This window comes from Plecotus auritus, assembly GCF_963455305.1.
Source record: "Plecotus auritus genome assembly, chromosome: 7".
Taxonomy (NCBI): domain Eukaryota; kingdom Metazoa; phylum Chordata; class Mammalia; order Chiroptera; family Vespertilionidae; genus Plecotus; species Plecotus auritus.
The window spans coordinates 19,530,531-19,591,459 of NC_137774.1; the positions used below are offsets into that span (position 1 = coordinate 19,530,531).

The 60,929-nt window shown below is 41.1% G+C and overlaps 3 protein-coding genes across 10 annotated transcripts; 2 read left to right on the forward strand and 1 right to left on the reverse strand.

Annotated features, from left to right (window-relative positions):
- Positions 1-314: 314 nt before the first annotated feature.
- On the reverse strand, positions 315-37,354 carry CEP95 (centrosomal protein 95). 4 transcript variants are annotated; one of them, XM_080681354.1, is made up of 20 exons: positions 37,130-37,354; positions 35,588-35,716; positions 33,404-33,511; positions 27,178-27,288; positions 25,305-25,410; positions 23,966-24,081; positions 16,932-17,063; positions 14,659-14,852; positions 13,282-13,394; positions 12,969-13,098; positions 11,931-12,081; positions 8,994-9,133; positions 7,251-7,337; positions 6,369-6,498; positions 5,370-5,539; positions 5,187-5,261; positions 3,949-4,101; positions 1,877-2,023; positions 1,519-1,590; positions 315-1,229 (listed from the first exon to the last, which is right to left on the reverse strand). In XM_080681354.1, the coding sequence occupies exons 1-20, from the start codon at positions 37,146-37,148 to the stop codon at positions 1,053-1,055; spliced, it is 2,460 nt and encodes an 819-aa protein (XP_080537480.1). In that variant the 5' UTR covers positions 37,149-37,354; the 3' UTR covers positions 315-1,052. The 4 variants fall into 4 exon arrangements, with proteins under 4 accessions (XP_080537480.1, XP_080537477.1, XP_080537478.1 ...); XM_080681351.1 differs by having other exon boundaries at positions 14,659-14,849; positions 37,130-37,348; XM_080681352.1 differs by having other exon boundaries at positions 16,956-17,063; positions 37,130-37,238.
- Positions 37,332-45,927, forward strand: DDX5 (DEAD-box helicase 5). 4 transcript variants are annotated; one of them, XM_080681357.1, is made up of 14 exons: positions 37,332-37,495; positions 38,039-38,225; positions 39,454-39,619; positions 39,974-40,070; positions 40,157-40,290; positions 40,398-40,463; positions 40,679-40,820; positions 40,896-41,056; positions 41,169-41,341; positions 41,699-41,809; positions 42,041-42,102; positions 42,191-42,250; positions 43,500-43,724; positions 43,922-45,927. In XM_080681357.1, exons 2-14 carry the CDS (start codon positions 38,182-38,184, stop codon positions 44,323-44,325), a joined length of 1,845 nt encoding a protein of 614 aa, XP_080537483.1. In that variant the 5' UTR covers positions 37,332-37,495; positions 38,039-38,181; the 3' UTR covers positions 44,326-45,927. The 4 variants fall into 4 exon arrangements, 3 of the variants coding, with proteins under 3 accessions (XP_080537483.1, XP_080537482.1, XP_080537481.1); XM_080681356.1 differs by lacking the exon at positions 37,332-37,495 and adding an exon at positions 37,597-37,757; XR_013961256.1 differs by lacking the exon at positions 37,332-37,495 and having other exon boundaries at positions 38,018-38,225; positions 43,922-45,480; positions 45,726-45,927.
- A 1,095-nt stretch (positions 45,928-47,022) lies between these two features.
- On the forward strand, positions 47,023-60,166 carry POLG2 (DNA polymerase gamma 2, accessory subunit). 2 transcript variants are annotated; one of them, XM_080677182.1, is made up of 8 exons: positions 47,028-47,673; positions 52,943-53,069; positions 53,180-53,285; positions 54,067-54,240; positions 55,357-55,497; positions 57,009-57,089; positions 58,285-58,385; positions 59,963-60,166. In XM_080677182.1, exons 1-8 carry the CDS (start codon positions 47,112-47,114, stop codon positions 60,126-60,128), a joined length of 1,458 nt encoding a protein of 485 aa, XP_080533308.1. In that variant the 5' UTR covers positions 47,028-47,111; the 3' UTR covers positions 60,129-60,166. The 2 variants fall into 2 exon arrangements, with proteins under 2 accessions (XP_080533309.1, XP_080533308.1); XM_080677183.1 differs by lacking the exon at positions 57,009-57,089 and having other exon boundaries at positions 47,023-47,673.
- The last annotated feature ends 763 nt before the right edge of the window (positions 60,167-60,929 follow it).

The window sequence follows — 60,929 nt, forward strand, 5'->3', positions numbered from 1 at the left end:
ATTGTTCATAAGCTCATCACCATGCTACTTTCCTTTTTTTAAAAAAATATTTTTTTTATTGATTTCAAAGGGGAAGAGATAGAAACATCAATGATAAGAGAGAATCAGTGATCAGCTGCCTCCTGCATGCCTCCTACTGGGGATCGAGCCCGAAACCCCAGCATGTGCCTTTGAGAGGAATCAAACCCAGGCCCCTATAGTCCGCAGGCCAAGACTCTATCCACTGAGCCAAACCAGCTAGGGCGCCATGCTCCTTTCTACACGCCCTAATGGGAATCTCTCTTCTCCCTTCCAACCATCCTTTCCTTGTGTCCTCTGCCATTCTGTGGCTTTGATCAGCAAAACTCCCCATATCCTCAACTGCTCTGAAGCCTTCCTCTAGTTGTTGGCTTCATTGAAGCCCTCTTCTCCATGGAAGACACCACACCAAGTGGTTTTTCTTTTTTCTCATGTTCCCCCACTAGGGTTTGGTGTACTCTTTCTTGCTTCAAGTCCATTATGCCTCTTTCCCACCTGCCATCACTAATTTGCTTTTGAGACATACACCATTTGGCCTTCCACCTTGGCCTCTCCTCACGCTGTCCTCTACCGACCCCAGGAAGCCATATGCATAAATTCTCTTCTAGCCACCAGGTGAAAAAGCTACACACAATTGAACCTGTCTTCAAGGGTTACTCCTCTGTCCCATCTCTGATGACAAGCTCACTTCTCTTTTTGGAATTAGAGAGTTTGGTCCTCAGGCACTTTTTTTTTTTTCCTTTCAATTTTTGTTGACCCACAATAGGCTTCAGGAGCTGGCTGCTCAATCAAGGCTTGTTGACTGCTTTAGTACACATGACTAATGAAGAATGTGTGCCTTTAAGGTTTTAGTTCATAAATTCAAGAGCAATGTATTTTAAAAAAACAATTTTTATTACGTTATTTCATTAAAAGTATTGGAATGAATATGTAGACAAGACATTTAGAAATGATTCTTTTGATTTAGTTTACTTACTCAATTCTAAGTCTGCCCTGGTCAAGTCTTCCAGACTTGACCATTTATGGAAGTAGCCTCAGGGGAAGGGACTTTTACTGTACTGAAAGGAAGCCAGGTGAAGCCGAGATTTGAAGCGCTCAGCTTCTAATTCCCGGAAGAAAGCATCTTCGTCGTTCTGCGTGATCATGTACTGCAGTTGTTGAATTTCCTTCTCCATCTTAGATCTCAGCTCCCTCTTCACCTTATATAATGTCTAAAAGAGAATTCATGTCATCCTGCTATTCAGAACACACAGCCAGGCCACCCTCATCTATCTATTTTTATTCCTTCTCCAACTTCCAGCTGATCAAGCTCCTGCAATAATTTTAATAATTTAATATACAGAGGCCTTAGTAGGTAAAGTTGAAATCACAGGATAAATGTTTTGGACCACAGATGAACCTTCTTACTAGTATTCTCTCCGTTCCCCTTGAGGGGTAATATAATTGTATTTTTACTTCTTAAAAATGTAAATAAATGATTTCTATCCTGTTAATCATTACCTGGGCCTGGGATTTTTCTCTGGCTTTGAGTTCTTGATGTTCCTGTGATATGGCTTCTGCCAGCAATGAAAACTGTTTACAGGGAAGAAAAAAAAAATCAAATACTTTATTTGTAGTCTAAATATAACAGTTCTATATTTTTATTTTAATAGAAATAGGGCAATATAGAACCTGTACTTTAGGTAAGCCCTAACTTATTTAATCTTAAATTTCAATCTTGAAAATGGGTTAGTCTAACCTGTATAGTCACAAGTTCTGAATTAATATGTAGAGCTACTGTTCAGCAGACTAAGCTGACTTTTGACAGGGTGGTCAGTACTAAGCACATGAGAATGTAAGCAGGCAGCAGTAAGCCCACCTGGTCTTTATAGTAGTTCTCCATCGAGTACAGTTCATTCTGGTGTTGTCTCTTTTGTTCATCTCGCTTTTCTTTGGCATAGTTTCTTAGGTCTCGTAATCTTTGCTTTTGAATTTGTAAGCCTTCTTCAAATAGTTTCTTAAATATCTGTCAGTTATTTAATCAGAAAAATTAAGTTATGCTGAACTTTTCATGGAGGAATATAATCATTTTACCCACATGGAGGTATATACTCATTATATTTCACAAAGATTTTTTAAAAAATATTTTTTTTTATTTTTTGTTTTTTTTAAAAATATTTTTATTGATTTCAGAGAGGAAGGGAGAGGGAGAGATAGAAACGTCAATGACAAGAGAGAATCACTGATTGACTGCCTCTTGCACACCTCCCACTGGGGATAAAGCCCGCAACCCAGGCATATGCCCCCGACTGGAATCAAACCTGGGACCCTTCAGTCCACAGGCTGATGCTCTATCCACTGAGCCAAACCAGCTAGGGCACAAAGATTTTTTTTTAAGTAACAGATTTATTTAGACAATTCACATACCATAAAGTTCACCTTCTGAAGGTGTATAATTCAGTAGGTTTTATTATATTCAGAGTTGTGCAACCATTAATTTCAGAATATTTTCATCACTACAAAAACCCTACTTCCCATTCTGCCCTCCCCAGGCAACCACTAATCTACTTTCTATGTCTATAGATTTGCCTATTTTGGGCATTTCATATAAATGGAATAATATACTATGTGACCTTTTGTATCTGGCTTCTTTCACTTAGCATGTCTTCAAGATTCATCTATATCGTAGCATGTATCAATGTGTCATTCCTTTTTATTGCCAAAGTTTATTATACTGTATGAATATCATTTTCTTTTACCCACTCATCAGCTGATAGCATTTGGGTTATTTCCCCTTTTTGGCTACTATAAATAGTGCTTCTGCAAACACTTGTGTGTAAGTTATCTGTGTTGATAGATACCTAGGAGTGAAATTGCTGAGTGATATGGTAGGTCTATGTTAACCTTTTGAGGAACCCCCAGACTGTTCCAAAGTCATTGTACCATTTTATAGCCCCACCAGCACTGCATGAGGGTTCCATGTTCACATCCTTGCCAACACTTGTCTTTTTTATTTCAGCCATTTTAGTGGGTGTGCTGGTATCTCACTGTGGTTTTAATTTATATTTCCGTTATGACTAATGATGTTTCAGCATCTTTTCCTGAAGCCCAAAATTCTTTATTGCTTTCAAAAAAGATAACTAAAGCAGCCATGTATATAGGGCAAGAACCCCAAAGCAGAAACAAATGTTGCATCTGCTCTTGTGAATAACTGAGGGTGATGTTGATTAGCACATAACAGGCCACAGGAAAGCAAACTGTTCAATGGATTTGAATATGCCCACTTGTCCTCCATTGATTAATAAGAATTCTTGATCAAGAACTGGTTCTTAGAGCCATGTATGCACTAGCCAGCCATATTACCTTACTCAAGTCACTTAACCTCTCAAAGCCGTAGTAGTATCTTCTAGAAATGAGGATAATATATGTATGATCCACTTCAGAGTATTCAGCCCAGTTAACTATAATTACCTTAAAGTTTTACTTTAGGGATGAAATTTATTGCCAGTTTAGAATCTCAAATATTAAGCATTTCAGCCTGATTTGGATGAGACAGCAAATACTTTGTGGAAACATCTCAAAGCATATCTGCCCTATGTCTTTTCCTGATTCTATGTGGAAACCTAGGTTATCTAATCACATCTTAAGTTCCTGTCTTTGATAATATGCCCCCAAATCCCTAAAGCCATTTTATGGGAGAAGTACCTGTGTGCAGTAGGTCAGAGGGAATTCGGATGAGGGCAGTGGAGACTGAGAAGAGACTGGGATATATACTGGGGTAATAATATGAGGTATGGTCAAGTCTGAACTCTTCACAGCCAGCATTTTAGGACTTGTATTTGAATTTTGGATTCAAACTGGGACAAGAGTTACAAACAAAGAAGGTGGTCTTGAAAGGTAACAGACAAAATTCACCTTCTTAACAGGGTTAGCTAGAAAAGCCATACTTACCATTTCTTCTCGTGTCCTCATTCTCATCATTTTTGCACGCAACTGAACTCGATAATCATCATAATATTTTCGGGCTCGAACAATCTGCTGTCGACTTTCTTTTATTTTTGATTGGGTCAACTTCTGCCTATGAATGCGGTCCTTGAAGTCTTGCTGGGAAAGGGGAAGAGAAACAGAAGGATAACAGGAATACAGACTCTAGCATTCTCATCTGTCCCACTCCCCACCAGTGTCTTCCAGCAGTCAGCCGGGTATGGAGGACCAGTGGCCTACTGCCTGGGCACAGAGTGTGAAAGACTCAGCCCCCAGACATACTCTAGCCTTTGGTGGTTCATCGCCTCAGTCCTAAGAGCTGCCCCAATGAGCCCTCTCTGCTGCAGAGAGCAGCAGAGACCTGGTGGACCTGAGATCTCATCTCCCCATTCCACACCCACATGCCAGCTTAGGAGTAGAAAAATGGCTCTCTTTCAAGCAAAATTTGAGTTACTAAGAGTATTTACATCAATACTAAGGAAATTAAGCAATATCTTCTTACAAAGTAGTGAGGATGAAATGAGGTCATGTACATAAACCCTCTAACTAGGTGTTCAGATATCTGTTTCCTTTCCCTCATATCAAAGTACCACATGCAGTTCCTCAGATGGCTTCCCCTTTGGAAATGTTTGGGATTATGGTTCTCATTGCTTATCTCTACATTCAGCCAATCGTTTTTAAATCTTTCTCTAGCATATTGTCTCTGATCTGTCCTTTCCCTTCATTATTCTCAACAGAGGATAATGTGCTGTGTATGATTCTCTATCCAAATTATAATGGAGGCTGGTAAACTACCTCATCTCTACCTGGGACCTGGGAAGATGGGAGAGGACTAAAGCACTAGTTACAACCACGTGGTACCTCAAAGGGACCATGAAGGTAGAAACAGACCTGGATTAAAAATCTCAACCTTGCTCCTTACTGATTGATTATGGTGGGATCCAGGGCAAGTTAACATCTCAAAGCCTTGGGTTTTTCATTTCATAGAAAATGTGTCCATCTTGTTACAATAAAGACTAAATGAAACTGTGTGCTAGAAAGGATCTAGCAACTTCCCCCTCATCAGTTTTGGTTTAAGCCCCAGATGCTTCCACAGGCAAGTGTTCAAGGTAACAATCTGTGGGGCTACTGCCCAGCTGGTACAAATAAAAGTAATTAATACAAGTTATAAATTCAAAGTTATACCCAACTTTCTCTTGACATACCAATCTCTTGTTATGTTCATATTCTTTCTTGACAAGTGCAGTAAGCAGGTCATGCCTTCTTAAGGCTTCTTCTATCTTTAAGTGGGACAACAGGGAAGGAGGTTAATAATTCTGTTCATTAAATTTTCAGGGATAAGTTCTTTCCCTTTTTGATTATTCCTATGCTTAAAATTGACAGCTTACTTCATCCTGGAGTTTCTTTTTTGATCGATCTTCTCTATATGCATCTTTTTTGAGCTGTTCAACCTGTGCAATTTGCTGTTTCCACATTTTGCTTAGTGTTTGGCCAGAAACATAGAGAAATGGAAACTGCTCAAGCATCAGGGGCAGGAGACTGTGTTCATTTACTTTCACTGCAAGGTTAAAAAAAAAAAAAAAAGCTCTTAATCTGAGAGACTTGCTGACAGCTTTTAATAACTCTCATCCCACCTTCCTGATAGTTCAAAGCTTACCTAAGTGATGTGGTTCTGATCCTGAAAAGAACAATTCTGAAAGTATGTTATTACTTTTGCATCCCTTCTCAGAGTGAGCCAACTACTAGTACAAATGAAAATAAGCTCAACAGTTCTGATTGATGACAAGCTGGTCTTGTGAAGTCCATCCTAGCTGCTCAGCTGACTCGGTTGCCTTGGGTGGATGTTGTGTGTGTGGTCACACAGACTTCTCAGCCCTACTGGTAGGCAAAGTGTGTGTCTGATGGGATGTAGTTAGAAGGCTAGCCGTCTTTGAAACCGCACCTTGGCATGTCATATGACCTCATTTTCCTTGTAACAGGACTCTAGTACTCACTGGCACCAACTGTCAATATAACAGGAGCTGGACAGGCCATCTGCTTGCTTTGGCGCATCCCTCTGATTCTACCAACTTCCCAGAAACAAAGAAAAGGCAGCCAGCATAAATGAGAGAGTAAAAGCAAAAGCCGGAGCAGCAGGTAGTGAGTGGCCCTAGCATTCCTTTGGTGCCAAGAGATAAGCCTCCCTAAGATATTATTGATGAGTTTTAAATAAATGCCTTATTGAGGAGTTTTATCTTTTTACAGAAATCTAGTGCATGGCAGTGATAAAAGAGGTAACTTTTTCCAACTAACTTGTGGATGTCAGTTTTCAGTGCATGTCCTTGGGATGTAGGACACATTTTTAAAGGATGCCAGTTTTGCACAAAGTACAATTTTGTGGTTCTTACTTGGAACTACTTTATTTGCTTTTGGCAAGCCACCTCTTGGACTTGGAGTTATGGTGTTTCTAGAGTAAATCTTCCAGGGTTGACTACGTTTTGGAGTTCTTTTATAACCAGCTTCTCTGTATATTTTTTCCTTTAAAGCAGATATAAAACAGAATAGAAGTAAGACAGAAGTCTAATAACTTAATACATCACCTTAAATATTACATATTGACAAAAATAGCTAACTAATCCCGAGCCAAACCATCTTACTTTAGATTTCTAAAATCTGGTTTTTATCTACTCTAAGTAAAAAGAATCTTTCACTTTTGGCATCCTCTGGAATTTGAAAAGGACAATTTTTTTTTTAAAATTTCATAGTCGCCATATTCCTACACCCTAAATACAACTAATAATGTTTTGGTGTGCTTGTTTCTTTTTAAATCTACATGGAAAAAGTTGTCAAAGCTCCCAATGTTTAGTTGTATCCTGTTTTATTTATGAACACTTTAGCATAAGCATTTTTTCCCATGCTTTCAGTTTCTGTAACCATCCTTTTGAAAGGCAATGAAAACTGATGCTTTGGGTTTCTTCCCACCAGGTATGTAACAACTGAGATTTCCTGTCTTCTCTTACGTCCCTTTAACTTGTTAGCCCTAGACTATCTATTAAACCTTTGGGCAGGAAGGAAAAATGCTCGTGTTCTTTGGTATAATGTCTTGCTACATTCAGCAACTTGGATACCCTATAAATAAGAGAAAAATCCCACATCATGAAATGAAATCCTGCCTTTTTCTAAGGAGCTAATGCCCTGCTGATTCTTTTTTCATATTAAAAAGTTCATCTCTCTGTACTTTCCACTGATCTGATCAAATGGCATTTATTACAGTAGAGACTTTTACCCACTGTTTCCTCCTCATTTGTTTCTGGAGGTCCAATATTCTCTTGAACTTTATTTCTTCTTAGTTCCCTTTCAAATGCCTCAGTTAGTGCCTACACAGGAAAAGGCCATATGACATTTAGTTATAAAAAACATACAAATGAAAATGAAGGAAGAAAATTCATCTAAGATCCTGCCAATGTATTCACTTTTTTAAAAAGTACCTTTCAGGCTCTATATCACAAATATACATTATTTAATAGACATGTACTTGAGACATAAAATGAAATTCTACATAATGTATTTTTTTGTTCTCATAGTTCTTGAAATTATTTTGATATTCCCTTGAGTGGAATTTACAAATTGAATTGAAGTTACATGCTATTGTAACACATCTATATATATAAAAGCCTAAGCCAGCAGTCGCCAACCGGTGGTCCGCGGACCACTCACTGGTGGTCCGTGAGGTCCAAAAGGTTGGCGACTGCTGGCCTAAGCAACTGTTATGACTGGACGGTAGCTATGATGTGCACTGACTACCAGGGGGCAGATACTCAATGCTGGAGCTGCCCCCTGGTGGTCAGTGCACTCCCACGGCCAACCTCCCACGGTCGGCCACCTCCCATGATCCCTCCCTCGGCCGGCCCCCGATCGTTGGCCAGGCTGAGGGACCCCACTGTGCATAAATTCGTGCATCGGTGCAGTCCCTAGGCCTGGCCGGCGATCAATGCGCGAATGTCTGGCGTGGAAGGGCAGGTCCCAGCTAATCTCTGGGCCCTGAGCAGCACCTGGGCCTCTGGGCCCCCGTACACCCTTCTCCGCCTGAGTCACAGTGCCCAAGTCCCCATGGGGCAGGCAGCACACTCTCTCCCAGTCGGCCTCGCAGACTGGCTCCTGCATGAAACCACAGGGAGCCCAACGGGTCCCTGCGGTCCTGGCGGCTGCAGCCCAGCTCACCCGAAAGAGGCTGCATGGGTGGGGAGGGGCTCCTCGCAGGCGCCCGGCACCTGAGCACGGGGGGCTTCCACAGCGCGCGAGCCCTGGCGTCCTGGGGGAGGTTAGCAGGGGGAGTGAGAGTGAGCTCGGTGGACACCCCACATTCTCACTGCACCTCTATCCTCGTCACCTACGCCCCCAGGTAGCCGGCAAGAGGTCGCAGTGCGTCACCAACTCCCGCCATTTTCCACGCTGTCCCCTGGTGGTCAGCACATGTCATAGCGAGCAGTTGAACAACGGCCCAAGGGGACAATTTGCATATCAGGTTTTCATTATATAGGATACTATAGAAAACAACTTAAGTGTATTAAATTTATATTACATTTCAAAATCCCTATTCCATAGCAGAAAGTCTTCCTTAGTAATCATACATTCTCCTTGTTGAATCCTAACCACCTCCTCTCATTCCTGTCTTGGTTACTTTCATCCTATCTGTACTGCAAATGGCCTGTCACATTTAATCTACCTCAAATTCTGTTCATCTCTAAAGCTCTTTCTGAAACTATCAACCCTTACTGACCTACTCTTTCTTAATTTCCTTCAGTACTAGTCTATATCTGACAAGGTTAGTCTTCTTAAAATTTTGTGAGTACAAGTTTTATGCTCCCTAATGGGGGACATAAAAGCCATGTCACATAATTTCCTATCATCTACTTAGCTCAACAATATTAAATGCATTTTAGCCTTTAATCAACAGCATGTTCATTATAGCATTTGGCTGAGGGTAAATGATACTGCCTGCTGTCGAATGGTAGTCAAGAGATGGAATGTACCTTAGCTTGGAATCGGCGGGTATCTGTTTCTTTTGGCTTTCTCTGCTTTTTTCTTTCCATATGAAACTGTTTGTTTTTGTTAACTGGAGATGGAGAGAGCGAATGAGATCTGTAGGGTGGCTTTCTAGGCATGGCAAGTCCTATAACACAGAAGAGACATATAAACACAGGGTTAAAAGGGTTCCTGTTCAAGATGGCAGTATAGGAGTGATGTCAGCATCATTGTGGAGTGGGAAGACCCCTATGTATCTACCCTTAAATTTACAACTAATCAGATATCTATAACCCAACAAAGATTCCTCCGTTCAACACGACCACACCTGAGAGATCCATACATTGGTATATCTAAAGGTGGGTATATTAGATAGAATGTACTAGTATAGGGGAGGGAAAGTGGGGGTAAGGACAAGGATGATGCCTGCAGATGCAGTTCCCCTGCTGCTGTGGCTAGACCCATGGCTCCAGCTAACACAACAGTGGTGGCAGTGGTGTAGTAGGGGTGCAGCCCACACATTACAGCCTGGCAGAGGGTAAGAGGGGCAGAAGCAGTGTCTGCACCTGAGAATCTGCTCCCTCCCCCGACTGCAGTGGGCTGTGCAGCAGCAGTGGAGACATGTCTACAGCCTCTTGGCTTCAGCACAGTGGCACCAGCAGCCACAGGGAACCAGGTAGCAGTGTAGCAGGCTTGAAAACCCAGCCTATCCCCACATGTCACATCTCCCCACCATGATGGTGATGTCTGGAGATCCAGGTGACTAAGACACAGCAGGGACACACACCCAGTCACCCAGGTGGAGACTCCTACAACCACACCCCCCCCACCAACCACAATCCCAGAGGTGCAAAGTAGCGCAGGTAAGAGAATACAAAAACTTGTGCTATAGCACCACCTACTGGGGGAAAAAAGAAAGACCTAGTTATCAACCTGCTGGATTGTTAAAATCAAGACTATCCTATCTAATAAAGAGGGAATATGCTAATTAACCATCACTCCGTCACAAAGATGGCTGCACCCACAGCTGAGGCCAAGTTCCCATAAGGAGCCTTAACAAGCAATCAGCAGGGACCTGAGGCTACACCCTCCCCTGCCCCTGTGGGGCTTGACAGGGGACCTCAGGCCGCCTTCCACACCCGGCAGGGCTTGACAGGGGACCTCAAGGTGCGCTTCCCGTCCTGGTGCTGGGCTAGGGGACCTCAGGCTGCTCCCCCTGCCCCAGCGCCAGGCCGGGAGACCTCAAGCCATGCCCCCCACCAGGTGGGGCTTGACAGGGGACTTCAGGCCGCACCCCCCGCCCAGGGGGGACCTGAGGCTGCACCTCCCTGCAGATGGGGCTTGACAGGGGATCTCAGGCCATGAGCCACACCTGGTGGGGCTTGATGGGGGACCTCAGGCCACACCCCCTGTCCTGGCGCCAGGCCAGGGGACCTGAAGCTACATTCCCTGCCCAGAGGGGCTTTGACAAGGGTGGGACTAGCCAGGTCTGGATCTATCCCAATGAGGGGGGGAGGCGGCCGGGTCTGGGTCTCACACGATTTTGAGGCGCATGTGGGTGGGCGGGGACTTGACTTTGGGTCCCATGGTGTACCCCAGACTCTGACAGGAGGAAGGTTTTCATATACATTTTACTAATTTTCTTTCATCTCTGACACTTCTATTATAGAGAAAGGGCAAATAGCAATATTAAATTATTTCCTCTAATTAATCCCCTTTTAGTATGCACGAATTTCGTGCACCGGGCCACTAGTACCTAAATAAAAGTGTTCACTACTTCAGATATGCCAACAGAGGAATAACCCATCAAGTACCATGAATAACCAAGGTCACAGGTAACAGAAAGAAAATGGCAATTCTCCAGAAACCACAAAGTGATGAAACATTGTCATATAAATGATAAGAGAATTCAAGGCAATGTGGGTGCTGAGGACTTAGAGCCACAGTGCTGGAGGCTGGTTTGTTTGCTACTTTTAAACATGTAGTAATGTAAAAGATACCTATACCCCCACGTGAAAAGTAGTAGTATTACAACAGTCAAGACATGGAAACAACCTAAGTGTCCACTAACAGATAAATGAATAAAGAATGCATATAAATGCAATGCAATATTATTCAACCATAAAAAAAGAAGGAAATCCTGCCATTGTGGCAACATAGATGGGCATTGAGGGTATTATGCTGAATGAATTATGTCAGACAAAAAAAGATAAATGCTGTATTTTCTCACTCATATGTAGAACCTAAAAAAAACCCCACTCAGATACAGAGAACAGATTTGTGGGTGACAAAGGTGGGGGTTAGGAGTGGGCAAAATGTGTGGAGGTGGACAAGAGGTACAAACTTCCTGTTATAAGTTCTGGGGATGTAATGTTCTTCATGGAGACTTTAGTTAAAAATACAGTATTGCATATTTGAAAGTTGCTAAGAGATTAGATCTTAAAGGTTATATGTTAACTAAAGTTGTGGAATCATTTTGCAGTAGATACATATATCAAATCATCATGATGTACACCTTAAATTAATACAATGATATATGTCAATTATATCTCAATAAAACTGCAAAGAAAAAATAAAAACAGGAATAAGAAAAAAAATGCTAATTTTGAGAGGGGTTTCTTTGAGGGAAGGAAAAAGAATGGACTGTGGGAAGGACAGATATTTCAACTCTTCAACACAAAGGTGTAAAGTAAATATAACTATTAACACCTGCTACTTCTAGATGGTGAAGATACAGGTATTTCATATTATTTTTTATCCTTTTTATATTTATGAACTATTTAAAATGAGAAAGACAGTCATTATAAACACATAGAAGTGCCTATGTGGTTCCCTAGCCCAGTGGTCAGCAAACTGCGGCTCGCGCGGTTTGCCACTCTATTGACTAATGAGTTTGCCGACCACTGCCCTAGCCTGTCCTCATCCTGCCCCTCTGGGATAGGTACCTGGCTTTCGCTTCTTCGGCCCACACTCCATGATGCCGTCACTGTGCTGTGACAGTATCTCATCATTTCCACTCTTCACCTCTTCATTTCCAGTGTCTTCTTTGTGGTGAGTCTTTTCTTTAATTCGATCACCCAGGGCACTTTTTAACATCTACCAATGAAATTCAACATCTTTTCATTGATTTTAGCAGAAAGCAAGTTGGAAGGACAGGAGAGACGTAACCTTTAGAAAGCTTCCCCTGATAATTAGGTACTAATAACAAGGTTTCAGATGTTTATGCATGTTTAATTTCTAAAGAGTGTACACCAGTGCTATGGACTATTCAGTTTCAATAAATTAGAGTAATTCAATAAGGATTTAATACATTTATTCAGTGATAACCCCAAACTATTATACTGTATTTTGTGAGAATCAGAGATCCATATAATTTTAGTGACAAAAGGAAACTATATTATAGATGTATCAAAAGATAAATGATTTAGCTCAGCTAGTGTGGCTCAGTGGTTGAGTGTGGAGCTATGAACCAGGTCATGCACAGTTCAATTCCTGGTCAGGGCACATGCCCAGGTTGTGGGCTTGATCCCCATTGGGGGTGTGTGCAGGAGACAGCCAATCAATGGTTCTCTCTCATCACTGATGTTTCTATCTCTTTTTCCCTCTCCCTTTCTCTCTGACATCAATACAAATATATTTTATAAGTACCGCGCTAACCGATCGCGCTACTGGAGCTCCTACAAATATATTTTAACACAAACAAAAAAAATAAATGATTTCATGTAATCACTTATGTTAAGTGATTTGTTTTCATCAGAATTCAATAAAAATTGGGGTAAATCTGTACCAAATTTGGTTATATCATGAAAGGCTATATTGTTTTTCACCTTATGTTCTATCTGTCTTATTTAAGGAACATTTTCACAGCAACTAAAACACAAGTAGCTTTCTGGTTTTTTAGCTTAGCTTTCACTTTCAATTATAAAATGACTTAAATGATCACCAACTATGGCAATATCAATATAGATAAAAACAAGACTTGCCCAATCTAGTTCAGAGAGCCGTTGAGAGAGTTTCTCTGATACTGCATGTAATTCTTGTCCTGTTAACCTATCTTCTGGCTTCTGGGAGAAAGGTGAATCCCAGGATGAGACTGCAGCTCTGTTTTCATATCTGTAATAAAAATGACCATGTGATATTTAGGTAGCCAAGTGTACATTACTTAGTTTAAAATAATTGTAATATGTGCTTTAACAAGTATTTCGTACTGGTCTTCACAGCTAAATTTGGAGAGTATACCCCTAACTTCAAATCCCTTTACCAGACTGTAAACAATGAAGCCTGCAGTAATGTTACCTTTTTCCTTTAGGAAGCTTCCTTGTCCTAGGGCTTTGGACTTGAGTTGGACATGTTTCCTGTTTGCTATCTTCAGGCAACTTGGAAGTTAAGAAAACTCTATTATCTGGTTCCTTTAAAAACAAAAGAGTTGATTTGAAAAACTATAAAGAAGACACATAAAAATAACATTTTGAGTGTGGGGGAGGGGGAGGATCTGTTGCACAAAGCTAGGTCCCTTTATTCTCCATGTTTTCCTTTTTTTAAAAAAAATAGAGAATTTGTCAAAATACTCTATGGATCCTTAATACTAAAAGAATGGAGCAATGTCTGTAAACTTGTACTCAGAGAAAAAGTGTGGCTCAGGATGCCGTTCAACTATAAAGGCAGGTGAGGTATTCGCAAATATGAAAATTCAGGGATTATGGGTAAACCTGAATATTAAAAATGATCAAATCACAAGTGGAAAGTATTAAAGTCATTATCTTTCATATCAAGCAGTCAATATAAATTGTCCAAAATTGAAACAGTTGAAGACAAAACCTCCTAAAATATGAATATAAATTCGTAACATTTTAACAATTTATTTCTTAACCTCAGAGGGAATCTTATGGAAAATATTTCTTGCGGTAAAGGACTATTTGATATTTAACAATGTCTTTAGTTTCACTTCAGTATCTTTTTCTTCTATTGAAGTTAAATTTAGTATTTTTTAGTAAATAACTATAATATTTTTTAAAACTTTAAAAATACTTTTAAAAACTTTTTAATTGAAGTTTAAGTGTCCTGCTCAACAATTATTTCAAAATGAATATTCTCACCTGCCACTCAGGTCAAGAGTATTTACCAGCAACTCATAAGTCCTTTCACCACCGCACCCCCCAAGCCTCTTCCAAATGCAATCATTGTCCTATGATTCCTTTTCTCTCTCTTTTCTTTCATCCACCATCCTATCTGAATACATAGAATGTTTAAAATGATGGTCACCTAATGCTAATGATGCTCATTTTTTCTCTGTACTTTTTCTGCATTGTTTGACTTTTTCAAAATGAGAATATATCATTATTTATAAATTTACTCTTTGCATATACCTGCCTGTTCTTATTTCTAGGAAGATAAAGGACAGGTTAACTCTATAAAGAATTTTTTTCTTTTAAAGAATAAGAGTGGAAGCAAATAGGCCAAGATATTAATAGTAGTTCATGCTGAATAAAGGGTTGTTTTTCACATGTTTTATACTTTTAAACATTTTAATTTATTTAATCAGGGACATACAATGTGGGTTTTGAAGCCACAATACCTGAGTTCAAATCCTGGCTCTACAATTGCTATGTGACCTGGGACAAGATACTAAATCTATAGACATCTAACCAACTGAAAGCAAGCTTTTTTACTTACCACAGAAAATTCTGTGCCCTCTCCAGTAGAATTCATGGCAGGGGAGCAGTGACTTGAATGCAAGTATTCTTTTCCTATGGGGTAGGGTGCTCGAGGCTCTGAAGGCTGATAAGGTGGATGTAAAGGAATAGCTGATCGGATAGGCTCTCCTAGCTTCCTAGCACTTGGAGTCATATCCACAGAAGTAATTTCTGCTAGTTGGATGAATTTAAGTGGACATTAAAATGAAATTCTAAAAAATAAATCATCTTATATATACATATACCTATATAAACATGTTCATTATACTACTTAGAAATATATTTTAACTTGATTTTTTAAAAAAAGCACACAAAAAAACAAATCAGGGACTCATTCTCAGTAAGCAAGTAGGGATCTAATTAAATTAGGAAGAATGTAATTTTAATTAGCATAAAAGTTTCCTGAAAAGTTATTTAAAAGCAATGAAAAACCTACTAAAAACCCTAAATGGCTTGAAGAATAATTATATAATTATGGTTGTCCACAGATTATAAAGGCAGTCATTAACAATGGTTTTATGTAATACTAACCACATGAAAATCCCAGATATAACAATAAGAAACAGTATTTTTCAAGTTACTACATTTTGTCATTCACAAATAATTTGAAGACTACCACCTGATAAAATACAGTGGTCGGGAAACTCATTAGTCAACAGAGCCAAATATCAACAGTACAACAATTGAAATGTCTTTTGAGAGCCAAATTTTTTAAATTTAAACTATATAGGTAGGTACATATGTGGTATTTTGTGGAAGAGCCACACTCAAGGGGCCAAAGAGCCACATGTGGCTCGCGAGCCGCGGTTTGCCGACCACTGAACTAATATATCAGGGACTCTTATTGTCTTAAAGTCTTTGAGAAGAGAGGACTTAGGTGATAAAATAGGGGATGTAAAATGTATGCCCAAAGACCATCTTTTTTTTTTTTTTTTTTTTTTTTTTTATATTTTATTGGTTTTTAGCAGAGAGGAAGGGAGAGGGATAGAGAGTTAGAAACATCGATGAGAGAGAAACATTGATCAGCTGCCTCCTGCACACCCCCCACTGGGGATGTGCCCGCAACCAAGGTACATGCCCTTGACCGGAATCGAACCTGGAACCTTTCAGTCCGCAGGCCGACGCTCTATCCACTGAGCCAAACCGGTTAGGGCACCAAAGACCATCTTAAAAAGAAATCAGAACTCATACTTAATAGCAAACATCCTCCTATATAATAAGAGGCTAATATGCAAATAGACCGAACGGCAAAACAACAGAACAACCAGTCACTATGACGTGTGATGACCACCAGGGGGCATGTGTGGAAGATGGCGGGCATCAGCCGCAGAGGGATGGTGGAGCAGATGAGCAGGAGCACCAGATCAAGGTGGGGCACCGGTCGCTGTCATTGGAGCGAACCTCTGGTGGTTACTGAAAATTCTTTGCTTCCGCAAGCTGCGGTCCTGCCTGGTGCTTGTACCTGCTGCTGGCGCCCCGTGCCGGTCCCGATAGCTTGGTGCCAGCGGGTGTGAGAGGTGGCTGGCGGCCCTGATTGCTCTGTGCCGTCAGTGGGTACGAGTGGGGCTGGCAGCGTCAGCACATGGGAGTGGCAGCAGTGGGACCGGGGCTGCCAGTAGAGAGGGGACTGGAGTCCACAGCAGGAGGGGCCGGGCAGCAGTGTGGAGGATGGGATGAGACCCACCCCTGTGCTCACTGCAGCCTCACAGCCCACAGTTCCTTTCAAGGTGCACAAATTCGTGCACTGGGCCCCTAGTCCTATATAATAAAAGGCTAATATGCAAATCGACCAAACGGCAGAATGACTGGTTGCTATGAGGCACACTGACCACCAAGGGGCTGACGCTCAATGCAGGAGCTGCCCCCTGGTGGTCAGTGTCCTCCCACGGGGGAATGGCCACTCAACCAGAGGCTGGGCTCATGGCTGGCGAGCGCAGGGGCAGTGGTGGGAGCCTCTCCCTCCTCCGCAGCAGTGCTAAGGACGTCCAACTGCCAAGCGGGCCTAAGCCGTCAGTTGGACATCCCCCGAGGGCTCTTGGACTGCAAGAGGGCGCAGGCCGGGCTGAGGCACCCCCCGAGCGCACGATTTTTGTGCACTGGGCCTCTAGTTTACAAATAAGATCATGTAAAACTCAAAAAAACTACGTAAAGTGTAGAGCAACAAAAGGAAAAGGGCTAACAGCAACAGCACTGTCCCAGGAACTAATTATTATCTCCAACTCATAGAAATTGTCCAATAACATTACTACTCACTGTCTTTAAGAAAAGATGTCTTACTCTTGGACAAAAAACTGGGTGAGAGAGGGTTCAACACTTCTTCACGTGACTTAGAACATGGTACAGTTGAGGATTGTTCAGAATGCATTTTGTTAGGATCTTGGGTACCTAGAAAATATTAAAGGTAAATTTTTTAAATTGTGAATGGCATACTGAAACAAAAATTTTGTACCCAGAAGATAAAAATCTCAGGAATGACATAGTAATAGAACTATGTTGGTGTGATTTTTCAAATTAACTATTATTTTTAATGACTATCAGATAGCAAGATGTAGTTCTGTAGCCCAGAATCATGCATACAACTTGAAAGATAAGTTTTACAAAATGTTTCATTAGTTTGCTTTAGAAAAATAGATGCCAGAGTTGTAGAAATGCTGACTGTTGTGTAGGTATAGGTCTGAGCTAGGAGTCTTGGATGATACCATAATGAAAGATTTATAGATCAAACAAATTATATTAAAATATTATTGCAATTGAGGGAATATCCACTTTGCTCCTTTATAAATCTACCACACACAAATTTTGTATAAATGAAATGGATTCATAACCTCTCCTCTCCTGACTTTTTAATCCCTTTTTCAATTTTTATTTTTAAAATTATTTAAATTTTTAATGTTGTTACTATTGTAGTTATCTCCTTTTCCCCCTTATTTGTTCCACTTATTTATGCATTCATTGGCTAATTCCTGTATGTGCCCTGACTGGGATTGAAGGCAAAACCTTGGTTCCAAGTTACTGAGCTACCTGGCCAGGGTTTCTGTGCATTTACAGGAGGGTGAGGGCATGAGTGGAGGGGTGGGGGGTGGGGGGATAAGGATACATATGTAATACCTTAATCAATAAAGAAATTAAAAAAAAAGTAAAGTTAAAAATATATATATTCATTGATTTCAGAGGGAGAGAGACAGAAACATCAATGATGAGGATTAATCATTGATTGACTGCCTCCTGCATGCCCCTCATTGGGGATCAAGCCTGCCACCTGGGCATGTGCCCTTGACCAGAAATGAACCCTGGATACTTCAGTCTGCAGGCTGACGCTCTACCCACTGAGCCAAACCGGCTAGGGCTGTGCATTTTTAATATATATATATATTTATTTATTGATTTCAGAGAGAAAGGGGAGGGAGATAGAAACACCAATGATGAGAGAATCATTGATCGGCTGCCTCCTGCATGCTCCACACTTGGGATCGAGCCCGCACCTGGGCATGTGCCCTTGACCAGAATCAAACCTGGGACCCTTCAGTTCACAGGCTGATGTTCTATCCATTGGGCCAAACCAACTAGGGCAGCTGTGCATTTTTTTTATTGGAATATTTTGTTGTTAAGTTGTAGGCGTTCTTCCTATATTTTGAATTTTTTTTGTTAATCCTCACCCGAGGATATTTTTCTATTGATTTTTAGGGAGAGTAGAAGAGAGAGGGAAAGACAGAGAAACATCGATGTGAGAGACACACATCGTTTGTTGCCTTCTGCACGAGCCCCGATCAGGGTCCGGGCCAGGGAGGAGCCTGCAACCAAGGTACATGCCCTTGACTGGAATCGAACGCGGACCCTTCGGTCGGCAACCCGACACTCTGTCCACTGAGTCAAACTGGTAGGGCTGTATATTTTGAATATTAAATCTTATTGGATCTGCCATTGGTGAATATATTCTCATATTCAGTAGGTTATCTTTTCGTTTTGTAGGTGGTTAGTTTCCCTTACTGTGCAAAAATTTTTTAGTTTGAGGTAGTCTCAATTTTTTTTTTGTTTCCCTTGTTTAAGATGTATACAAAAAATATTAAGAGCAGTATCAGAGTTACTGCTCGTTTTCTTCTAGGAGTTTTAGTTTCAGGTCTTATATTTAAGTCTTTAATTCATTTTGAGTTTATTCTGGTATATGGTGTAAGAAAGTGGTCTAGTTTCAGTTTTTGCATGTATTTGTCCAGTTTTCCCAATGCCATTCATTCAAGACACTGTCATTATATATTCTTGCCTCCTTTTTCACAGATTAATTGATGATATAGGTATGGGTTTCTTTCTGGGCTCTTTATTATTCCATTGATCTATGTGTTTTTATGCGAGTACTATGTTGTTTTGATTATTATGGCCTCCATAGCATAGTTTGTTATTAGGTAGCATGATATGATACCTCCAACTTTTCTTTTTCAAGATTGCTGTGGTTATTCGGGGTCTTTAGTGGTTCCTTACAAATTTTAGGATTATTTGTTCTAGTTCTGTGAAAAATGCCACTGGTATTATGATAGAGATTGCAGTGAATCTATAGATTGCTTTGGGTAGTGTAGACATTTAAACCATTGTAATTCTTCCTACCCATGAGCATAGTATATCCTTCATTTATTTGTATCTCCTTCAACAGATAGCAAGCAAAATCTTGTCATTTTCTAAGTACAGGTCTTTTACCTTCTTGATTGAATTTATTCCTAGGGTTTTCATTTTGTTTGTTTTATGCAATTATAAATGGGATTGTTTTCTCTCTCTGGTAGTTCGTTATTAGTATATAAAAATGCAACTAATGCCCTGGCTGGGTGGCTCAGTTTGTTGGGGCATCCTCCCATACACCAAAAGGTTGTGGGTTCGATCCCCAGTTTGGGTGTGTATAGGAGGCAACTCACCCATGTTTCTCTTTCACATTAATGTTTCTCTTTCTCTCGCCCTTCTTCTCTCTCCAAAAAAAATCAATAAATATATCCTTGGGCAAGGATTTAAAAAAAAATGCAACTGATTTCTGATTATTAATTTTGTAACATGCTACTTTATTGAATTCATTTACCAATTCTAATAGGTTTTTTGTTGAAATACTTAGGGTTCTCTAGATATAGTATCCTATCATCTACAAATAATGACAGTTTTACTTCTCCTGTCCTTTTTGGATGCCTTTTATTTCTTTTTCTTGTCTGACTGCTGTGGCTAGGGCTTCCAATACAATGTTCCTGATTGTAAGGAAAATACTGTTAGCTTTTCACCATTGAGTATGATGTTAGCTCTGAGTTTGTCATACATGGCCCTTATAATGTTGAGGTATGTTCCCTCTATCCTCACTTTGCTGAGTTTTTAACACAAATGCTTTATGTTGTTAAATGCTTAATCTGCATCTATTGATTTGATCATGATTTTTATCCTTTGTTTACATGGCATATCACTTTAATAGATTTATGGTATCACAGGAAAAAATCCCATTTGATCATGGTGTATCTTATTAACATATTGAATTCAGTTTGCTGATATTTTGTTAGGGATTTTTGCATCTATATTCACAGTGATACTGTGATATATATACATACATATTTTATAATGTCTTTATCTGGTTTTGGAATCAGAGTAATAGTGGCCTTGTAAAATGAGCTTGAGAGCCTTCACTCATTTTCAATTTTTTGGAATAGTTTGAGAAGGATAATGGTTAATAGTTTGAATGTTTGGTAAATTCACCTGTGAAACCATCTGGTTCAGAACTTTTGTTTGTTGGGAGTTTTTGATTACTGATTTGATTTTATTAGTAATCAGTCTGTTCAGATTTTGTTTCTTCTTGTTTTAGTCTTAAAAAATGGAATGTTGCCCTAACCAGTTTGGCTCAGTGGATAGAGCTTCGGCCTGCGGACTGATGGGTCCCAGGTTCGATTCCGGTCAAGGGCATGTACCTGGGTTGCAGGCACATCCCCAGTAGGGGGCGTGCAGGAGGCAGCTGATCGATGTCTCTCTCTCATCGATGTTTCTAACTTTCTATCCCTCTCTCTTCCACTCTGTAAAAAATCAATAAAATATATTAAAAAAAAAATGGAATGTTTCTAAAAATTTACCCATTTCTCCCAGTTGTCCAATTAGTTGGCATATAACTAATTATTCTAGTGTTTTCTTTTAAAAAAATATTTTTATTGATTTTAGAGAGGAAGGGAGAGAGATAGAAACATCATTGAGGAGAATCATGGATTGGCCGCCCCCTGCACGGCCCCTAGTGGGAATCGAGCCTGCAACCCAGGCATGTGCCCTTGACTGGAATGGAACCTGGGACCCTTCAGTCCGCAGGTGGACGCTCCATCTACTGAGCCAAACCAGCCAGGATATTCTAGTATTTTCTTACAATCCTTTGTATTTCTGTGCTGCCAGTTGTCACTTCTCTTGCATTTCAGATTTTATTTATTTGGGTTCTCTCTTTTTCTTGATGAGTCGGGTTAAAGGTTTATTGTTTTTATCTTTTCAAACAATCAGCTCTTGGTTTCATTGATTGTACTGTTTTTTTAGACTCTATTTTATTTTCACTATGATCTTTATTATTTCCTTCCTCCTATTCACTTTGGTTTTGTTTGCTCTCCTTTTTCTAGTTCCTTTAGGTGTAAGGAATTAAGATTGTTTGAGATTTTTCTTGTTTCTTGAGGTAGCCCCGTATACTATGAATTTCCCTCTCGTGACTGCTTTGGCTGCATCCCATAGATTTTTGGGTCATGTTTTCATGTCTCAAGGTATCTTTGAATGTTTTCCTCAATCTTATTGTTAACCCATTTATTTAGTAGCATGCTATTTTGCCTTCATCCATTTGTTTTTCAATTTTCTTCTAGTTGATTTCTAGTTTTATACCATCGTGGAGAAGATGCCTGATAGAATTTGAATTTTCTTAAATTGAGATTTGTTTTGTGGCTTAACCTGTAGTCTATCCTGGGAAATGTTCCATATGCATTTTAAAAGAATATATATTCTGCTGTTTTTGACCGAAATGTTCTAAAAGTATCATATAATCTTTAAATCTATCTGTTCTAATGTGTATTTTAAGTCCAGTTTCCTGTTAATTTTCTGTTTAGATGATCTACTCATTGATGTCAACGTGATGTTAGTTTCCTATGCTATAATGTATTACTGTTGATGTCTCCTTTTGTCTGTCAATATTTGCTTTATATATTCAGATTCTCTTATATTGGGTGTGTAAATGTTTACAAGGATTATATCCCCTTGTTGGATTGATCCCTTTATCATTATGAAATGTCCTTCTTTACTGAATGAACATGATATGGCTACTGTTCTTGTACCTTAACAGTTAATATAATAGAAAAACTCAAAAGTTAATATGCAAAGTGAAAATGGTGTTACCACCAAGCCTGGTCAGTGTGGCTTAGTGGTTGAGCACCGACCCATGAACCGAGGTCTCAGTTTGATTCCTGATCAGGGCACCTGCTAGGGTTGCGGGCTTGATCCCCCAGTAGGGAGCATACAGGAGGCAGACAATTAATGATTCTCTCTCATCATTTATGTTTCTATCTCTCTCTCCCTATCCCTTCCTCTCTAAAATCAATAAAAACACATTTAAAAAAATTATAGCCCTAACCGGTTTGGCTCAGTGGATAGAGCATCGGCCTGCGGACTTAAGAGTCCCAGGTTCGATTCTGGTCAAGGGCATGTACCTTGGTTGCAGGCACATCCCCAGTAGGGAGTGTGCAGGAGGCAGCTGATCGATGTTTCTCTCTCATCGATGTTTCTAACTCTCTATCCCTCCCCCTTCCTCTCTAAAAAATAAATAAAAATATTAAAAAAAAAAAATGAAAAAAAAAAATATAAAATGGTGTTACCAAAGTTAAGGTGGGGGCTATACTGAGGGTTAAAGAGCCTCAGAGCCTGAGGCAGATCAGGGAGAGACACAACTTTGTAGGGTAAATTTGCCAGGAATAGAAAGGAAGAGCATCCCTGCAGAAGAAACAATATAATATCAGAGAAGAGCATGGCAATCAAGTGGACAGCACAGGGAATTGGGATGGTTGGAGGAGGGTAAGGAGAAAGGCTCAAAATGGGCCTGAAAGATATTCAGGCTTATTGTATACTAGAGGCTCATGCACAGGGGTGGTGTCCCTTGACCCAGCCTGCACCCTCTCCAATCTGGGACCCCTTGAGGGCAGTCGGACATCCCTCTCACAATACAGGACTGCTGGCTTCCAAATGCTCGCCTGCCTCTGCCTGATTGCCCCTAAGTGCTTCTGCCTGCCAGCCTGATCACCCCCTAATCACTCTTCTGCCAGCCTGATTGATGCCTAACTGCTTCCCGGCTGGCCCAATTGCCCCTAACTGCCCTCCGCTGCCGGCCTCGTCACCCCTAACTGCCCTCCCCTGCCAGTCTGGTTGCCCGCAACTGCCCTCCCCTGCAGGCCCGGTTGCCCCCAACTGCCCTCCCCTGCAGGCCTGCCCCCCGCAACTGCCCTGCCCTGTAGGCCTCTTCCCCCCCAACTGCCCTCCCCTGCAGGCCTGGGTCTCCCCTCAACTGCCCTCCCCTGCAGGCCTGGTCCCCCCCAACTGCCCTCCCCTGCTGGCCTGGTCTCCCCCAACTGCCCTCCTCTGCCAACCCAGTCACCCCTAACTGCCCTCCTCTGCTGGCCCAGTCACCCCTAATTGCCCTCCCTGAAGGCCTGATCCCCCCTAACTGCCCTCCCCTGCAGGCCTGGGTCCCCCCCAACTGCCCTCCTCTGCTGGCCTGGTCACCCTCAACTGCCCTCCCCTGCTGGCCATCTTGTGGCGGCCATCTTTGACCACATGGGGGCAGCCATCTTGTGTCTTGGAGTGATGGTCAATCTGCATATTACTCTTTTATTAGATAGGATAAGCAGTAGATTTGTAGGATATGTGTGCTGAAGCCTGAGAGAAAAACTGCCACTGGATGTACAGACCTGTTGGTTGAAACCATGAAAAAAAGAGTCACCCAGTTCAGGAAACTATACTTAAGGGGTACTCTGAATGTGACTAGATTGTTAAGCTGCATCTAGAATTCCATTCCCATGGCATCTAGTCCCACATATTACAGGACAAACTTGCATTCGCCTATTTGCCCATGTGCCTATGACTCCCACTTCATAGATTTCAGATAACTGTTCATATTTAGTGGGTAATGGTAGTATTCAGGGATTTCAGTTCTTAAGTCCAGTTAGGGCTCTCTCTATTCTCAACTTTAAATATTTCTAAATATAATTATTTACATTTTAATAGTTGTATGCTGAATAATAATAACTGATATTTAAAGTTTAACTACTCACCATTACTTCTTAGAGAAAAGGTGTGTGCTGTGTCTCCAAGTCTAATTATTTCACCAGTAGATTCTACTTCATCTCCATCCCAAGAGGGGTCCAAAGCCTCAGATGACCAGGAACACCTGAAAGAGTTCCCTCAGTTTCTCAGGGCCCAGCCTGACCACAGAGGGCCCCTCCCATGAGAACCCCAGGAGCTGCTTCAAGCAGCCTGCCTGTGAGTATTCAGATTGCTCATTGCTATACACAGAAAGAGAAAGACACTCCCTCCTATCACTTATAACTTCTTGACGCTTATCTGAGAATCAGATATTTAAAAGAAAGTAATATTATAATGTTCAACATGTAGTTAGCAGAAGTATAATCAAGCCTATAATAATTACTTTTTCTATGAAAGTAGCACAAATTTTAAAACTCTGATATTGGTCAATGATATTGGTACACGAGGGTTCAGTAACCCAGCATTTTCATCCTGCTAGTGGGTGTATAATCAGTCATGACCTTTTGGGAAAGCAATTTAACAACTTTTGACAGCCTTGTAGCATTTATACTCTTTGACTCTGAATGCAACTTAAAGATATTGGGAGGGAAGGGGAAGAAAGAATAAACAAAGGTACACATCACATTTAAAAAATAATATAAACACATGCCTGGGTTGCGGGCTCCATCCCCGGTTGGTGCGTGGGGGGCAGCCAATCAATGTTGCACTCTCACATCAATGTTTTTTCCCTCCCCGCACCATCAATCAATCAACTATTCTTTAAAATATATATATATATATAAAATTAAAAAGAACACACACACAGGAACAACCACTTCCACTTTAGAGAAGTGGTTTAGTAAATTATGATACACCCGTAAGAATGGTATGTTATCACAGTGATTAAAAATGATTATAAAGAGGTTAACAACTTGGAAAAAGACTTGATATGCTAATTTTAAAATGCAGGAAACAAAGTTATATAAACAATATAACTAAATTAAAAAACACAGTAAGAAAGACTGAAGTATAACAAACTGTTAAAGTAGCTATTCTAAATGGTAGATTTCTCTCTTTTTTTAAATTTCTCTCCTTTCCAGGTTTTTTGCAAGGAATGTAAACTATTTTGAAGGTGGTGGAAAATTAAAAAAATAAGTAGGTAGTTAATGCTGAGAATTAAGCACTGTATATAGCTCAAGGTTCTTAAAACTCCCTCAGAGAGGTTTAAAAGTTAGTAAAATTTTCACATTAGCTTTGTGTGTGTGTGGTTTTTTTTGCTGCCATTCTGGTATATTGTGTACAATTTTAATTCTTAGGAGAAGGAAAAAGTATAACTTGTTATGATTAAATTCAGACATTGAGTGATACCTCCCAGAAGAAACTCTTTTCCATGATGATTTGGATTCTTTAGTACTTTCGGACTCTTCCAAAGGTTCTTCTCCATGGGATGCTTTAAAACACTCTCCAGTTTCACCTGTTTAGAACAGATAAAAACAATACCAAAAAACACAAAACCCCAAGTTAATATACTACTATTTCTATACAGGAGTGGGTAAAGGTAAGAACAGTACGGCACCCTCAACGCTTCCGGGTAAACTGGGCTCTTGCAAAAGTGAAATGTAAAAGGACCAAATCATCACCTATAATGAGAATGTATAATTTGGTAACGAAGAAACAATACAAGTATTGTGTTTTTTTAAAAATATATTTTCATTTATTTTAGAGAGGAGGGGAAAAGGAGAGATAGAAACATCAATGATGAGAGAGAATCAGTGATCAGCTGCATCCTGCACACCCTCTACTGAGGTTCGAGCCTGCAACCTGGGCATGTGCCCTTGACCAGAATCGAACCCGGGACCCCTCAGTGTGAAGGCTGACACTCCATCTACTGAACCAAACCAGCTAGGGCACAAGTATTGTTTTAAAAGCAGGCTCTAGCCCTAACCCTGGCTTAGTGGATAGAGCGTCAGCCCTTGGACTGAAGGGTCCTGGGTTTGATTTTGGTTCAGGGCACGTACCTCAGTTGCAGGTTGCCTGGCCCTTGGATGTGGTGCGTGCAGGAGGCAACTAATCGATGTGTCTCTCTCACATAGATGTTTTTCTCTCCCTCTCCCTTCCACTTTCTCTAAAAATCAATGGAAAAATATCCTTGAGTGAGGATTAACAAAAAAAAAAAAAAAGGTGGGTCTACAGTTGTATTAGCAATGTTTTATTATTTAAGTTAGGTAGCAGATTTATTTATTATTCTCATACTTCTCTATCTGTAAGGGATGTCTGAGGCAAGATGACTAGGGTGTGGCTTCAGAAAAAAATTACTGTGTCAGCCTACCTTAAGCTCTATCTAAGAGTGAGACCACATCAAGTCTTGGATAATATTTTCCTTAGGACTATCAACCTTTTTCTACCCCAACATACACTTTCACTAGAGGCATTAACTCACCAGGGGAGGGATTTCAGGAGGTATGTGGGTGAAACGTCCTATGATTCAGATCTACCCCTCTGTATTTATCAAGCAACATTTTAATAACATTATTAGGTAACAACCATTGTGCATTTATTCTGAGCTAGGCTTGGTGCTAAACTATTTATGCATATCTACTTACTTAACCTTCTTTACAGCTGTAAGTGAATTTCAGATGAGAAAACAGGCTTAGAGAGCTTCAGTCATCAGTGAATGGCACTTAGCCCATGGTCTGCCTTCAAAAACATTTTTAATCATTGGTAAGTGAAGTGCTAGGTCAGGTACCAAAGAAGCTGCTCTGCACACCAGATGTAACTAGTGTTAATAAAGACTTATTTCCCATCATTAATTGGTGTTTTGAGGAATCTGATCAGCTATAGGTAATACTGCCATACAAACTTAGACCTGCAAAGGCAACAATCAGACTTTAGAAAACATTGTCCAGCCGAAACCGGTTTGGCTCAGTGGATAGAGCATCGGCCTGCGGACTGAAGGGTCCCAGGTTTAATTCCGGTCAAGGGCATGTACCTTGGTTGCGGGCACATCCCCAGTGGGAGGTGTGCAGGAGGCAGCTGATCGATGTTTCTCTCTCATCGATGTTTCTGGCTCTCTATCCCTCTCCCTTCCTCTCTGTAAAATATCAATAAAATATATTTAAAAAAAACAAAAAAAAAACAAAACACTGTCCAACTAAGGTACGACTACATAGGGAGGCCCAAATATAAAAGGCAAAAGGGACATAACAAATAAACTAAACCAAATTTCTGTTCTTAAACTTACTTTTCTCATGAGATGCTTCACTGATGTGTTCTGTAAGATACTCCAGCAACCCATCAAATATTTCTAGGAGATTCTTAATAGATTCTTTATCTCCTTTCATTATATTTTCTCCTGGACACAGAATACAGAGAATATACACAGAATAATAATTTTTAATATTAAAAAATTTAACCAAGAAATCAAAAGCCTCATAATTTTGAAATGGATATACCACTGTGAAAATACTGTTCAAGATACAAGGGCAATAAACCAACTCTGGAGAAACAATGTAATACTATTGACCCTGAACAACACAGGTTTCAACTCCATGGATCCACTTACACAGATTTTTCCCCTCAGTAAATATGTAGTCAGCCCTCTGTATCCTCGGGTTTTGCATCTGCGAATTTAACCAAACACAGTTCGAAAACAGTATTTTCTATCTGTGGTTGGGAATCCGCATATGTGGAGTGCTAACTTAAGTTATACCTGAATTTTTGACTGCAAGGATTGGCACTCCTAACCCGTGTTGCTCAAGGATCACTGTATTAAAAACATCAATTTCCTGATACCTGATTATATCTGAAGAAACAAAGAGGGTAGGCTTGAATATGGTGTTTGATAATTCATTGGCATATTCCCTCCTTTATCAAGAAGCAAAATAAATGGACTTAAGAAAACATACTCTGATAAAATTTATACCAAAGTATAGAACAGCTAAGCGGAACTTTATTTGGCTGGTGAAAAAAAATGGCAGGAGAGAACACTGTTTCAGATTGTGGAATCCTATTCCTAGATTGTGGATTTTTGGAGATAATAGCAATAAAGAAGTATAAAAAAACAATAAAAAATGTGTTGGATACTTTAATCAGATTTCCTAATTTTTTCAAATATGTTAATTCCTATTCATTGTGCATAGATCATACCATTTTTTAAAAATTAAACACTGTAGGAGAAACCAAGATGGCGGCATAGGTAAACACCTAAACTGCTGCCTCGCACAACAATTTCAAAACTACAACTAAAAGACTAAACGTCTATCACCCAGAACCACGGGAAAGCTGGCTGAGTGGAAGTTATACAACTAGAAGGAAAGAGAAAAGAGCACTGAGACGTGCACAAGCCCTGAAAAGCTGAGAGGTGCGCTCAGCAATCATTGTTTACTGCGCTGGGGTGTGAGACGCGGGAACTTGGAAAGGCGGAAAACGCAGAGACGGCTGACTGGCAGCCATCGCTGTTTGCCACGCCCTAGCCTAGTGACTCCCTGAAACCCCGCCCCGCACAATCTACAAACCCACCCAAGCTCCATGCAGCGACTTTTGCATATAAATGGCCTGCCCTATCGCAGCTTAACCAAACAAACTGCAGCTCTGGTCAGACAGCTCCAAAACCTCCAAACCACAAGCAAAGAGGAGAAAACTGTAGTTCTCGCTGTAGCTCCTGCTGGGTGGCCTCAGACAGTAGCTGACCTGCACCCCATTGGAGATCCAGAAGCCAGTGTACCTAGTGGTCAGTGTGAGACACCAGATTTCAACTCCTCACATCCATAAGTGACACATTCAAGAGGCAGACTCAGTGAGCACCAAAGCCCCACAAAACAAGACCTGCACCATAAGCATGTCTCCAGCGCAGCAGTTCTTCCATTATAGACACAGCAGGTCCTCACAGCCAATTGGCCTGGAGGTCAATTCCTCCCAGTGACACCAACAACAATCAAGACTTAACTACACCAAGGCTGTACACACAGTCCACAAAGGGGTGCACTAAGAGTGTCCACCTCAGGTAACTGGGAGGCCGACCCACTGGCCCATATAGGACACCTAGCACACAAAGCCACCCTACCAACTCAAGGAAGCAGCGAAAATGCAGAAACAAAGAAACAGATCACAAATGAAAGAAATGGAGGAAAACAAACGACTGGATATAGAGTTCAAAACCACAATTATAAGGTTTTTCAAGAATATCCTAGAAAAGGCTGATAAATTCAACGAGACCCTTAAGGATATGAAAAAGGACCAACTAGAAATTAAACGTACACTGACTGAAATAAAAAATACTACACAGAGACCCAACAGCAGACTAGAGGAACGCAAGAATCAAGTCAAAGATTTGAAATACAAAGAAGCAAAAAACACTCAACCAGGAAAGCAAAAAGAAAAAAGAATCCAAAAATTTGAAGATAGTGTTAGAAGCCTCTGGGACAACTTCAAGCGTACCAACATCAGAATTATGGGGGTGCCAGAAGAAGAGAGAGAGCAAGATACTGAAAACCTATTTGAAGAAATAATGACCGAAAACTTCCCCCACCTGGTGAAAGAAATAGACTTACAAGTCCAGAAAGCGCACAGAACCCCAAACAAAAGGAATCCAAAGAGGACCACACCAAGACACATCATAATTAAAATGCCAAGGGCAAAAGACAAAGAGAGAATATTAAAAGCAGCAAGAGAAAAACAGTTAGTTACCTACAAGGGAGCACCCATACGATTGTCAGCTGATTTCTCAACAGAAACTATGCAGGCCAGAGGGAATGGCAAGAAATATTCAAAGTGATGAATAGCAAGAACCTACAACCAAGATTACTCTACCCAGCAAAGCTATCATTCAGAATTGAAGGTCAGATAAAGAGCTTCACAGACAAGAAAAAGCTAAAGGAGTTCATCACCACCAAACCAGTATTATATGAAATGCTGAAAGGTATTCTTTAAGAAGAGGAAGAAGAAAAAAGTAAAGATAAAAATTATGAACAACAAATACATATCTATCAACAAGTGAATCTAAAAATCAAGTGAATTAAAAATCTGAGGAACAGAATAAACTGGTGAATATAATAGAATCAAGGGCATAGAATGGGAGTGGATTGATAATTCTCAGGGGTAGAGGAGTGTGGGGGGTACAGGAAGAGACTGGACAAAAATCGTATACCTATGGATGAGGACAGTGAAAGGGAGGTAAGGGCAGGGGGTGGGGTGGGAACCGGGTGGAGGGGAGCTATGGGGGGAAAAAGGAGAAACAACTGTAATAATCTGAACAATAAAGATTTATTAAATTAAAAAAAAATTAAAAACTGTAAATGGGCCCTGGCTGGTGTGGCTCAGTGGTAGAGTGTTGGTGTGCACACCACTGAAGGGTGGAGGGTTCAATTCAGGATCAAGGGCACATACCTGGGTTGCAGGCCCCAGTCAGGATGCTTGCTGGAGGCAATTGATTGATGTGTCTGTCTCACATCAATGCTTCTCTCTCTCTTTCTCTACCCCACCCCTTCCACTCTCTAAAAAATCAATGGAAAAAATATCCTCAGGTGAGAATTACAAAAAAAAACAAAACAAAAACAAACTATCAATGCACCCCGGTAGTGTGGCTCAGTTGGTTTGAGCCTCATCTCCGTACACCAAAAACCAAAGGTGGTGGGTTTGATTACCGGTTAGGGTTGATGTTTCTCTTTCTGAAATCAATAAAAACAAACGAACAACAAACCGCCAATGGCTCCCAACATAAAAAACACTTCTTAAAAACACACACACACACACACACACACACATATATGTATTTTTTATTGCTTTCAGAGAGAGGAAGGGAGAGGGAGAAACATCAATGATGAGAATCATTGATTGGCTGCCTCCTGCACGCCCTCTACTGGGGATCAAGCCTGCAACCCAGGCATGTGCCCTTTACTGGAATCGAACCTGGGAACCTTCAGTCTGTAGGCTGATGCTATATCCACTGAGCCAAACCAGCTAGGGCTGTAAAACCCTTTTTAATCTCACCTCATCCCCAACCTCTCCAGCTTCATCTCCCACCACATCCACGTTATGCCCATAAGTTAATCTTGAAATAGTATCTAGTACACCACCTGGCCCAGAATAGATTTTTAATAAAAGTTAAATTGAAAATGTTGACAAGAAACGGGTTCTTAAAAGCATGGAAACTTGACGTGTTAAATGTCCCATAAGATAGACTCCAATCAACATTAGGTATGGACAAACTTAATTCTTGAGACACTCAAGATGGGACATCATGCCTGGCATTCTCATGTGTTCAAAGCAGCATGGAAGAAGCAGAGTGGAAATTTGATATTTGAGAGAATCTAGCCATTTATAACTTTAGTTAGGATGCAAAACCAACCAGAAACTTAATGTTTTGCAATACTGCTAGTCAAACAATATTTGACAGATTTTTTTGTGTTTAAAACAACTAAACAGAAATCTTGTAGCTTTATGTTTTTCTGGCTTAACAAGATACACAGGTATACCCAAGGGCATACTTAGGACTTCACAGTTTCCAGGAAGGGGAGTACACTCTGTCAACCCAGCAACTAAGACTGCCTGCCAGAATCCAGTAATTCATGGAAACTGATTTAAACAAAACACAGGGAGTAAAAAGCTGCTTTGCAGTCTACTGGAAGAGGTAAGCAGTTTTGCAACTTTTCATGGGGTGGGTATGAGTTATCAGGGGAAGTTCTACAATAAAAAAAGTTCTGTAAGCAGACACAACATTGCTATATAGTATGTTTAAAAAGCACAAATACTAGAAATTGCCCTACTCCAGCAATAAAGCAATTCTAAGTTGCAAAAGAACAGGGAAACAAACCCCAGGATTATTCCTCAAAATAAGTTATTTCCAAACTAATTTACCACATTTACTCACTTGGAACTGTACTCAAAAACTTAAGATAGTATTTTTACAAAAATTTGTTCTTGTCAATATCAAATTAGGAGATGTAAATGACCTATCCTGATTAACATTTATCTCCTTTAACTACTGTCAAAGAATAGATCAACAATATAAACCTGCTCTTCGGTGATTTAAATATAGTTTCAAGTCTCCAAGATACCCTCTATTTGTTAGCTGGAAATAATTCACTCTAAGAGAAAGGTTCAAAAACAATTTACAGTTTCATTTATTTTGAATAGGTAATATATTCACACTTCAAAATTCAGAAAGTATAAAAGACATACAATGGAAAGTTTCATCCTCCCTTGTCCTGGAGCCCTTTAGTTCCTCTTACTGGAGGCAAACAGTATCATGGGTTTCTTGTATATGCTTCGAGAGAGTCCTTCTGCATGAAATCAACTGCACATATGTTGTCCCTACCTTTGTATTTACAAATAACAGCATACTCTACATATTGTCATTGTACTACACCACATCTTTCTCACACTCTACTGGAGATTATTTCACTAACATGGAACACTGTACATAAAGAGCATATAATTAACTGCAGAGTAGCTCCCTCTATGGAGCTACCATAATTTACTTAACCTGTTGCCATTAATGGACATCTAAGTGTTTCTTAGCTACTACAAAAAAGCAGCATGGTAGCTTTAAAATAAAAAAATCACACTTCAAACTACCAGCTAGGACTATGGACCCAGATGAATTATAAACTCAACTAGAGGCCCAGTGCACGAAATTTGTGTGTGTGTGTGGGGGGTGTCCCTCAGCCTGGCCTGCACCCTCTCCAATCCGGGACCCCTTGGGGGATGTCCAACTGCCTCTCGCAATCAGGGACCGCTGATTCCTAACTGTGCGCCTGCCTGCCTGATTGCCCCTAACCACCTCTGCCTGCCTGCCTGATCACCCCTAACTGCCCCCCTACCAGCCTGATCACCCCTAACCGCCTCTGCCTTGCCCTGAACCCAGGACCCAGGATTCCCTCTTCTGGTCGGTCGCAGGCACCCAGGACCGTTTCCCTCCCTCTGGCCGGCCGCAGGCACCCAGGATCCAGGCCAGCTGCAGCTGCAGGGGACCATGGGTGGGCGGCTTCGCCCGGGCCACAGCTGAAGGCACCTGGGACCATGGGGTGGGCGGCTTGTCCCTCTCCCAGGCCGCAGCCCCAGCCACTGGTGCCCAGGACCACAGGGCATGCGGTTTGTCCCTCTCCCGGGCACAGGCGCAGGTGCAGCCGCTGGCATCCAGGACCGCAGAGCAGGCAGCTTGTCCCTCTCCCAGGCCGCAGCCTGGCTGATCCCCATTCCTCTCTTCCCAATGTTGAGTGTCTGAACCATGATGGCGTGAGGGTGTGACGACCATTTGCATATTAGCTCTTTATTATATACGATGTTTGACTGTCTTAAAAAAGCTCTCAAGGGTGGCTGCCTTAACTATACCCAGTCAGCTGTCTTGGTTCAATCTTGCTGTTTGGTCTATATCATAAGCTTACTCATTTTGCTAGACAATGTCTAGGGTTCTAAACAAGTTATGTCAGTAGAATGCAAAATTATCTGATGGTTAAGTATATACCAACCTGTTATGTGAGACAAGCTGACCTGCAGGTAATCCAAGGCCAAAGAATCAATTACTGCTTGTACATTGTGAGCTTCATCCTCTTGACTCCTGGGATTAGTTATGAGGTCTGGGGGGAGGAGAGGAGAGGGAGAAAGCTACATGATTTTGCATCTATGAGGGTCCACATTTTCATCTGTCTCTGATTAGGCTTCTAAATAAGCTCACCTATCACAAAAGTAAACTCTGCCCCAAATAGAACAGGTTTTTAAAAGTACAGATAAAGTTAACAGAGCATACATGAATTCCACACAGTAGAATCTTTATTGGTTGACTATTTATTGATTGAATATAGTTTAGTAAATATATGAACACAAGAGGCCCAGTGCATGAAATTTGTGCACGGGTAGGGTCCCTAGGCCTGGCTAGAGATCAGGGCCTATTGGGGCCTTCCTTCCCCCAGCTGCTGGCTGGGGTCTTCCTTCGTTCTATGCCGTCCCCTGGTGGTCAGCGCACGTCATAGCGAGCAGTCGAACTCCCAGTGGGTCAAACTCCCGAGGGGACAATTTGCATATTAGTCTTATATTATATAGGATAGGATGCTCTACATTAAGCACCATGCTAAAAAAAGATAAAAAGGTCCCTAAATTCAAGGAGATGATATATCTTACCTAATAATAGAGAAACATGTAAATTGACCGTACCTCCGCTACACCCACAGCCAACAAAGATGGCGGTTAATTTACATACATACCTGGGTCCCGGGAACCTCCTCGGCACCCAGGTCATTCCCAGCCGGCCATTGGAGGTACAGGGCGGGGGGGGGAAGGGGCTGAGACTGCAATTGGAGGGGCCCCCTGCCCAAGCCTAAAGCCTCAGGTGGAGGTTTTAGGCTTGGGAAGGGGCCAAGCCTGCGAAGGGAGGGGTGGGGGGGGCCTGCCCAAGCCTAAAGCCTGGGTGGCCCGAGCTGGCGATCAGAGAGGCGGGTGGTGGGGGGGCCTGAGCCTGGGATCAGAGGGAAGGGAAAAAAATCAATGGAAACATATCCTCAGGAGAGGACAAAAAGAAAAATAAACAAATGTCATATCCTATGAAAGACACATCTTGAAAATGCCTAAAGAAAGTTGTCATTTTTTCATGGTGAAGGGACTGGAGTCCGTGTTGATGAAAATACCTTGGCGGCTGCGGTGACTGGCAGTGGCTGCAGCAGCGGGGTAATGTGGCTGGCGCCTTCCCCTGATCAGCCCGGTCACCTCCCGCAAAGGGAGGCCAGACTGCGGCTTAGGTCCACACCCAATGGGGAGCGGGCCTAAGCCATCAGTAGGACATCCCCTGAGGGCTCCCAGTATGTGAGAGGGGGCAGGCTGGGCTGAGGGACCCCTCCCCAAAGCACGAATTTCGTGCATTGGGCACCTAGTATAATAATAAAAGAGTAATATGCTAATTAGACCAGACATCCTTTCAGATGTCCTTCCTGACAAAGCTGGGCCAGGAGGAAAGTGGCCCGGGTCCTGGGTGCCTGCAGGCAGCCCAAGAGAAGCCAGCCTGGGTCCCCGGTGCCTGCGGGTGGCCGGCCGGAGGGAAGCCAGCCCGGGTCCTGGGGGCCTGCCGGCGGCCTGAGGAGGGAAGCCGGGGTCCCAGAGGGAAACCAGTGCCGGCAGCTGGGGGAAGGCAGGCCTACTTGTGCACGAATTTTCATGCATCGGGCCTCTAGTATGATAATAAGTGAGGCAATACATGAGGGTGAGACTTGAACCAATAATCATGGGCTCCTTTCAATGAGAAAAAAAACCCCACAACAGGTGTGAAAAGAGGCTTACTGAATGTCCAAGGATACAGTACAAATACCAATTCTTATCCATAATATTGGTTAAATAAGAGAACCTGACAAATATCTAAGTTCCACTCAATTTTAGAACCTCTGAAGGTACATTTACAGAAAAGGTGTGACTTTCACAGGGCATTTAGTATGATTAGATTAAACAGTGATGACCAAGACCAGTCAAACAGATCTGACCTACGCTGTTATTATGGCTTGGTCTCATAAGGTATCATTACAGAAATAAATGCAATAATTTAGTAGAAATAACATGTAGACAAAGAGAAAACTCAAGGTTTTATATATACTATAGGCTCTAACTAAAGGCACTAGAAACTTCTGGCTCAAAATACAAACATTATTACTCCCACTTTTTAGTATCCTTACCTGGTACCTTTTCTCCCAAAATGGATTGATAAAGAGCAATAAAGACATTAGCATCACAATCTTCTAGTTCATGTATCCTCAGGTGTATGTGACATTTCAGGAGAAGATTATTGGCAACTGTTACCCACTCTGTTGGGAGAGATAGGGAAAAGTTCAGCTTTAAATAGCACTAGAAAAAGTCATACATTTTTAAAACACCAATCCTCACAAAACTGACAAAGAATAGGGATTGAACTCTGTATAAGAAATTTGATTATGACAGAATTTCAAAGACCCTCCAAGGCATGATTTTTTAATGTCTTGGAATGTCTTCCAGACTGCTATAATTTCAGTGCAGTCAAAAATATGATGCAAATCCAATATTCACTGTTTGGAACCTAAGATCTTGTTATTTACTGTAGTTCCTATTTACAAGCCATACTTTAATGTTGTTTTTTTTTACTTAGAACATGTTTACAAGTAAATGGGATTATGTCCCAAATAAGACATGTTGTTAAGGATATTGAGGCTACTAGAAACTAATTAATGGATGTTGTTTCAAATTCCCAATAGCATTGGTCATAGTCTTATCCAATTATCTTGTACAAGACAGAATTTCTCTGGTGCCCAAATAGGTAGTGATTAACTTGGGCTGTCCAACATTAGTGCATTTGTTAGTTTTTTATATTTGGTTATATTAAAGAAAATATGGAAAATACACACCAAAAGTCCCTAAATTCAGAATTAGCATATTGCCAATACTGTTTAAATTTCCTGTGTACCCCTCCCCGCACCCATATTGTTGGAATTAGCAAAGTTATTTCTAAGGTTTCTCGACCAAGGTAGTTTAAAAACCTTGAAATATATTCCCTGAAGTGATTGGTGATTAAAGGGAAAGTTATGTTATTCTGTATTCGATTACCTTCAATGTTCTAGACATGTGTGTGATTGTGTGTTAAGGACACATTATCTCCCTCTCTCCCATGCCCGTTTCTCACACATGACCAAACCATGACAACTGGTTTGAACGCAGTCCTGGAGAATAGGATGAAAGCGTCCTAGACAACCAAATCAAGTCGCTTTCAAAATCGGTGCTAGACCAAGACGGTAACTCCATAGGGCACTAAAGAGAAAAACCCACAACCATTCTACTTTGGCAGGGCCACCGACAGATCTTTCTTGTAAGTGCCATTCTTTATAAGTTCAGATGCAGGTACGACCTCAGTCCCCACAATGCTAGAGCAGAGAGCACCTTGACAGCGGCTAGATTCCGCAGAGAAATACGAGTCCGGGGCAGAAACCTTCCACTGCTTTTTGCAGCCAGGATGCGGGTGTACCACGGGTCTTCTCTACCCCTATCCCCAAATCGCACTCCCCGGCCTCCCATCGGTCAGAGCTGGGCTGAGAGACCCTATCCAGAGAACATGCCCACTACGACGGGAGATCGTCACGAGCCAGACCTAGTAGAGCTGGTCTGAGGTCTCAATATAAAGCGGGCAGGGGCGTCCGGGGACTTGGAAGGCTTTTAGTCCACACAAACCCGGACTCCAGACCGAGACTCACCAGCCTCTGAGCCGGCCATGTCGCCGAGGCCGGTCGCGGCCGGACTCCGAGCTGGGCGCGCGAGGGACGGTGTCCGGGAAGGGTCGCACGGCGCACACACAGAACCGAGGAGGGGAAGGAAAGGAGGAGTGAGAGAGGGAGGAACGGTAAAACGGCTTCTCGCTGCTGATTGGTCATCAGAGCACTTCCTCTCGCCGCGCGCGCTGAGGCGGCGGTTTGGGGACCTTAGATAGTATTCTCCTCAGGCAAGATCGCGCTGAGGGATTCTCAGGTGGGTGGGTTTGACAGGGCAGGTCACCAACAGCCCCTGGTGGTCTCCCCGCGGCATTAGCGCGGCATTAGCGCGGCGTTAGCGCGGCACTTCCGGTGAGCTTTTCGTTTTGTATTCCTCCGCCGACTCCAACTGAGGAAATAGTGCGGCCCTCTCACCCGGTGGGCGGGGCATCCACGTGACAAATACGGGCTCCGCCTTCTCGTCTCATTTGGTTCTGGGCGTGAAGGCTCTTTGGAGACGTAAACAACTCCGAGGAGGCGGAGTGGGTTGTCTTGTGTTGGCCATTTTATCGCCTGGGCTGGACCTGAAAAAGGGTGGTGTGGCTTCCTCGAGGTGTAGAAAGACAAGAAAAAGGTGAAGTGAAGAGAGTGCCGGCTGAGGCATCGCGGTGGTGGGTGGGCCCAGCCGAGAAAGGGGCAAAAAAAAACGGGCGAATATGAGGGAGGGGCTGAGGGGGAGGGGCGAGAACATGGCGGATTCCGGAACGCCTGCGGGCGTTGCGGCCTCTGCGCAGGGCGGGGTGATTAGGTCATAGAGCGGCTCCCAGCATCCTCTGCGGCAGAGGAGGCGGTCCAGCCTATAAAACCGGCTGCCGGGACGCGGCCGGCACCTCATTCATTTCCACCGGCCTGTAGGCGAGCAGCTCCGGCTTCTATCATCGCGGTCCCTCCGCCGCTGCCGCCCCCGCAAGGCTTCGCTATCGCCGAAGCCTCCACCAGCGACTCGTCGCACCCGATTCTCTCCACTTCGTTCCCCGCCAACCGCAATCATTGACGCCATGTCGGGCTATTCGAGTGACCGAGACCGCGGCCGGGATCGAGGGTGAGTGTGGGAACAGACCTGTCAGGCCCGACGGGTGGGGGATGGGAGCCGATGAGGTAATGAGGGGTGGGTAGCGATGGGAACCTAGATTTTCAACCGAATTTTTGGGTCTCATCCGTCGAAGGATTGCGCCATTTCGATTTTTGTCCAAAGCTGACTGAAAAATTTTTCTGTTAACGGCCGTCAACTTCGCCTTTAGTTTGGGAGGGGGCTTTGGGGCCTCGGCGATTAGGCCGCTGTGGGGAGAATTTGGAGGAACGTACGATTGTAAAGGGAGAGAGACGCGACGCTTCGAGGCGGGCGAAGTCGCCGCTGCTAGGTGCTACTTTCGAGAGGCGTTTTAGGGGCCCCAGGAATTCTGTGGGAGTGGAGAGGGCCGCCTCCAAAGCCATGGGTGCGGCGGGGGCAGGACGGTGGCCGGCGCCACGGGATTCGGCCATGTGGCAGGGCCGCGGGTACAAAATGCCGCTGCCGGACATGGCGGCGCCTTTGTTACCCCGCCCGGCGGAGGAGCTCAAAATGGCAGCGGCGAGAAAATGTGGCGCAGAGAGAAATGCGAGACAAAGGGGGAAGCGCCGCCCCAGCGGGAACGCCGCCCGGCCGACTCCGCCCGGGCCGCGACTCCTCCCCCGGTAGTCGCCGGCTCCTCCTTCTCTCTCTTTTTTTTTTTTGAGTTATATAATTTTGCTACCGGGATCGGGAGCCTTTCCGCGGGATTCCTTAGTCGATTGGCTTTCATAAGTGTCCCAGAGACCCCCCCACCGTCCACGTTCTGCTCTCTTTGCCTGTTCTGCCCCGTTGTTCATGAAAACCAAAGCTGCTTGGCTTGAAAACAGCTGTTAAAGAATATCACCGCTAAGCTCCTCCCTTCTTATATTGTCTCTCTCCCGGATACTTAATTCCTGAGCTCGTGGGAAAGACTGGTAGCCACAAGCTGTAGTCTATCCGTGTAATCTAAGCTTTTGGCCTTTGGGCAGCCAGTTTCCGACCTGATAAATCCTGGGCTATTGACTTGGCTTCTGTAGTGTGTACTTAGGACAACGGGAAATGAAACCTGGGGTGCTAATTGTTTGCAGAATGATCATCACTAAGGACAGCGCTCGCTCTCACAAATACAAGTCTTTTATTGATCTTTAGGGTGTGCCAAGCGGATGGTAGGTTGGTATACACATTGCTACGTAGACATTTGAAAGCGTGAGGTTTTATTTGTTTTGTTTTTAAATTTCAGGTTTGGTGCACCTCGATTTGGAGGAAGTAGGGCAGGGCCTCTATCAGGAAAGAAGTTTGGAAACCCTGGGGAGAAACTAGTTAAAAAGAAGTGGAATCTTGATGAGCTGCCCAAATTTGAGAAGAATTTTTATCAAGAACATCCTGATTTGGCCAGGCGCACAGCGGTGAGTAATTTCATGTAGCTTCATCAAGCTTAAACTAAAAAATAACATAGTGAATCAAAATCAGAAAAGAAATGTCTTCCAAATGACTAAATTGTAGGAAATTCATGCTTAATAATTTGTTGGGAAAGAAGTGTTACTCACTTTTGGAAACAGGTGGCTGAATTTTTCTACTTAGGATGATTGTGAATAACATAATAGGTGTCTTGTGTGTTTAAATGAGGTTTTTATATGTGGATCCAGATTTAAAATGGCCATGTTGAAGTACCTAATCATTTATAAACTTAGGGGTTTACTAGTTGCATATTTAAGTCAGGGGAATTGTCATAAGATTTAACTAAATTGTTTGTTTTGTAGCAAGAGGTAGAGACATACAGAAGAAGCAAGGAAATTACAGTTAGAGGTCACAACTGCCCAAAGCCAGTTCTGAATTTTTATGAAGCAAACTTTCCTGGTAAGTGCTAGTTTTGAGTTTTCTTTTTAAAAAAATGCCCTTTCTCTTTGCATTACAAATTTTCCTAAATTGCTACTAATTTGCAGCAAACATCATGGATGTGATTGCAAGACAGAACTTTACTGAACCCACTGCTATTCAAGCTCAGGGATGGCCAGTTGCCCTAAGTGGATTGGATATGGTTGGAGTAGCACAGACTGGATCTGGGAAAACATTGTCTGTAAGTTTGGAGAACTTTTGAGATGTTTGGAGGGAATGGATTGGGAATAAAAAGAAACCAGAAGTATTTTTAAATATACCTTCTGTTCTCTGTTACCCCTTAAATAGTATTTGCTGCCTGCCATTGTCCACATCAATCATCAGCCGTTCCTAGAGAGAGGTGATGGGCCTATTGTAAGTATATTTTTTTCAATTTTTGGCCAGAAGTTTAGTGTGGAGATATCGTAGAACATATAACAAAAGACACAATTTGTGATTTTATGTAGAGATACTGATTATCTTACTTGGTTTAGTTGGATATTGTCATCTGTTGGTATAATAATTAGTTTAAAAGTAGGCTCCAGGATTCTGCTAAAAGCTGCTCTACTTTTTTGTTCCTCTTTCTTTAGTGCTTGGTGCTGGCACCAACTCGGGAACTGGCCCAGCAGGTGCAGCAAGTGGCTGCTGAATACTGTAGAGCATGCCGATTGAAATCTACTTGCATCTATGGTGGTGCTCCCAAGGGACCACAAATAAGAGATTTGGAGAGAGGTACGTAACAAAAGATTTTTTGTCACTGTTGCTATGAAAAGTTCTAGATGTCTTAGTCTATGTGTTGAATTGAAGGTGTGGAAATCTGCATTGCAACACCTGGAAGACTGATTGACTTTTTGGAGTGTGGAAAAACAAATCTGAGACGAACCACCTACCTTGTCCTTGATGAAGCAGATAGAATGCTTGATATGGGCTTCGAACCCCAAATAAGAAAGATTGTGGATCAGATAAGAGTAAGTGCCCATACATATATTTTTTCAAACTTAGCTCTAAGTTTATTCTTAAAATGCAAGATTTGTGGTATTTTGTGTGTTTTTTTTCTTTTTTTAATTCAAAATTCTTTAGCCTGACAGGCAAACCCTAATGTGGAGTGCAACTTGGCCAAAAGAAGTAAGACAGCTTGCTGAAGATTTCCTGAAAGACTATATTCATATAAACATTGGTGCACTGGAACTGAGTGCAAACCACAACATTCTTCAGATTGTGGACGTGTGTCATGATGTAGAAAAGGATGAAAAGTAAGTTATGTCTTACACAAAAACAACTGCTGTGTAAATTCAGTTCCTGTTGTATAGGTTATCTTAAAAGTGACTTTCAGGTGGGTGTAACCTGAATATGTTAATTTAAAATTAGCCTGTCAATCTTTGTAAAAATTCTTGCTTGCTTCATTCAGATAATTGGCTACCACTACAGAATTCCTGTAGGAAATGGAACTTGGGTGTCCTGTGGTTTAAGGTCAAAGGGTATAATTGCTTGATAAGTGATTACTAACCAGGTGTCTGCCTTTTTATTTGTAGCCATTTACATTGACCATAAGTTTATGGTCACACCATGGACTTCTTTTAAAATTGACAATCTTTTTTATTTTCTTTCAGACTTATTCGTCTGATGGAAGAGATCATGAGTGAGAAGGAGAATAAAACCATTGTCTTTGTTGAAACCAAAAGGAGATGTGATGAACTTACTAGAAAAATGAGGAGAGACGGGTATGTGGGCTTCTTCCATTGGAGCAGATGTATTAGCTGACTTTAGGGGAAGGACAAACTTAGATCAGGAGTGATAGATTTGAGTTTTGTGGATGAGAGTCATCTTGTAGGTAAAACTGGATAACTATTTCAGGGGAAATTGGATCTGTGACCCCCAAAGTGGTTAGGTGTTAAACTAAAATCTTACCAGGTTTTATATGTGAGTGTACTAATATAACCTCTCTAATTTAGGTGGCCTGCCATGGGTATTCATGGTGACAAGAGTCAACAGGAACGTGATTGGGTTCTAAATGGTAAGTATTTCAAATGAAGATCCCCTCCCCACAACCTAGGATTTTGCTCAAGATTAGAGATCATATATATATACACCTTGTTTTGCAGAATTCAAACATGGAAAAGCTCCTATTCTGATTGCTACAGATGTGGCTTCCAGAGGGCTAGGTTAGTACAAACTCGAATTCATGGCTTGGTTTTCCGGAAGATCTCCATACAATTTTTAAAGAAAGTTTATTGCTTTCTTTAACCTCTGCATTTTTCTAAGTTTTTTTTCATATAAAGGTGCAGTCTTTGTGGCAAGGCCTAGGCATGACAATCGGAGGACTCGAGGGGGATGGAGGACTAGTGATCGGCTGGCTGCTTCCAGTCGATTAGAGAGGTGAAAAACTGAAAGTGTGCCAGTAATCTTCAAAAGGCAGAACATACCACCTCTGCCGCATAAACTGTTCTCTCCGGGGGAAAAAATGGAAGTTATCCTCACAGTCACTGCCGTGGTATTTCTTCTGTCCCATGCTTTGCATGACTGCCATGGTACTGCATTGTTTCAGACTGTTTACTGTGATCTGTGAGTCTTTGAGTTTCAGTGAGTTTGCTGAAATGTCGAAGAAATATTTCCAAACTTCAATGTTCAATGACATTTTTGTTCAAGTTTGAAATGGAGAGAGCAGCTTTAAAAGGTACTAAAAGCCTTTTACAAATTGGTGAGTACTGGCACATGAGCCTCTAGAGCAGGAACAACTTCCCACACTTAGTCAGTGGGAAAATAAAACAATGCTTTGAAAGTTCCTCCCTCACCTACACAGTAGTCGTCATGTCGAGACCTGCCAGAGAGAGACACATTCTCAAGTGAATCCTGGCTTCTTGGAAGTGCTTGCCTAGACGAGACACAGTGCATAAAAACAACTTTTTGGGGACAGGTATGTTTTTCTTGCAGCTGCAGTTGTAAGGTCTTGGCAAGACAAGCAGTGTGGCCAGAATTTTGAACTTCTGATGAGTGTGTAATGCAAAGGACCATGTACATTTTTGTTTAAAGGTCCTAAAAATGAGCACATGAAGAGGTTGCTGTGAACCTTTAAGTGGCCCTACTGCACAGAAGCATTCAGATGTCACTTGATGACCTATACGGGGACTTGCTGATTTGGGAATGTGTTAGGGAATACACATCCTTTTGACAGGTTCTATCATTGGGTGGGCAATAACACACAAATGAAGTGTGCTTTTTTTTTTTTTTTCCCTCTTTTTTCCTCCCCAACCTCAATGGTATTCCTACAGGGAACGGATAACCATTTTAACTATTTTTTGCAGCCCGTACCTTCTTGGGAATACAAATGTCTAACTTTTTATTTTTGGTCTGGCTGTTGTGGTGTGCAAAACTCCATACATTGCTATTTTGCCACACTGCAACACCTTACAGATGTGGAAGATGTGAAATTTGTCATCAATTATGACTACCCTAACTCATCAGAGGATTATATTCATCGAATTGGAAGAACTGCTCGCAGTACCAAAACAGGCACAGCATACACTTTCTTTACACCTAATAATATAAAGCAAGTGAGCGACCTTATCTCTGTGCTTCGTGAAGCTAATCAAGCAATTAATCCCAAGTTGCTTCAGTTGGTTGAAGACAGAGGTTCAGGTAAGACTAATCATTAAGAAATAAATGGTGGTGGTTTTGGGTTTCATAATTTTCTACAAACCCATTTTTAAAAGGGATTGGCAGGTGAATGAAACGGGTGTGATCTCTATAGTGAGAGGTACCTAGTTCCTTCTGTGTTAGAAATGATTTGTGCCACAGAAATAATCAGCTTGCAATTTTTGTTTTTTTCTTAACAGGTCGTTCCAGGGGTAGAGGAGGCATGAAGGATGACCGTCGGGACAGATACTCTGCAGGCAAAAGGGGTGGATTTAATACCTTTAGAGACAGGGAAAATTATGACAGAGGTTACTCTAGTCTGCTTAAGAGAGATTTTGGGGCAAAGACCCAGAATGGTGTTTACAGTGCTACAAATTACACCAATGGGAGCTTTGGAAGTAATTTTGTGTCTGCTGGTATACAGACCAGTTTTAGGACTGGTAATCCAACAGGGACTTACCAGAATGGTTATGATAGCACTCAGCAATATGGAAGTAATGTTCCAAATATGCACAATGGTATGAACCAACAGGCATATGCATATCCTGCTACTGCAGCTGCACCTATGATTGGTTATCCAATGCCAACAGGATATTCTCAATAAGACTTTAGAAGTATATGTAAATGTCTGTTTTTCATAATTGCTCTTTATATTGTGTGTTATCAGACAAGATAGTTATTTAAGAAACATGGGAAATGCAGAAATGACTGCAGTGCAGCAGTAATTATGGTGCACTTTTTCGCTATTTAAGTTGGATATTTCTCTACATTCCTGAAACAATTTTTAGGTTTTTTTTGTACTAGAAAATGCAGGCAGTGTTTTCACAAAGTAAATGTACAGTGATTTGAAATACAATGAATGAAGGCAATGCATGGCCTTCCAATAAAAAATATTTGAAGACTGAATTAAGTGGAAATTGTACTTTATTTTACATATATAATGTCATGTAAAACTGCTTAGGTGGTCTGTTGGTTTTGTTTTTTTTGTTTTTTGTTTTTTTAATCAAAAACTAAACTGCTTTCCATAATTTAGTTTTGGGAAGTGGGGAGATCAGAAGGCCTTTGCAGTGATCTATTTATATTGCAAGAATTAAAGTGAGATTTAGGTTAATTTATAATTTGAGGCTAAATTGCGCAATGGCTTTCTGTCAGTACCTCCCAACATAAGGTGAGTCATTTAGTAGCCTATTTGTTAGAATGGTGAAATGAGATATTAAAGTAGATAGGAAATAATCAACTGTATAGCCCCACCTTCAAACTGGTTAGTGTGGGAACATGGATGACTTCGTTCCTTTCGCAAAATTTATCATTTAATAGCTCCAAAAACTTGCTTTTTGGAAGATTATATTCATGCTCTTGTCTATTGTGAATTACTGGAATGTTGAACAAAGCTAAGACTACATCTTTAAAGATAAGGTTGGCAGGAGCTGTTTTAATTTGTTTTCTTAGTGCAGATTCTAGTCTTCACAGGCTCCTGGGGACTCTTAATTGCAGTCACACTGGGAATCATTGAATGTCTTTCCAATAATCCAGGGAACTCTACAGCACTTCAAACTAAGGTCTACTCATCTTTGAACACACAAAAAAAATCCTCATCAAAGTTAATGGTTAACCAAGAGGAAGTAACATAGCCAAAAGCACAGTGACTATAGTAAAAGTCTTGTTAGTGTCAACATGGGTTTATTGCTAGAAAGAACCAGGAACTAGCTTTAGCTCACCAATATTTCTTAATACTTTATTTCAATAAATCTAGAAGTAGGTCTGATAGTCTACCCAGAAAGTGGTATATATGTTCTTGCCAGGAGAGAAGTCTTGAGACATTTAAATTCTGATTATTAAACTGAGGCTTTAATTGGTGTTAATGCCTTATCCCTGAAACAGATTTGGGGGTGGGGGGAGTGGTATTTTTAGGACTAATACATTGAAAACTGATCAACCTCTTCACAGTTTTCAATAGCATGATAGGTCAAATTCGAAATGACAACTCATAAGCTTTCGGGGTAGGTTGGAATATTACATATTTTACTGTTCAATGTCTAATGTGGGCCTTTAAATTTGTAAACACTTAATTGAAATGATTGTGGGGCTGTGGGAAACATTTACCTATTTACCTTTGAAGTAAGTTTTAAAAGACAGTCCACTTTTTAGCATGTGTGTTGTGTCCAGCCTGTGGTTGTCTTTAATAAATGTTTTTTTTTTCTCCCCATTCTCTCTCTGATTTATTTGCGTATAGGCCTCTTTGGTCCTCTTCTTGAGTGTGGGAAACGTACATTAATAGTGCCTAGCTTTGCAGTTAATGTAATTGCTTTCTAGCAATTGTTTCCATTTTCTAGTTTCTCTTTTTATAAACTTAAACACTTGCTGTATGGAATGATTTTCTGAGGTGGTCCTACAACACTATTGTGATGAAAAATTTTAGCTGTTCTATGTTACTGTTAGTTGCTAAGCTATTTACCCTCCTGAAAACTGCCCCTTCCAGGTAGCCTAGTCGAATCTAGTAGTTTTTTCCAAGGTTTTCCTAACCAAACTTGAAGGGAACCTGGAAGACAGGAATCATGGGTTTGGGGATGAACCATTTTCATCTTTAAAACTTCCTGGGCAATTTTCTTACGGGTTTTTACTTTTAAAATGGAGATTTTTAAATTAACAGGCCTGCTAGGCAATCCTGGGTTGTCAAGTTTTATTGCATGTTTTGATGAAACCCTAGAAGGAACCTCTGGTAGAGCAACTTACTCCTGGTTCTCAGTTGTACGAATACATTCACATGCAGGGCTTATTTAAAACATTGTAGAGTCCCTCAGGTTAAGGTTCCCAAGTGGTACAGATGGTACTGGCCCCGCACTGCCCCTTGAGACAGTAAAGTGACACCCTTTCCCGGTTACAACCCCATTCACATCCAGGAGAGAACTCGAGAGAGGTAGGCACGCTGGTGGTACATTTGGAAGATAGGGGTTTCTAAACCACTACAAAGGACTAAAAAGGGAACCAGTTTATTTTCGTTAGCACTTAAGACTGAGAAGGTGAACATTTAAGTATTTTCACGTCTGATAGAAAAGAGAATGGAGAAGGAAAGTGAAGCTGATGCAGCAGCGGCTACCGCACGATAGTGAAAAGTAGATGGGAATGCCCTTTATCTGTGCTGATGAGGACAGATGAAAACATTGGCTGGGGGACCAGGCTTGACAGGTGAGGCGGGCCTGTTTCTGCCTGGGCGAGCGAAGTAGGCCCTGGGTGGCCGCAGTCGGGACCCTGACGCGCTTCCGTGGGCGGGCCAGCTGCACGCAAGCTCACTTCCGACGCGGCTGCGAAGTTGGTTTCCGGGTTCTTAGGGTTGCGGCTGTTTGTAGGGGTTGCCAGCTAATAGACTGTGTACTTTAACTCCCCAGGGCGATGCGCTCTGGGGCAGCTGTCAGGGCCTGCCAGAAAGTCTGCAGATGCCTGTTATCTGGTTTTGGGGGTCGAGTAGATGGGGGCCAGCCAGAGCCGTTGACGGAAGGGAGTAGCCTCCTTGGAGGGCCCCCAAGATCGCACGCGGAACTGCCCGGGGGGAGCGAACCAAGAGAAGCCCCAGAGACTGGAGAGGGGAGCGAAACGCTGGTAGAGATCTGTCAGAGAAGGCATTTCCTCAGTGGCACCCAGGGGCGGGTTAGCCGAGATTCTCTCCTGAGCGGGTGCCACGCCGGCTTTGGCCCCTTGGGCTTAGAGTTGCGGAAGAACCTGGTGGCAGAATGGTGGTCCTCCGTGGTGGTGTTCAGGGAACAGGTCTTTCCGGTAGACGCCCTCCACCATGAATCGGGCCCTTCGCTGCCCGGGGACAATGCCTTCAGGTTAGTTGCCGCAGAAACTCTACGCGAAATCCTGCAAGACAAAGAACTGAGTAAGGAACAGCTAGTAGCATTTCTTGAGAACTTATTAAAAACTTCTGGGAAACTACGGGAGAACCTTCTTCACGGTATGCTTCATGATTTCATGATTCAAAATAGGTGTTGGGGTGGAAAGGCAATCTCGCGCGATTCCGCGAATTGCAACTGGCCTTTCACTCACGTGGAAAGGAAGTTACGTGGTTCTAGTAGTTGGGTGTGTTGACAGTGCTTCTGCGCTGGAGAAAACTGGTCCATGTAATCCTTGCTGTTACTTAAAGAATCTGACCGAAGGATCATCCTGGTAATGCTCTCCATTTCACAGAGCAACCCATATAATTTTAGAGTTAATTGAGCAGCCCTAGAATTAGGACCTAAATTAAAGCCTGTATTTCAATCATTTGTTCATCGTTACTAAAATGCTTGCAAATACTTCCACAGTCACCCTTCAGTTTTACACAAAATCAACATTTTTCTAGAGCAAAAAGAAAATGCCCTTCCCTGGTTTTTCGGATCTACAATCTTGTTTCGAGAGTCATGTAGGCAAAATAGCTTTATAAGTGATTTTTGAGTGGATAAACAAACTTATAGGGGACCATTTGCCTTTAAAGTCAAATAGAACGTGATTGCAGCGATGCTGAAAACAAAACAACTGCCAAAACCGGTTTGGCTCAGTGGATAGAGCGTCAGCCTGCGGACTGAAGGGTCCCGGGTTCGATTCCGGTCAAGGGCTTGTAACTTGGTTGCGGGCACATCCCCAGTGGGAGGTGTGCAGGAGGCAGCTGGTCGATGTTTCTCTCTCATTGATGTTTCTGACTATCTATCACTCTTCCTTCCTCTCTGTAAAAAATCAATAAAATATATTTAAAAAAAACAAAAACAAAAAACAACTCAGGTTCTTTATAGGACCAACTTGCAGCCACAGCATCTCATCTTTGCAAAATGCTATCCTTGCCATTTTTCATTAAGTGGTACTATAAAGTAATTAAAATAACCAATGTCCATGGTCCTCTGAAAATCAGTACCCAAATTATAAATTGTTAAAGATTTCCTTAAGGGAGTAAATCAAATGGAAACGAATAAGTGTGATAATTTTTATTTACATTATTTTATTCCTTGATGGTTTTACTTTGGGGGAGTTAAACCACTGCTCATTACCATGTCCCAAAACAAATCAATCTTTTCTTCCTTATCAGAAAATGAAACTTAGCTCTCTTAGATGCCCACCCAGCAAAACATCTATGTTGTGCCAGACTTTTTGTTGCCTGTAGGAAACTTAATCCATCTATTTGCCAAATCCTTTGGTAATCTAGTGTTTTTAGCTTGGAGTCACCTGGTTTGCCATTGCTTTCTATTTCCAATAACCTTTTTTTCCTTTTTTTTGTTTTGTTTTAATATATTGATAGGGGGAGAGAGAGACAGAAACATCAGTGATGAGAGAGAATCATTGATCGGCTGCCTCCTGCACGTCCCCCACTGGGGATCCAGCCCGCAACCCTGAAATTGCCCTGTGCATATGCCCTGACCAGGAATTGAACCTTTACCTTCTGGTTCATAGGTCGATGCTCAACCACTGAGTCACACCGGCTGGACACCCTTCCTTACTTTCTTTTTTTTTTTTTTTTTTTTTTTTTTAAATATATTTTATTGATTTTTTTTACAGAGAGGAAGGGAGAGGGATAGAGAGCTAGAAACATCGATAAGAGAGAAACATTGATCAGCTGCCTCCTGCACACCCTACCGGGGATGTGCACGCAACCAAGGTACATGCCCTTGACCGGAATCGAACCTGGGACCCTTCAGTCTGCAGGCCGACGCTCCATCCACTGAGCCAAACCGGTCAGGGCCCTTTCTTTATGATTAGTATTTTTAAATTCTTGGCAATTATGTCTTCAAATATTTTTAGTCATTCTCTTCTGCCTTTTGTGATAATTACACATATTTTAGTTAAACACAATCCCATTTTAAAGTCCATGTCCAGTAACTCACTATCTGTTTTTCTCTGGGATTTTGGTCATTTGGACTTTCCTGATATTCTAGGTCAGTGGTTGGCAAACCACGGCTCGCGAGCTGCGGTTTGCCACTCTGTTGACTAATGAGTTTGCCGACCACTGTTCTAGGTAAGTTGTGAAAAATTGTAGAGATAAATTGAGGCTTTGAGTGGTGTTTTCTTCCTTTTGGAAGGATTTACTTTTGCTTTTCCCAGGCAGCTAGAGTGGGAGCATAACTTCTTAACAATCCAGGATTAAGTTTATTTGGAGGCTGAACTTCTGTCTTTTCAGTCATCTCTACCCCTAGAGCAGTGGTTCTTAACCTTTTTAATGCCGTGGCCCTTTAATACAGTTCCTCATGTTGCGGTGACCCCCAACCATAAAATTATTTTCGTTGCTACTTCATAACTGTAATTTTGCTACTGTTAATGAATCGTAATGTAAATACCTGTGTTTTCTGATGGTCTTAGGCGACCCTGCTAGCGGTTCCCCACCCTTTGGGTTGCAACTCACAGGTTGAAAACTGCTGCTGTAGAGCCTAAGACCATCAGAAAACACAGATATTTACATTACGATTCATTAACAGTAGCAAAATTACAGTTATGAAGTAGCAACGAAAATAATTTTATGGTTGGGGGTCACCGCAACATGAGGAACTATATTAAAGGGTCGCGGCATTAGAAGGGTTGAGAACCACTGCCCTAGAGTATATGTAGTGTCCCTAGTGGAAGGTGGGGCTATTTACCAGGGCCCCTCCTTGATGAACCAGGAACTGTAATTTTGTATATATACTAGAGGCCCTAGTGCAGGACATTCATGCACTAGGGCAGGGGTTCTCAGCCTGGCCTGCACTCTCTCGCAGTCCAGGACCCCTTGGGGGATGTCCACTTGCCGGCTTAGGCCTGCTCCTCGGCTTAGGGGTCCTTAGCTCTGCTGTAGAGATGGGAGAGGCTCCCACCACCGCAGCTGCGCTCACCAGCTGTGAGCCTGGTTCTGGCTGAGCGGAGTTCCCCCTGTGGGAGCGCACTGACCACCAGGGGGCACCTCCTGCATTGCGCGTCTGCCTCCTAGTGGTCAGTGTGTATCATAGCGACTGGTATTTCCACCGTTTGATCAATTTGCATATTACCCTTTTATTATATAGGATATATATGTGTGTGTGTGTGTGTGTGTGTGTGTGTGTGTGTGTGTGTGTATTGATTTCAGAGAGGAAGGATGAAAGGAAAGAGAGATAGAAACATCAATGATGAGGGAGAATCACTGATTGGCTGCCTCCTGCACACCCCCTACTGGGATCAAGCCCACAACCTGGGCATGTGCCCTTGACCAGAATCGAACGCGAGACCCTTCAGTTCACAGGCCAACGCTCTATCCACTGAGCCAAATTGGCTAGGGCAGGAACTATAATTTTTGTACTTTCCAATCACATAAAATGTCAGGAAGCTCTGCTCAGCTCTGCTACCTGAGAATTGGAAAAGTAGCACTGAATGTTGGATTCTCTATGCTCTTTCCTTTTCTCCAAAATTTGGACCCTCAAGTCCTTACTGCCTTGATAGTTCTCCTGTGTCTTTTTAAAAAAAATATATTGTGCCCTTGACTGGAATCGAACCCGGTACCCTTCAATCCACAGGCCAACACTCTAGCCACTGAGCCAAACCAGCTAGGGCGTTCTCCCGTGTCTTTAAACCGATTTTTTTTTTTTTAAGTTTCTGGACCAGCTATCACCAAGCTAGTGGGAATCTCAAGTAACTTTTGAACACATTCTTGTCATTTAGTGGGATAGATATAACCTTTTATATAACTAGCATAGACAACTACAAAGAAATTTTGAACTTAGGTTTACTCTAACTAGGAATGTTGGAATTATAACTCTGAGGCTATTTCATATATATTATAGGATAAAGCAAATAGATTAATGTTATTAGAAACCAAGATTTTCTCAGTAATAGAAAATATGCAAATATAAAAGAAAAAATACAAAAAAGAATAAATTTTGTAATGCTAAATTTGAATTGGCAATATCAGTATGAACTCAGGATTAAAAAAAAAATTCCTAACTTTCTTCATTGAAAGGACCTGGAAGCAATGACAATAGCAGTGAGTACACCTAGCACCCAACATTTGGTTTCTGAAATAAACCAGTGCTTAGAGAAATGGCTGATTCCAGGTAGGTCCAGGGCAGGGAAGGTACAAGGTGAGTTTGGGACATTTTATGTGCTAGAAAGCAATGAATTACTTGAATACTTGTCAAAAGGACACAGATGTTGGCTTGAAGGAGACTCTCTCCCACTGGCTAAATTTGAGACGAATTGAACATTAAATATTGATGGTAATGGATCATAACATGTTAAATAAAATAAATTTAAACCATAGTGTTAATGAAAGAAGTAAATAATTGAGGCTGCTGTTGGAGGGAAAGTGGAGAAAAATTTATGTTTTTACTAGTACAGAAACTGCAATAAAAGTAGAAGGAAAGATTGATTAGAAAAATCACCATGCTATGATTTTATAGTCCCCAAAGGTATAATTGATTCAAGCAAGGATCATCAGTGGATTCTAAAATATAAGTGGAAGATTATGGGGGAGCAGGGTATTGTTAGGAAATGGATTACCTTAATCAGGTAATCAAATTTGTTTCAATAATAGGATAATTGGTTATTTTGTTCCTCCTGTTAAGATGCACTAAGACATTCACATAGACTACGTAGTATTATTTCTGCTAAAAATAATTAACCCAAATTAAATCATAAGGAAGCAATCAGACAAATCTCTAATGTGAGATAATCTATGATTGCCTTGGACTCAAAAGTCAATGTCATTAAAAGCAAAGTTAGAGAGGGAGGAGTCAGAGGAAATGTTCTAGATTCAAAAAGATTAAAGAGACCTGGTCAAAATGGTGTTGGAACCTTAGGGAGAAAGAGAACAGCAATAAATGACATGTTGGGTGATAATTGAACAAAATAAGGATAATGACCATATGTTAGATGAAATTATAGTATTATGATTAATTTTATGGAATAAAATTAATTTTATGGTAACAGAAAATTAGGAGATGAATGCTGAAATTTTTTTGGGTGAACAAAAAAAGTGTGGCAAATGTTGATAATTGGTGAATGTTGGTAAAAGGTTTACAGATATTTGTTTCTTGTACTATTTCAACTTCCTTGTAGATTTGAAAATCTTCAAACTGAAAAGTTGGGGGAAAGCTACCTAAAATTAAGTGGTAATTGAGATCTGCCTTAATAAATAGCTTCATGCTACTTGTACTGTTGTGTTAGCATTAATATATCATTAATTTGCCTGTGAATTGACCAGAATGATTTGGGTTTGTAGAATAGATTTATATGATGATGGATTTACCTTTTGACAGGTGCCTTGGAACACTATGTTAATTGCCTGGATCTGGTAAACAAGAGGCTGCCTTATGGCCTCGCTCAGATTGGAGTGTGTTTTCATCCTGCTTCTGATACTAAGCAGACACCTAATGGCGTTAAAAGGTACAGAAAAATGGCTTGTGTTTAAATAGTCAAGAACCAGTCATTTTTACTTTGAGATAGATTATATAATTTTCAAATAAGTAACTATTTGATATTTCTGATATTCAAAGAATTGGTGAGACAACGGAAGCTTCACTGGTATGGTTTACTTCAGCAAGAACTGCCAGCCAGTGGCTTGATTTCTGGTTACGTCATCGACTCCTGTGGTGGAGAAAGGTACGACAGTAATCACCCTTATTTCAGTAGTTAATAAGTATGTTGTCTTAACGTGTTGGAGGTAATATTTCTCTTTAATAAATGAAAATTTTTGATGGAGCTATGTTATATTTATAAGATACAGCTATATTAAATCAACAAATACGAATAAAAACTCTAATGATTTTCATTGTTCCATCTAACAAAGTTACTTTGGTAAAGACATTTGTTAATATTTCTCTCTTGCTCAGAAGCCTTTGTTGATAAGCTTTTACATTCAAGGTAAAGTTCACATTCCTCACCTGGCATTCCTGGCTGGTATGAATTTGACCCTTGTCCACTCTTAAGGCTTTAACTTTTGTTCCCTATCTCCACGAACTCTCCATATTAGTCAAAATGGTTCTATAATTTGTAATCAAGTTTTAGTATATGCTGAAGATGAAAGAGTTGAAGTAAGCATTTCTGTCTCCCCATTTCTCCAACTCTTAAAATCCCCAAACACCAACCTAAATTAAGTGGAATAATCACAAACAATCAAGCTCTTTACAAAAGGATAAGTATTTTATGTGATACTTACTTCTTCATCTTAGTTCTTGGTTGCCTTCCCCTCTTATTAATTAGGATATATATATATATATATATATATATATATATATATATATATATATGATCATCAACAGTTTTCCTCTGTAGTTTTGATTTGGGCTTGACCATTTTTATTTAGCTGCTGCATAATAGCCTTAGGCAACTTACTTTTCAACACTTATTTTAATAAGTTAATAAGACAAACTTTCTTTTTCAGTTTGCTGTGAGTCCATCTAACTTCAGCAGCAGTGACTGTCAGGATGAAGAGGGACGAAAAGGAAACAAACTTTACTACAATTTTCCCTGGGGAAAGGAGCCGATAGAAACCCTGTGGAATCTAGGAGATCAGGAACTTCTACACATGTATCCTGGAAATGTGTCTCAATTACATGTATGCATTACCTTGAACTCCTAATGTATCCTTTACCCAGATTCTCTGTGATCATTTTTGGACCATTTGAATGAAAATACTAGTAAGCTGCAGACATGTGCACATGATCTCTTAATACTTCAGTATGTATTTCTCGAGTGGAAGGACACTCACCTACATAACCACAATGCAACCATCAAAATGAGGAAAGTAAGAGTAATCCAGGATTACCATCCAATCAGAGAACCCTTCAAATGTAACCGATTATTCCAGTATGCCCTTTATAGGTTCTGGACCTTATCTAGTCACATACTTCATACAGTTGTCGTGTATCCTTATAGTCTCCTTCAAATGAACAATTCCTTGTGTCTTTCCTTGTCTTTCATAATCTTGATGTTTTTGAAGAGTACAGGCCAGTTCCTTTGTGGGATGTTCCTTAGTTTGAGTTTCTTTCATATTTCCTCAGCCACAGAAAGGGTACCATCCACTCATTATATCACAGGAGGCTTGTGGCATAAATTGGTTATTGGGATATTAACTTTTATCACTTGGTTAACATGTTGCTAGATGTTGCTATGCATTCTGAGTTTCTCCAATGTAAAGTTGTATTTATTAACTGATGAGTAATTAATAAGTCTTTTGTGGGCAGATACTTAAAGACTATTTGCTTTTCACAGAATTTTGACCTACCAGTTGCAGCTTCCATTGATGATTCTTGCCCAAATCAATTATTACCACAAGGGGTTGCCAAATGGTGATTTTTATTTATGTATTTTTTTAATATAGTTTACTGATTTTTTACAGAGAGGAAGGGAGAGGGATAGAGAGTCAGAAACATTGATGGGAGAGAAACATCGATCAGCTGCCTCCTGCACACCTCCCACTGGGGATGTGTCCGCAAACAAGGTACATGCCCTTGACCGGAATCGAACCTGGGACCCTTCAGTCCGCAGGCCGACGCTCCATCCACTGAGCCAAACCAGTCAGGGCCAAATGGTGATTTTTTAATAATTAATTTTGTCATTTCTTCTAGATTTATTGGTCAGTTTATGTCTGAGTTTATAAGTCTGAAATATGTAATTTTAAAAGATAGCTCTGCTAAATGACACTTTGTTTTTGTTCTACTTTTCTGTGAAGGGCCGAGATGGACGAAAAAATGTTGTTCCTTCTGTTTTATCTATAAATGGAGATCTCGACCGAGGCATGCTGGCTTACCTCTACGATTCTTTCCAGCTAACAGAGAACTCCTTTACAAGAAAGAAAAATCTTCATAGAAAGGTGCTTTTGATATTTCAGAGATAGACTTGGGAAACAAAAAAATATGTTTCCCTCCTTTTTTAAATGTTAGTGTGCTTAGTTTCTAACATAAAGTCTGAAAAATTATTTTAGTGCAAGTAATTTGAGTATTTTTCAGTTTGTTTTAGAATCTGGCTGCAGGAATAATAAGCAGGTGCTCACAGAGTAGAACAAGACATTCCTAAGGCATTTCTGTTTCATCTTAGGGAGCTAGACAGCTCTGATTTTTAGCCTCTAAGCCTTTCCATTGATAGCTTCCATTTGCCTCAGAAGCTGAGGGTTAAATGAGAGTAAATAAGACAGACGAGGTCAAAACTGTGGTATTGACCTCTGCTTCTGGTCTGACTCCGAGTGGCTGATCACTGGATCATAGGGATTAGATATGGGATGGGTTAAGGGAAAGGCTTATTTTAGGACAAACAATTTTTTGGTGGGGGAGGAGGGGTTGGACTGAAAATCAAGAGGCAGAAGGAATTAATGCTATAGGAAAGGTAAGAAATTACTATGTAGGAAAGGAAAGGAATTACTAAAGACTAAGCTTTGGGGGAGTCAATGGGGGGAAAAGGGACATCTGTAATACTTTCAACAATAAAGATGAATTTTTTTTAAAGAAGTAAAATTTTGGAAGAAACAGGAAGAATCAAGACAGAATTAAGAGTATAGGTGGAGGGATTTGAAAAGGAGTTAGTTGAAACAGGGAGGAAAGAAATGATGGTATAGATATAAATAGGCTACCAGGACTGGTTAGCCTTTGCAGGAAGTTTTACTGATACACTGTATTTTCTTAGGGAAATAGGAGGCAAGTATTAGCTTAAAATGTGGAGGAGTAAGGATTTAAGTGGCAAGAGTTTAGAATAGTCATATTCCCCTTGAATGTGAAAGGCAGCTGTCCCAAATCAGAGTTTTAACAAGTTGAGTGTTCAACTGGATTTGGAAACTGAGTTTGTAGCACCAATCTGTGTAAAGTGATTGATTATGCAGTGCTCAGTTAACCTATGGCCATAGAGAAAGCCAGATTATAGAACTGCTCTGGGGGATGGGGAGTTATAGGGTGTCTGTAGCATATAAACAAGGTGGATCCTTTCTCTTATACCCCACATCAAACCATCAGCAAAACCTATTTGACTTTGCCTTCAAAATATATCCTGAATCTGATCATTTCTTCCCACCTCCACTCTTTCTAAGAGGTAAGTCCATATGGCCCCAGCTGAGTGGGAAAACAATGATGCCAGGAGGCATTTTGACTGACAAAGAATAGGGTTGTCAGAAAATGGGAGAGTTATCAGGTGAACTCATTTCTGCAGAACATCTGGAGAAATCCATGAGCAGCTGGATATATACAACTGAAGACATCGTTACAGGATTTTGTACGGCCCCAGCTAGCTTCCATTTTCACACAGAAAATGTTACTGTTTAAGAAGCCCATGTTTGTTAGTGGTTGTATTTTACTTACGTAAGATGTATTGTTCTCCCACCCCTTTCATTTGCTTTAGGTACTTAAGCTTCACCCTTGTCTAGCTCCTATTAAGGTTGCTTTGGATATGGGAAAAGGCCCAACAGTGGAACTAAGACAGGTGGGTTAAATAAGTTCTGATGTCATGATTTTAATTATAACCATTATTTCAAGTAAATGAGGAGTTTGCCGTTTAGAATTTTGATTCATCTACTTTTTAAAAAATTATTTTTCTTCAAGTAGGACACTTTTGGTTGTCACCGTGGGGAAGGGGTGCTACGGGAATCGATCTAATGGAGGCCAGGGATGCTTCTAAACATATTATGTTAGCAGAGCCGAATGGGAGAAATCCTACTCTAATGTTTTAGCTCTAGATTGTTAAGGGTGTTTACAAAACAAACCACTTTTTTTGTGTGTGTTTTTTTTGTTAATCCTCACCAAAGGATTTTTTTTCCCCATTGTTTTTTTCAGGGAGGGAGGAAAGGAAGGAGGGAGGGAGAGAGAGGAAGAAAGAGAGAAACATTGATGTGAGAGAGACACATTGACTGGTTGCCTCCCGAACCGGCAACCCAGGTATATGCCTTTGACCAGAAATTGAACAGGAGACCTTTGGGTGGTTGGCTGACGCTCCAGCCACTAAAAACCACTGGCCAGGGCAAGGGGCGTTTAAAATTTTGCTTCATTTTGCTTCACCACTGCTTGTTAAGAAAACAGTAAATATACTATGTCATTGACTCATTATTACGTCTGTATTTCTAGTCAGGCTTTTGTCTTCAGCATTCCACTGTAACTAATCAATCGTCTTTTCTTTTCGAGGCATTGTCTATAGTTTGCTCCAAGAATACTGCTCTCGAAGTTGTCCTCGTACTTCTCTGGTGGCTTCTCCGTAGTTTCCTTTCCTGGCTCTTGCTTCTCTTCCTGACATGATAGTAAAACCTTCAGGCTGTTTCTCAACTCAGATGAGTTTAGAGTGGACATAGATAGCCCTTTGGACTTACGTTTTTCTCTGATAAAACCTATTTTGGTTTTATTTGTGTTTTGAATGATAATGATAAAAATTCTTATATTTGGTATAAAATTTTCTCTCAGAAGACTTGCATTTAATATTCAGCTTTGCAGAGCTTAATTTCTTTATTTTCAGAGAAAGTATACAATTTTTAAGTGTACAATTTATAAATTATAAGCAATATTATCACATAATTAAGGGAATTTATGCCCATTTTTAAGATTGAAAAAGGTGACTTGTGGTTTCAAAAAAAATAGAGTAATCACTCTAGCTACTTTTATTTCTTTCATGTTTGAATTTTTTTTTCCAGGTTTGTCAAGGGCTGTTTAATGAATTACTAGAAAGTGGAATTTCTGTGTGGCCTGGTTATTTGGAAACTGCACAATCCTCCTTGGAACAACTTTATTCAAAGTAAGAATTATCTTCCTTTCGATAAAACAGGTTTTTTCAGAGTTTTTTTTTTTAGATGTTCCTTTTTTATTTTATGAGTAACAGATCTCCCTTTCAAATACATCTTTATATAATGTAACTTGAAAAGTATTCCTAATTTTTCCATTTGCAGAACCACATGCCCGTAGTTAACTGCTACAGCAGGAAGCACACTTCCTCAGGCATACCTGAGTACATACTATGTGCATCTTCAAGACTTAATGTCATGAAGTATGTATACCTGAGTTCATCGACTTATCAGGAATGGAATTATGTACATTGGGTGCATTTATTGAATCGAGTGCCTTTTCCTTACTGGTGTTGCAGTTTATTTTGAGGCTGAGTGGAAAATAATTCCATCCCAGGGCACAGAAAACTAGTCTCCTCAGTGACTGGCACCTCTGTTTACCTGGTCGCTCAAGATTAAAACCCGGGTGTCATCCTTAGCTCCTCCCTCTTCCTTATTCTCCACATTCATTTTGTCACTAAATGTTGTCCCCTGCTTCTTAAATACATTTCAAATCCACATCTCTCCATCTTCACTGCTACTAACCAAGTGAAGGTCACCAATATCTCTTGCCTGGATTATTGAAGTAATCTCCTAATTGACCTTCCTGTCTCTAGTTTTAAAACTTCTGTTTTTTAATAAAGGAATTCATTCTTTCCTCTGGGTTTATTTTGTTATTTTATGTAGCTTTTTGTGTTGAATACATAGCTTTTGGGTGAAAAGTCGTCAAACTTTGTGTTTTGCTCCTTAGTTCTCTAATAACTGGTTAAAATACACCTTTCAGATGATGTAAAAAGAAAAGTAGGTTGCTATGGGTAAGATAAACCAAAATGAAGGGATGGTATTTAAACTTTCCAGTCCTCTCTGTTCTAGAATTATATCCTTTGAGTCATGTGGATGTTATCAAGTTATAGTTGTTCTTGATACAGTAAAGGCTTTATTGTTCTAGGGTATTTTTATCCAAATATTTATTAAGCACCCAGTGTGTTTTCTGTACTTTGATATAGCAGTAAAAAAGGCAGAGAAGTTTCCTGTCCTTATGCAGCTTATATTGTAGTGGGATAAATAGACAATAAACAAGTAAATAGATAAATAAGATAATGTTGATAAGAGTCCAACAAAGCAAAGAAACAATGAGATAGTGTAACTGGCTAAAAAGCTGTTAGCCTACAAAGTTACATATCAAGCATGATTTTGGTATGCTATATTGTGCACTGGACTTTTATTATGGTAGCATTGTAAGAGACTTTCATCTAAAATAATTTTCTTGGACTGCATTAAAGTACCAAAAAGTGGAGGTTATTCTGAGGTTTACCCATAATATCACCCCAAATGGTATTTTGATTATTTCAGATTTTATTTTCTTTTTATGACTTTTCTATTACAAAAAGTGAGAAACTTGAAAAAAGTGGTTTCAGTGTAGCCCTCCAGCCCTGCTTTGAATTTCATGACCCTGAAAGTGGCATGAGTTCTAAAGTAATTAAAGCTGCTAATGTGCATTTACAATTTATGTTTGTGTGTATGTATTTTGTTTCACTACCTTTTTTCTTAGATATGATGAAATGAGTATCCTCTTCACAGTTTTGATTACTGATGCTACTTTGGAGAATGGATTAATACAGCTGAGAAGTAGAGACACCACTATGAAGGAAATGATGCATATATCCAAAGTAAAAGACTTTTTAACCAAGTATATATCATCAGCTAAGAATGTATAAATTTCAATATTGGTGTAATAAATATTTGTGTTTTTTAATTTGGGTGTCATATTAATTTATTGAAATTGGTTGTTAGCTCTCTTATCCTATAGGTTCATTCTCTCTTTCAGAATTGAATTATTATTGGGTTTTTTACTGTTTGGATTTTATTACATCCCCAGGATGTAGTTTATTTAACCTGTTCCTCTAGATTGGAAATTGAATCCAGAGGCTTGATCAGCTTTTAAGTTCAATTTTTGTAGCCAGATTGTTTAGGTTGTTGTATTCTCCCATCAGGAGTCAGTAATGTCTGGTTGTTTCTTTTGAAGGGATGCTAGCAGTCATTGATCAATGCCTAGATCAGTCAGTTCTTTAGAGATGGCAAAGTGGTGATATTCTGATTCTGTCTTCTTCTTTTGTTGTCTAGAATCCTACCCTATATAATAAAAGGCTAATATGCAAATCGATCGAACGGCGGAACAACAGATTGCTCTGACGTGCACTGATCACCAGGGGGCATACACTCAATGCAGGAGCTGCCCCCTGGTAGTCAGTGCGCTCCCACAGGGGGAGTGCCGCTCAATCAGAAACCCTGATCCAGGCTCATAGTTGGCAAGTGTAGCAGCGGTGGCGGGAACCTCTTCCGCTGTCGTGGCAGCGCTAAGGGGAGTGGGCCTAAGCCATCAGTTGGACATCCTCTGAGGGCTCCCGGACTGAGAGAGGGCACAGGCCGGGCTGAGGGACCCTCCAAGTGCATGAATCTTGTGCACCGGGCCTCTAGTAATTCTGTAAAGGAAAATGTTTCATCTACTGTTGTCTTAG

Excerpts from the sequence above, each read along its gene's own strand:
- CEP95 (XM_080681354.1), bottom strand. Across the intron at positions 33,512-35,587 it reads TTTGGGAGAAAAGGTACCAG|ACCTCATAACTAATCCCAGG; the intron begins GTAAGGATACTA and ends TCCTCCCCCCAG. Across the intron at positions 13,099-13,281 it reads AAGCTTCCTAAAGGAAAAAG|ATATGAAAACAGAGCTGCAG; the intron begins GTAACATTACTG and ends TTTTTATTACAG.
- DDX5 (XM_080681357.1), top strand. The coding sequence starts at position 38,182 with ATGTCGGGCTATTCGAGTGACCGAGACCGCGGCCGGGATCGAGG. Across the intron at positions 40,291-40,397 it reads GATCTGGGAAAACATTGTCT|TATTTGCTGCCTGCCATTGT; the intron begins GTAAGTTTGGAG and ends CCCCTTAAATAG. Across the intron at positions 42,251-43,499 it reads TGTGGCTTCCAGAGGGCTAG|ATGTGGAAGATGTGAAATTT; the intron begins GTTAGTACAAAC and ends AACACCTTACAG.
- POLG2 (XM_080677182.1), top strand. The coding sequence starts at position 47,112 with ATGCGCTCTGGGGCAGCTGTCAGGGCCTGCCAGAAAGTCTGCAGATGC. Across the intron at positions 54,241-55,356 it reads GAAATGTGTCTCAATTACAT|GGCCGAGATGGACGAAAAAA; the intron begins GTATGCATTACC and ends TTTTCTGTGAAG. Across the intron at positions 58,386-59,962 it reads TTGGAACAACTTTATTCAAA|ATATGATGAAATGAGTATCC; the intron begins GTAAGAATTATC and ends CTTTTTTCTTAG.